We start from the raw sequence: 72,089 nt of genomic DNA, 5'->3' as shown, positions 1-72,089 counted from the left end.
CCATTTGGTCATCATCTGTGGGGACGGCAGCTCTGTGGGCAAAGCTCAGATTTTCTTTTCCTGTAAAAGTACATGAAGGAATCTTAAGACCCTTCTGGGGAAAAAACTTTGCTGCTGTGTCCAAGGAGGCAGCAAGTACTATTCCCAAAGGAATGGATTTTCAAGGAGTCTGAGATCAAAGTTCCCTTCAGTGGCTCCTGCCCTAGCATTATATACTTTTCAGACTAGTGAGTTTTTTCAGACCTGTGCAATTTATATCCTGCTCAGATGACCCATTCCTGAGCATAGGTGGGAAAAGTCTGTAGAAAAATCAGTAGAAAGGTCTGTACCACCCTTTTCACCTAAGGTTTGGTTCTGAAGGACACGATGATTATTTCTCCTCTGTGTCTAACTCTATTACTCTTTCTCTTTGTCTCTTGTTCTTCTCTAGGGATCTGCAGAATTTGGAAATGAAAGAAATGGAGCCAGCAGAACACAGCCTTGATTCTGGAGGGTGGTTATCTGGGTTAATTGCTTCAGTGGGAATTAGTGTTAGTAAGATGCACACACAAATCGCTGGGGATCTGATCTGAGATAGAGGATCTGAGCTGTTTTGACTCATCTTTAGAGAGGCTTTCACTAAATACAAAAATAACCTAGTATGTGCTCCTCCTTAGACTGCTTAAATAATGGGTGAGAAGAACAGGAGTCTCAAAACCTCAACACTATTATCTGTAATGTCACACAAGAACCACTTTAGCAGAATCTTCAAGGAATGTCATCAAGCCAGTTGCTTAAGGATAGGACATATTCCCTTCAGAGCAACCAAAATGTAATTTAGAAAAATTATATAATCTTTTTAGCTCTTTTCTTGGTCCTTTTCTTGTGAACTCTCAGGCTTGCAGGATTCATGAATAAAAAGGGCAATAAAATCAGATAATCTATGATTTTTTATATTTGATTCTTTTACAGCTGTCTTTTCAGTGAGATTTCCCATTGGAACCAATACAGTTAAAAGAGTCTGTCTTAAGACAATGCATAGCTTATGACAGCAAAGACTCTGCATGTTTGGTAGGCATAATTTTGGTATGTTTTCCTAACATCTGGAGTCAAAATGTCACATCAGAGTGACAGTTTCTTTGTACTTACAGCTAAATGAATACAGAAAGTCAACAACAAACTGTTAGGCTGAAGGCAAACAGAAGATGTTTGCTGTCCTCTCATAAAGCTCCAAATCAGTATTTTTAAGCACCAAAAAACAAGGCATGTAGTGTAACATAGATAAAGATAGATCAAGACTGACCCATTTTATATTCCAGAGAATTTTGGTGAACTTTCTCTTGCAATATGAAGTGGAGTTTTATTTACAGCGATATTTGTTTAAATAAAGTTATTTTCTGTAATTATTAGTCATATGTCTTAAGACAGTAAGAGATGATTACAATGAACGGATTAATTATTGTGGCCATGGTACTTAGAACAACAATGCCAAGCATTTAGGAAGCGCTGATGTTTTCATTAGATTGATGGGGAGAAAAAGAAAATAATTACATGGATATTATCTTGCTGCATATTATTGTTTATCATAATGTGGAACTGTATACATAAATTGCTTAGCTATTATCCCCATTAAGCTGATACCAGATTTAGGCAGGTCACCTCCGCTTAACTGTTCTGAAGTTCTGACAGACAGCGTTGCACTTTTGACATTTTTAAGACAGAATTAATTCCTAGTGAAAACGATGCTAGTGCTCTGTTTCAGAGTACCAACAATTTTCTTTGGACTGCCAATATCTGGTTTCAATTGTACAGGTTGTTTTCCTCACTTCTTCTAAATGTTAGAATTAGAAGCTAAAACTTGAAATATTTTTTTTTCCCCAAAAAAAAAGCACACCTGTTCATACAGTGATGGGGCCACAAGAATTACCTTCTAGTTTATCTTCATCCAAAAGATATCTAATTCTTTTATAGTGACCAAAGCACAATAACTTGGAGATTTTCCTTAAAAGTGCACTCCTGCACCAGCTTAACAGCAGAACTCTAAGATGGGTACAGTAACACCAATAAATCCAGTCTGGATTCGGTGATAAACTATGCTCTTCAAGCATCATTTTCTCACAAATTAATATTAAGTTGATTTTAGCACTCACACGACTGATATCCAGGGCACCTTCTCTTGTGGGAACTCTTTCTGCATCAGGCTCTAATACAGTCGGTCCTACTGGCTTGTGAAAAATAAGTTCGTGGCACTGAATATGTAATTCATGGTCCAACTGGTAACATATCATGATTAAAATATTAAAGAAAGCCTTTTAAATCATTGGGATGTATCTTCTCTGCTTACACAAGTATAGGAATCTGTGGGGTTATAAATCATTTTTCAACTTGTCCTCTGTAGAACTGTAATTAGAAACTGATGAATATGAATAGGTTCTCTGCAGACAAATTTCACCAAACAAAATGGCAAATACTTTTAACTGTACTCAAGCAATTTCTATTTCAGTTTTGAATAGATGGCAAATTTATAGTGATAAGAAATTACATAATGAAGTTCGCACATAGAACACTTATTCTCTAATGTGTCTATATCCTTGAGTGACATTGTTGAGAACATGCAAAAATGTGGAAGAAATGACTACTTATTATTCCCAGTAAATACTTCAAAAATCATCTTAACCTTGTAGTATTTTTCTCTTGCTTATTTCTCCAGTAGGAAAAATATTTAACAACAGAAGGAAACTTTCCACAATTTTTAAAGATGTTAAGTCTTTCAAGAATTGATTTATAGAGATTTGTAACTATTAACACACTATCAACTTACAATACAGTTTTCAGTATCTACAAGCACAACATAATAAAAACCTCATTGATTTTTGTTATTAATCAGAGAGGTACAAAGCAATTTATAAAGCAATTTCTCTCAAAGACAACACAGTGATTGGATAAACTATCTATATACATCAACACAGCAGAAACTCACTGATTTTTACTTATAGGCTGACTTTAAGAGCAGAACTGGGTACCAAGATTAAAATCTCTACATTTTGAAAAACAAACATAAGAATTCCTTGGAAGTGAACCAAATTGTAAACAACCCATATAGAACTAGGATACGCTTTTAAAATTATTGCTTTAAAAATCGCATTACTCTTTAAAAACAGCTAAAGAATTAGGTAAAAAAGTGCTGAAAAAAATATATTTGACATACTGCACATATTAAAAATATAGATGCTGTATCTTTCTTGTCACTTGCTTACTGGTCTGAGAGCATATTGAGATAAATTACATCTATTTCAAGACTAATGTGGAAAAGACTGAGCTGCACAATACATAAATTGAGCAAATTATCTAAAAGGAAAATTAGGTACGCTGAGCCTTCAAAGGCAAATTGTGTTCTTGTTTGAAAACCTGGTTGATCCATAACTTCCTTTGTGTGTATGTGAAGGCAGTGAAACACTTGGCGAAACACCAAGTAAGTCCAACAACTTCCAGCTGACATTTCCAGCACAGTTCTTTTAAAACATGTGAAGGAGAGAATGCTATCACTATGTCTAGATTATTGTTTGCACCATTAGGTAGCCCTCTACCTAGCATTCAGAGTCCCATTTATGAAGGCAATTCTACTGCTGCAGCTTCTAACACATATATCTCATTCTTACAATTTATGATTTGGCAATTTCTGTGCTACCCCTGCAAGCGCAAGTGCACACTAGCGATTGATATCCATGAGGCACCAGTACCCAACTAAGTTGCTGGAAGATAGACTGGAACAACACAAATTCTATGCTAAGGTCTGCAATAACAATGATCTTCTAAGCTTTAGCAATACTCATGTAACAATTAGATCAGATATTATAAATCAGCCATATGTCAGAATTAGTGTAGAATACATCAACTTCCAGCTGCTATCCTGTGACGATAATTATGGGAGTCCATGGAAGTTAGTCAAACTCACAAGATCTTTGTTAATTGATGGAGACATATATAAATGTGATGTAAAATTTTGTATGCACAAACTCTATTGCAAAATTCAAAATAAAATAAATAAAAGTTTTGTCTTAGAACCTTTTATATACCCTGGGAAGAAAGCTTAAGCCTTATGCAATTCACAGATATCATTCTGTCTTACTTGGAGCCTAGAAATGACAATGTAATTTTGAAAATTATATGCATTAAGCCTCTCTGATTTAGTAGTCTACAGGGAGTTGTTAACAGTCAGTCTGGACTCAGGACAGCTGAAAACTAGTTTTCATCTTATGAACTCAACTCAGTCTCCAAGGGTAGCTCAATCACTCTCTTCTCCATAGTCCAAAAAACACCTTTTGTCTGTCAGCTCTCACTCTCTACAGAAAGAATATGTCCTAAAAAAGACTCATGACATTTAAATATGTGTGTGTGTGTGTATACACATAAATTTTCATGTGTCTTTAGTCCAGCGACATGTTTTCAGTTGTAAATATGCATTACAAGTAAATATGGGATATTAGTAAATTAAATATTTGTAAGAATTGCCAGTATTACTGAGCTCACATCTGCTCTAAACTATCACAAATCATTTGTAGTGCCAGTAGTTTGGTTTGTTCCTAGGTTTTAATTCAGAGTCTTTTTCTGACTCAGATTAGTACATGAAGCAGGCTTGCATGCCAAAGCTGTGATTAACTTTATAGATGCAGTGGAATTATGGAAATGCATCATGTAAAAATGCGTACTTGCCAAAATTATTCTATGACCTTGTGCTTAAGCTGAGTTTTAAATAATTCAGTGATGTGTTGAATGAATAAATTTGTGCTGCTTGTTACTCTAAACAGCCATGCTTTCACTTTCCTTGCCATTTTTAATAAAGCCTCACTTTCTAATATTCATGAAATATTGCATTTCAATTAAATTACATACGTATTGAGAAAATAGCTTGCCCTAAGCTGTTTAGTGTTGACACCAACTGTCATTTTCCTTTTCTTTTTGAATAATAACCATGGAGGTTTTTATGTACATGCAATATAAAGCACTGTCACACTTTAACAAGAAAATTCTGATCATGTACAACGCAACAGAGAATAAATCTATGCTATCTTGTTATTTTTCAAGGCTATTAATGCAGCTTAAATAGTGTAAACTCGGCCCAAACTTAAGTTTTCCATTCCTGGTTTCATGGAAACAGCACATGAGGTCTTAGAGTGTTTCAGGTCCCCAGTAACAACTGTAGAACTCAGGCCTTTGAGCTGATTCAGTTTGAGGTAAACAGGTTTTTAAAATGCAAAGGTAACAGAAAAGACACAAGTTAAGAGGTTAGTATTTTAAATAGCATAAGAAGGTAAAAGAGGCTGCAAATAAAATATTATGCCTTCATTGAAGCAGCAAAATATTGTTCTCCAACTTATTATTTCATTTTCGATAAACTGATTAAAACTCTTGTGTACTTCCCTTTTAAAACTTCCTTTTTAAATAAGAATTAATTTCACATGTTCAAATCAAATGTAAGGTTATATCATTATATCATTTTGGATAATAAAATGAGAACGATATTTTACATCTAGCTCTATGTATTCATAGAGTCCTCTCTATTCTGCCCAATTTCATTTTCCACCATTTGGCCAAAATGAACAGAAATTTTTTAACAAGACCAGAAAGATCTCATGAACTGTGTACTGCATATCATGTCTTATGCAGAGAAAGAAAATATACAGAGCTCAATGAGAGTCTGGTTCTCAATCTGACGCTGTAAAGACTTCTCTGTTTCATACAGAGACATTAACCACAGTTACAGCACAGCTGCAATGTACTAACTATTGCAGATAGCAATTACCAGAGTGCAAGTGAATAATGTTAAGAAAGAGAAAATATGAAACAAATGTCCTATCAGCACATGCTCGGAAAGTCAGTAAACTCCTCACAACTCTTCTTTTGCCATTCCTTGCTGTTTGCAGTAGCAGAGGGAGGGCGAAAAACTGTTTGAAAGCTTCACCTAATAGATATTTTTCCTTAATGTCTGTAAACTAATGTGGATATAGTTATGATAACACATCTCTAACCATTTTAATAACTTTAAATTGGCTCTAACATACTGATAATCTTCACCCACTAGTGAAGCAACTACCAGCACCATTTGTCATAATGTTTTCAGCAAATTATCCCAAACTGTTCTGATTGCCTCAGTGTAACTAAAAGGCCAGGAATGTTTGCCCTGAAGCATTTACAATCAGTGTAAGGAAGACAGTAGTAAAATTACTGTAAACGACTAGGTGAAAGAAGAACATTACAGCAGCAAAAGCTCTTGATTCCATAGCTGAGGCTATTTTGAAATATATAGAAGAAAATTTTAAATAAACAACGTCAAAGTCATACATGTATTGTAATTTCAGGAAAAAATGGTTTCTTCAGCAGAAATACTCAAATCACCAGTTCAGGAGAAGTTTCAAGTGAGCCAAGACCACAAACCTTCTCATAAACATTTGACGCTTGTTGGGAAAATGTGGGAACCTACCTGGCACACAGTTTCTCGTTTAGGTGTCACTGACACAAATACTGATGTGACAGATAAAAGAAAGACGGAACAAAAACATTTAGAGTTTTCCACTTTAACTCCCTTTAGGTAAATAAGAACCTTTTCATCGACTTTAGCATATAGAAATGATCAAGAAGAAAGAATCGACATAAAGACTGAGAATAATGTAGTAACTCCATTACAGACTTGGACTCACACTGCTTCTTTCCAGTGGCCCTAAATCAAAACACAGTATTACAAACAATGCAATCTGACTGTCAGCAATGTTTTTTGTAATAAGATAAAGCTATGATTATTTTTAAGCAACCATTGTTTCATTACAAATCAACAGGATATCTATCCGTTTTAAAAAACAAAACCAAACACAGAAGCATATACCTAAGGTCAACTAGGCCTTCAACTTGTGTTTCCTTTCTCTGGGATCACAAATTTGAAATATTTTAGAACCTACCTAAATAGAAATATAATCCTAGACACTGTGTTTCCTATCTTACATAGTTTGATTAAGTCAAATAATTAATTTTACTTACAAATTTTTGTTAACCTTTAAATAATTCTTTATTACCCAAATCTAATAACTCTTGTTGCATATTATGCCTTTTTTTACACAAGGTGTTGCAACCTTTCAAGAATCATTATAATCTGAAGGGACGGGGGGAATTTATGTTACATAGACACTCTATAAGATATTTTTATTTATATTTTTTGTATTTTTACAGTGAATATTGAGAGATTTGATGAGCTTGCAAATGATCTGGCTTCATATTTGTATGGCAGTCACCTCTTGATTTGAATTTTTCCTACAACACTGGACTGAAAGTAGATGCTTCTTAAAGGACACTGGGTAGATCTTCGCAATCTTCTTATATTGATCACTATTGGAAATCTATGTATGGAGTTAAGACAATATAAAAGGCCATTTTCTTTGATGACAGAGACTTCAAAAGGACTGTTCAGATTAAAATATCTTTGAGGCCAGAGAATGTCAAATGTTTCTGTAGCTCACTTTGACTTCACAGAGTTGTTTTTTATAACAAAGCTTGCAATTAACTTCTGAAAAGAGCGAAGAAATTAAACCTGTCTTAAGACTCCATATATACATAAACTAACTAGGATTTCTAACTCAGGCATTATTTTATTTAAAGATCTGGACTATACTAAAATAGGAACTACTTTGGGGTGGAATAACTAATGTCTCCCATTGCAATTGTAGAAAGGATGGAATAACTAATATCTTCCATTGTAATTGTAGAAATATTGGGGGCAGATAATCAAAACACAAATACAATGCTGTTCTTCGCACAAGTGCTCTCCAAAGCATGACTCCACAGTTAGACAAATAAGAGAAAAGGCTGAATATGTCAGGAAGGGTGGCAGCACTACAGAAGTTAAATTCTGACATATATGCCATGATCATGTAGGATTTGTAGAACACATAAGCCTCAAGGTGATATTCACTTGTAACTCAAGTCTGTGTAAGATGAATATTGTGGCATGGTGGCACTTATTAAGTCAAATTCAGTATGTTCACTTTCATGATGCTCAAGTAAGACATCTGAAAGGACTCAGCATAGATCATAGGCATCAAAATATATTGTCTGCTTGTATTTGATGATTTAAAGTCTTCAACATATATTTCAGTATTTGTTCAATTTTTTGTCTTAATTACTAAGACGAGCAAGGCTAGGACAAGCTACTATATAACTGAGTCACATAAAAAATGAAATCATTAATAATCCATGACACAGAACACAGTATCTTAGGGTTTGGAAAGGCACAAATTCTACTGACATGTCACTTCTGTATCAGAGTCTTACAAAAACAGGGATAATATTTGAGAATTCTCACATTCTATGTGTTATTACTGCCCAAAATATCCTTCAAGATAAACCTTTTGTGCCTGAAAACAACTGAAAGAATTTGGCCTTCTTTTAATTAAATGTACATAAGAACAGTTTTACCAAAATTCCACTGAGTTAACTGTCCAACAATGGCTATTGGAAGAGCCCAGGAGCAGGGTGTTTTCTGAAAGTATGCATGAAGAAAAACTTCTCCAGCGTAATTTCCCAATCATTAATATCTTCAAATTCAAAATATCTTCAGACAGAGGTTGGATTGTGTAAAAATTAAAATGTATGTTTAATGGAACAAATAAATAAATTGAGATATTTTCCTGTCTAATTATTTCTCGAGAGTATTTAACTGTACTCTGTCAATGTGGTGTAAGTCCAAGTAGCAAATTATGAACTGTCCAAACGTGCGATCATACGATACCAAAGAAAGAATATTTGGTTTTAGTCTTTGTTTCTTCTCTGCCTTTCAATGAATATTAGTTTTCATTATGCAACACACACTTCACAGGGTTTGGTTTTTTTCTTCCTCTTGTACAAGTGTAATACCCTGTTTAGCAAAGCACTTATAATACATTTATATCCAAGCATGTTCATATGCTTGCTTATATTGAACATTGAAATTAACATGCTTAAATACTTTCCTGAAATAGGTCCATTCTAAAGTGTATGGATGATAAAAATCTTATACATGCTAATACCATACGTTATGCAGTCACAATCTAAAAATGCATGGGCATGGTAATAATAAAAATAAATAAGATAAAACTGAAGAAAACATATCTTTTGCAGGTAAGAGAAGAAAATGCAACACTATGAAAGTTATAGAATTTTGAAGGACATCTCAAAGTAAAACAGCTTTGACTTGCTCATTTTAATTACACAGTTCTCTTTCATCATTTAATTTAATCTCTTTCTCTTGTCTATACTGTTAATCTTAAAATAAAATAACACAAAATTATTGACTGGCCAAAAAAGCATATTTTAGGACAATCCACAATAATCAGCTCTATGAATTATTACTACTTTTTAAACTCAAACCTACTTTTTTAAAGTCAATGACATATATTAAATTTATTCCAGAGGAGCGGGAGTGAGCCTCCGATTCATTCATTTGCATATAGTCTGACAAAGATACGTGCTTTTGAATTTAAAGTAAAATAAAACTGTTTCTCTTCGCAGTAATAGAGCATAAAGGACTCCCAGGGCAAAGAATGGATGAATAAAGTTAGTTCGTAAAAAATTAAATTACTACTGGAAAATAAAATCTCAAACACTTCCAAAGAGTGCAGTCTAATATAATTTTAGTTATGAATGTGACTTTGCAGTTTGTGTAAAGAAATTTTAATAAAGTGATTATCAGTGTTATACCCATATGGCCAAATAGAGAAGAAAATACTCTTTAGAAGTAATAACTAAAACAATGTAAACTCAGTGTTCCCTTTTTAAAATCTTAAACCAGATCAAATAAAGTTTTGGTATTCAGTTGTTTAAATGTGTGATTGAAACCGTAAAATCTGGAGAGTAGAATGCCTATTATTGATATGATGAAAACAGCTCAAGGAACTACTTAGACCACCGCCTGTCTTTTACTATGTGAATGAAGCTACAGAAACTGGTCAGCTTCTTGAGTAAACATTGGTCTCAGTGGCATCCAAAAAAATCCTACAAAAATTAGGTGCAAGATTAGGAGTTCTTTATGGCTTTTTCACAAGGCAAATGAGAGAGAAACGGAAGCATACATATATGTGTTTGTGTGTGTAATTAATTTTTCAGAAAGCCTACCAGAGAAAGTCACACAAATGGATATTAGTTCTAGTTAGCTTCAAAATAAAAAATGGATCACTGGAACTTGAAAGCTACAAAGATGAATATCTATTTTTCAAGAGCTGTTTGGTTCCATTTTCTAGATTGGTAAAACAAATTTGAAAAAAATAAATCTCTAAAACAGAGATCAGATATCATCTTTTATTAGAATAAATATAAAGGCCAAATTTAAAAATAAACGCTCAAAAAGGAAAAATAAAAAACACTGAAGAGAAGAGACACTTCAATTTCACTTCTTTTTCTGAGATTTCATAAATAACAGTAAGCAAAAAAGTGGTTTCAAAACTAAAATTTTAATGCAACGTATGAGCAGCTGGAAATTTTATCAAGAAAAGTAATACCATTTCTGTTATTTGAAAATATTCTCTGCCTTTTAGATATCAAGCACATGCTCTGTCTTTTTCAAGGAGCACTGAAGGATATCATACAGATGAGATTCTCACTGATATCTTGGGGAAGCTCCATTGATTTTTCCAAATACTCTGTATTAGCACTAAAGAGTCAAGGCAGGTCTCTATATCACAGTACGTTTTTCCAGCATCCTCTGAGCGATTTGTATTATTTGTCCATTGAAACACCACAATATAAGGAAGACAAAATAACGTGCATTTAAAAAGAAACATGACACTGATCTCAAGTGCCTTATATGTAACTCTAAACCCAGAACTCTAATCTTTGTTACTATTAAATAATCGCAAAGAACCCTCAAACAGGTGTTACCTTGTCTAGTAATGTTTGTAACAATGGACTTATTAGTTTTATTTCTATGCACAAATGTGGTAGTTGCACCCAAATTGTGCAGAGGTGAAAGAACATAGTTCTGTCCTAACTCTCAACAACTACTTTCTATGAGAATCCTTTCTGTATCTCCTCAGACTATGTCTCCTCACTGCCTCTAACATCCACTCTGCTCTACTCCCCCAATCTGAAATCTATTTGAAGCTTTTAATCCTCATCCCTGAAAGATTCTGAAGCCTGCTTGATTTCATTTTTGTCCTGAGCTCCTTCATTTTCTCCTACTACATACTAACTCCTACACAACCAACACTCTTAAACAGCTTTGTATCCCCTTCCCATTCTTGTCTTTGTGCCTTACGTGTCAAATTAACACTATAAGTTTTTTTTTATTTCAAAAGGTATTGGTCCGTACTGTACCCACTTACAAATAAGTCTCGTACACATTTAAATCTGTATATACCTATATAATAAGTATGTATATACAAACACACCAGTCTTCATAAATTATCAGTCTCCCGTAGACCCAATGTATTATGTTTGAATGTTACTTATAGATTTATAGGTATGCTCTTGGACGAGGAGTTTGTCTCCCCTGTTCTATGCAGAAATCAAAATTCCAGTAGCATTCAACTGATAATTATATACTGAATTTAAAAGTAATCAACTCAATGTGCCCTAGAAATTACTTTTGAAAAGGATTATTCATGTATTGCCCTAACGCTTGTCACTCAGCCAGTAGTAATGCCTGACTTAACTGAAAGTATTGATTCGCTACCCTGAAATTTAGGGTTTTTTTAAAAGTCATTTACAATGTGTTCCGTAGCACCAGTCGTAGAAGCGAGAGCATTTCATCTTTAATCAGCACTTAGTTCACCCTTGCTCTTCTGTCATTCTACTGCACAGAGATATATGAAGATGACAACATTTTTTCAGAAGCCCTTGAGGAGAGCATGGCTGTGTCTTTTAGAGTCTGCCCCACAGAGCAGAGCAGCTTTTGACTGAGTAAAATATCATGTACAGGTGAGGACATTTTGGGCATAATTGAGGCGCAGTTTCAGCAACAAATCTAATAACAGCTCAAGAAATTATCAAGAAAGCATTTGAAGAACATGGGCTTAGGTTCCAAGTAAGTCTGCAAGTGACAAAATAATTTTATTAAGAGAGATCTGTCTCTATACAGGATTAAATATTTTTTTTAACTAGGACCTTTGTCATCTAGACAGACCAATAACTATACTGAATAATAATAAATTATTCTAAATAACTCCATGGTACTTTTGCTGTTAATGATTTGCTAAGCAATGAAATAAATTAACAACTTTGTGTTTAAATCTTGTGTTTGATTTTAGGTTTCCGATACCCAAATCACTAATTTTCACACTAACATACATATGAAATTTAATTCTCCTGACATCACCTGGGTAGCCTACATACTTAATTTGGACTTTGTGAAAATTTTAGAATACTTTCTGTAGCATTCCCCCTCAAAGTCTGGCCTCCAACTCATCAAAACAGTATGTATGGTTGCAGAGTGCTGTGGCTTTTTCTATGTTTACCCTGAGTTTCAATCCATAGAAACAGAGCATAATATAGAATGGAGAAAGACGTTATAGTAAACCACAGAGCAAAGATCAAGACCCACAATGAAGAGAAGTTTTGCATACCTTGCAGAATGCAGCTTAGTTGAAGTTACCTTTGAGGAAGTTATCACACATCTCAGAGACAACAAAGGAACGGCACCTCTGGAAGTTAGCTCTGGCAAATCACTGCAGTGAAAACGGATGTTTTGGGGACAAGGTAGACAGTTAAGACAATTTATTTTAGTGACTTACCCTCGTCTGTTCTTGCCCAATCATTCAGATCGTAAGCTGGGATTGGCAAATGTTATTTCAGCTCACAATCAAGCCAGAAGCTGAAAACTGATCCAGTAGATTGTGTGTTGCAATCAGTAATTTTTCTGAGAGTAAAGAAAACTTACAAGAACTTTGTACTTTGGAGTGTTCTCTTTCTGGTCATAGATGAATTGTTTCTGGATCATGGAGATGTCTACAGTGACAATACAACAACATTCACCATACAAGGAACATATTAATCAGATCCATATGTGCTATAATAGCTTTGAAAATAAACCTCTGATACTAATTTAAAGTATTTATTCCTTGTAAATATTTGCTCTGTGGCAATGCATATCTTGCAGATGTGATGGTTATTCAATTATAAATTCTGTTTCCTTTATCACAATATTGAAAGCATAAATGATAATTACTGATATAAGAAACTTTATCTTCTTTACACTTTAAAGCCAAATGATAACTTGTTTAACCAGGTAATAAAACTGATTTCCAGCTTAAGATACCTTTTTCTTAGTCATTCTGAAGTAAGGCAAAATCATAAATTAAAGTTAAAATAATGTAATTATCCAACACAAGTATACTTCCTTATATACTTAATACATCTTCAACCGTTACCAGACGCAGGCTCAGAGATCATGTTTATATCACTACATACTTAGTTTCCACAGTAATTTTATTCAGTAAGTGACAAATGTGGGCATTTCCTTAGTTCCGACCTGATGATTGACAGACATTCTGAGACTGAGTAGATCCATCAACAATGTACAATGATCTCTGAAATCAGTTTCTGGTATATGTACTCGTATTCAAAACAATGAACAAAAAACAACATCATTTTTAAACCATCATGAAAAAAAATAGAAAGAAACAATGCTGTCAAGCTTGAGAAACTTGTTCAAATACTACACATTAACCTAATACGTGAATTCAGGCTTTGTATCATCCATATGCTTATACTGGTTCATAGTTATCTTAATTCTGGACTTAGTTTACCATTAGTCAGAGTCAGTATAGGAACAGCAACGCAGGATAGGAATATGATTGTCTTGAGTAACCACTGGAGAAATCACTCCTTGATGCCTCTCATTTCTCACCCAAGTGTGAGGTCAGCTGCCAATTCCCCTGTCAGCTTCACAAAAACAAATATCATCAGTTTTCTCTAAATTTCCTTGGAGGCAAATTGAACCAAGAAAAGCTTCAATCCTCAGCTTCAACCTTAGTTGTGACAGCAGTAGGTCATTAGGCTTAGAGGTTAAAGTCTAGCACTTAAATATCTAATGCATACACGGCTCAGGCACAAGCCAAAGAGTTTTCAATACAGTTGCATAACTCATCTTTTTATGTTTTGAAATATTCTTGAAAAGCAAACAAGGAGACAGAAACAAGGATCTCATGGGAGCCTGAGTTTTAAGCTGCATTTTTACATAGTCAGACTCAGAAATTATAAAGTCAGTCCTGCTTTTATTTCTTTTGTTCATTTAACTTTTTTTTTTTTTAACTGCAGCACATAAACACATGAGCGGATTTCTGCACAAAACCTATGTTTTCTTATTAGGACACTTGTGTATATTCCAGAGGGCTGGTGGGCAAAACGAGAAACTGAGGGAAGAGATTTTGATGTAGCCTAACATGAAATTATTTACCACTTACTCCAAATATTCAACTTACTTGAAGAAAATGAACGTCTCATTATTCTAAATGACAAATCATTCCATATCACTGAAAGAAAAATGTAAAAGCACAGGTAGGTAATTATGCCTTAAAAGCAATCCAGACTCACATTTCTAAATGGCAGCATTAATCATGTGTGTTCACTGTAAGTGAAAAAAGCATTGACGTCTAGAGAAAATGCTTTTTAGGCATGTAGTTAGTCAGCAAGCAGAAATTTTCAGAGAGCAATTTCTTATTTTGAATTGCATAACTATCCATTTTTTATTAGTTCTAAATGCCTTCAATTGTCTTTTGAACGTCTGCATTCAAGTGCCACTTCAAGGAGATTACACTTCATTGTGGCAGTGAAGATTTAAAACTCAACACGTTTTCCAATGCATACTTTAGGAAGTTGACTTTTTTCCGTATATTTGCAATTTTTAACTAATCCCATCATATAACAGATTAAAAAGAAAAGATAGCCAACATACAATAGAATATTTTTTGTCATATCTCCCCAATTTTAAAATAAAATATAATTCAGTCTTTAAATCTATTATACTGCAAGCAAGTAAGGTTAGGTAGATAACTAAGAACAATCGTTAGTTAAGCAATAAGTTTACATATGCTATTTCCATAATATCTATATTTTGGCAGACGTGTAGATTGCAAAGATGATAGTTTCATGGCTAAAAAAACCCCAAATTTCAGGAATTTCAAATATGTATAACAGACTCGATGTAATGCATCACTAGCAATCTAAAACCTTTCAAAAGTTAGCATGTCATTTTGAATTCCAATTCTGAAATATTTTACCAATATGTTAAAGTCAATAATGCTAGAAAAATATTTATCTGTGAAGATTTTTCCTCTTATTACTTATTTTTTACTTCTTAAAGAAATCTAGGCAGTGAAACAGTGGTATACTTAAGAACTAGAGATGAAGCAGAAGACTGACCAAGCTTGTAAAACTAAGAATTTACATTTATCTCATCATTGCTGGATAATCATTATTACAGAAGATCTTTATTTGAAACATCTTGAAAATACAATATCTAATAAAATTATATTTATAGACAGAAATTTTGCTGAGCAAAAGCGTAATTCTTGTGCAAGATTTGAGTATTTTCAATATCAATATTAAAAAAAAAATAAACCTTACAATTTTTACACTACTTATAGTGGAAATGCTAGTAAGCAGCAGAAGGCAGTTTATAAGAACTTCAGGCAGATTTTGGAGAAAAGAGTGTGGTGGATTCTATGCCCTTAAGAAGACTAAAGGATAGCAAGCATTTTTTATGTGCATAGCATGTGAAGTGACATAGTTGAAGCCAGAGTATTTGCAGGGAGTAAAGGACTACTGCAGAGAAACTAAACAGGCTTTCGCATATATTCATATACCTATAGGGACATAAAATTCTATAAATAACTGAGAGAGTGACTGAGAGTGTCTCTGCAAATATCTATCTATTTTGCCTGCATGCTTATCCAACCAAGAACAGGAGAGTTGTGAATCAGGAGCTATGAAGCTGCAGTTATTTTGAGAAGGGCGTTAACCATGACCACAAAGCCTCTGCAGTTCATTCGGCTTATTTGCAGCAGCCTTGCACGAGTTCCTGGCTCCCCTAGTCTTGCGAATGCCTGCGTTACACACTATGTGAGTCAAAGAGACTTGCCAAAAGTAGAATGAATTTGTTTAATCACATCCTACTTCATGGATCTTTCACTGCTCCAAGCAATATAATGAAAGACAGGACTCCAAGCAATACATTCCTCTATTTACATTATCTAGTCTGTAGAAGTAGTCTTAAAACATTTAGCTTGGTATAAGATCTGCATCCTAAGTAGGTTAAGGAAAATTAAAGAGGTAGGAAAATGATAGCAAAAGTGGTCCTATAAAGAAAAAGATAACAGTTTACTCAAAATAAATATTCAGATTATACATATACACCAATTTATAGGTATGTACTGCAATGAAATGTTTGGCAGGAAATATAGAGACACAAAATAAAATTCTAATGTAAGTCCCAAATGGAAAAGAGCAAAATCAACAGTTGCACTAGGTGTTACCGCTAAGGATGAAGCAAGTAACAATTTTGAATAATTTATCATTGTAACAAGAGTCAGTTTGAAATAAACCCCAGCACATTACACTAAATGGCAGCAGCAACTAATTGATTACTTGTTCCTGCTGTAATTATTTTAATTTCTTGGATAACATGAATACAGAGTCCTTGGATCCTGATTAATACTATTTTTATTAGGTGAGAAAACAGTATAACTTGAGAACATGTAAAGGGCCAAATGTTGTACATCAAGTAATTGAACACTACTCTATCGTTCATTACAAATTCTGAGTAAAGAAATACTGAAATCACTTCTTTATTTAATATGAAAATTCTCATCAAGTTAGTTAACGTGTAAGGAAAATGTAATTATGACATTAATTTTTTTTAATAAAAATGCTGTTGTCATGCATATAGTTATGCATGAAGTGCCATATATAATACTAAACCTCTTTTCAGTAAAGCTGTGTGTAAAAAAATATTTTAGCATAGAGTTGTGATAAGAGCTGTAATTACTTTAGTGCCCTGAAGACACAAAGGCACATAGCTGTCACAAGTGATATTTGTTAATGATAATGACGTAAAAACTACAATAAGCTTTTATTATATTATATTATTTAGTATATTTTTGTTGGTTGTAAAGAAATGGGATAGCTGCAGAATAAAAAATATGATTCTTCAGCACTACTGAGAATTTCTGATAAATTCCCATGCAGAAATCCACTTAAAGAAACAAGGCATAAGACAGCTGAGTATAACCAGAGGCGTATTTTTGCAAACTGTGGATGTAAGATTGCAGGCTGGTTTTTGGATTTCAAGTTAACTTTCAGGTCCACTAACTAGATCACAAACCTCTGTTCTTCCTAATTAAGAAAGATTTCAAACAAATGTCCATATGAGACAACTGAAAAGGAAAACTGAAGTCACTGTCCTCAGAATATTCAATGTAGAGCGGTACTTAGCCAATAATTTAAACACGTGTTTTATTTGACACTGGACTGTCACTGGATATGGGAGCATCACTGAAATCGGGGGGGGTTTTTTTGTTGCTGTATACGCTACAAATGTTAAGTGCAGATTTGAACTTGATACAATCCATTTGCTAATTGCATCCAGCATTTATACGTACTGACTAAGAATATTTGCCCCAAATTGAAAATGTTTACTTTACCTTAACCTCAAACTCAAGAACAACTTTGAGTATTTAGCCAAGTGAAGAGGAAGGGGAATTGGTTGCTGTGTTTGTAAGTTATTACAATGAGGTATAGAATTTCCTGGTCTGCTAACTATAAGGTTTGCTGATTAAATCAATAATTGCTAAAATCTATCTCTGAGCAACATCCCTTTTAAAATCAACACAGTGCTCTTTCAGTGTATTAGCAGAGATGACAAGTCTGTTCATAAAGGACATATGTCTTACACAGCAAGATCTGTGTTAGGTCAAATACAGTAACATGGAGAAAAATCCTCCTCAGCAGTGTCACAAACTGTGAAAGGAAAATGTGATAGAAGTTATTCAGTACCATCTCCACTGGATCAATTTCTAGGTCAGTTGTTTGTCTTTTAAAAATATCAAAGCAAAACAAATGTTCACAACTGTAGTTCTTCTAAATAATGTGCTACATTTGGAACCTAAAATATGCTTTATTGTAGCTTCTGAGACTACCTTGAATTGAAGACTGAGTTTGTCCACTCTGAGGGGAGAAATATAAAATAAAAATATAGAGTCCTTAGGTACTGTGGCTCTGACACACATCTTATACTGCAGCAGAAAAATCACTGGTGATCTCACTTTTTCAGGGTTAGGATTTAAAGAATGGGTCACTGCTACTTGCTTCTTTAAACTATGCTTCTACCATTTGTTCTATATGCTACTGCAGAGCTTTTATCCAGTTAAGGAAAAAAAAAACCTGTTTGAGATCAGATGTAAAATAGGTAATTTGAGCTTTATCATTTCTTTGCAGGAATTTCCTTCGCTTGCATAGGAGCTAATTACTTTCAGCTATGAAAAAAAATCTGGAGCAAAACACAAAAGTTTCTTATTGAGGCAGAAGAACATTTCCTTTTGCCCACACTAAGTGCTCGATGAAGTTAAACAAGGTTAGGCTTCTGCTAAGAAAGCAGGTTCTGCTTTGAAAAACCTGGACACCCAGTTCTGAAATAAGAATACAATTTGAGTGGGGTAATTCAAGCCAGGTGCTACACGGTGACAGTTTTCTAGTCATGGTATTAGCACATACCTAGTGCTGTAAGGATTAATGAGACCCTTGAGAATTAGTAAGTCTTTCTGCGTAGTATTAAACAACGTTACTCTCACAGATGCAGAAAGTCCTATTGACCTAAGGAGAATGCTTAGCTTCTTTCAGCATTTCACATTATTAATTTGAACTGCCTTCGTTCTGAGGTATACAGTACATTTAATAAATGCATGTATTCAAAGCCACTTCTTTCAGCCTCATGACCTTTTCTTATATTTTCTTTCATGATTATCAGCAGATTGTATCGGCTTTTACTGGGACAGAATTAACACTTTGGACTACTCTTTATCTTCTGCTATCTCTGTCCGTGCAAAGCTGATCCATATATCCAGCTTAACTCTTCCATAAGAATAATCCCAACACAAGGTTCCACAAAGTACATACAAAACATACTTTAACTCACAAGTGCTATCTCCACATAGCAACTAAACCTCAGCATCTAATTTGAATTGAGAAAGATTTCCACAAATTAAAAAAGTGCATTGTGTAGCAGTGTAGGCCAAGTGCTGCAAAAAACACCCCTCAATCCCTCAAAATAGTTCTGTACCAAAACAAATGTAACAGAACCAGTTGTTAGGATTGCTATTACAGGACAGAAAGAGGAAAAACATAAGCACTGTTATATTTACATCAATTTTACCACTGACTAATCCATTAAGAATTAACTTACAGAATTTATAACCAAAAAAAGGTTCATATTAATTCAGAGAAAGAAAATATCAAGCTTCAAGATGTGTTTGTGACAAAGACAGCTTACAAAAACTATGTCTGTGCACAGTGTAACATGTGGATCCTGAAACTAATGTGCTCGTCCACCCCAAACATGAATGGCATGAAGTAGGTTGATGATTAAATAATGAAGCAATATTGTAATGTGAGGTCACAGTACAATATAAACAAAGATACTTGCCAATACAATAACCTGCATTATGTAAGCAAATAATTTACTTGTTTAATTAAAATTAGGAAATAGCATTGGCTCTGTATATTTAGAAAACTAGCAAATAAAACTTATCTTTGTTATTCAATTGGTAAAGCAGCAAAACAAACATTCTGGTCTGTTTAAAAAATCAGCATGCTGTGAAAAATTGCTAAACTGCAGGCTTGCAATTTTTATAAACAAAACAGAGCTAGAAACATTCTGTTGTCCCTTTTGACTTCTGATAATAAACCGGGCATCAGCGATGCCAAAGTTGGCAGAACAGTAGATCCTAACAAGAACTCTGAAAAGGTCAAAACTGACCTACCTGTCTTAACACAGAATGAAAAGGATATTTGATGAAAGCTGCTAACACCTACACACAGGAGTCTTTGCATCTTTTATACGTTGAAAGAAAAGAATAAATAAAATTTTATTAAAACTGTCAGTTTAAGAAGAGTTCTATGAATATACTTTATTGCAGGTTTTCATGGTTGTTTGTTTGGGTTTATTTTTTTTCCTTCTAGCATCTTAATTTGAATGAAAAGTGCACTCCACTTCTCCAAATCCGAGCTGTTTAGAACCTGGGCCGGATAGTTCATGTAGAACTGAACAGTTTGTGAATAATGCACTCCTAATAACTAGAACAAGCAGCTTTCAAAAAAGGGCAATTAATAAACGGTGCATCCAAGGTTCCCTATTAAAAAAAAAATAAAGCCTCACTAAACTATATGTAACATAAATTTGCCAGCCATTTTATTAGCCATGTGGAATACTTAGTATTTTCATGCTTTCACTATATTATCCAATTTCCTTTATCCAACTTTAATATACTATCACTCACTAATGAACTGAAAGAAAAAAAATAAACAACAAATCTCTGTAAAGAAACACAATATGCACTGAACATGTACCACCTGGAGAAGAAAGAAAACTAATTTCAGTTACCTCTGGATCTGAATGTGAGATCATATCTTTTTAGTGCCATTCTGCAAATCTGGACTTTTCAGGGTGGGCTTCCAGTAAAAGGCTTTTGTGGAAGAAAGGGTAGTGGCAGCTGTGGGTATAGGCAGGGTCAGAAGTAAAGGAGCACAGAAAGACAATAACTGGACAACTCTCTCACAAGCTTCTTTCTCAGAAAGCCCAGGGGAATGCTTGTTAATTATTCTAGATCCTATTCATAGCTACTTATTAGAATTTAAAACTGGGTGTCAAAGTGTGGTTTGGTATATTAAAACAGCACTAAAGCTATCTTAACCATCAATGAATTATTCTTTATCATTATTATATGCCAGTTTTCACATATTTTGGCATTACTGTTAACTTACTCAGCTTAGAACTACTTTGCAGCATGTAGATATACTCTGTGTGTCAGGAAAGTGTTAATTAATGAAAGCATATATTAAAATTTTAGCATATCTTTCTTTTGTAATTTTTGACATTTGACCAAAACTGAAATATATAACTAAGGATAGCATATTGCATAAGATACATGTACACGTAACGTAAGTCAGCATGTGATGGTAAAGACTGCAGAGTATTATCAGATCCATTTCTTCAGCCACCTTCTACTTTCAACTTTGGTTGGCACCCTACCAACAAAAAAAAAAAAAAAAAAAATTCAAGCAGTATGGTGTAAAACATACTCGTTTAGTTACAAAACTGCAAAACTATTTGAAGTTTGTATTTATTCTAATATTTATTTAAACACATTTAACTTTCCTAGATAACTCTCATTACTACTTTCCATAATTTTGGGTGTAGATACCTAGATTTCTACAGCTTTGTGCCCCAAGATTATTAACTGTAATCTTTATACTTATTTAAATACATTACAGTTATTTAAGTAGATATTTCTTTGACAGCTGTACCTTGGTACATTCTGAAAACTAACATTAATTATTCTATGTCAAACCTGCAAGCCCTTCCACATTAGCACATACATCTAAAGCTCTCATATCCATATAATTTTCTTACCTGCTTTACAAACCATTTTTCTGGTTCAAGAATATCCATGAAAAAAAAATTCTTTCAGATTAAGATCTGCTAAGAGTAATTTGGTTAGGGCCAATGGATTATTCTCTATTAAATTCTTATAGACCTTTTCCTAAGGGTAATGTTTTCATATAATGAAACCCTGTAAACACAAGGTCAGGCAGTGAACCATGGCTAAGTTGTACAAAATTAAATTCTGGAAAGACTACATGCAAGGTCTTCCTTTTCTTTTTTTCATCCTATCCTTGGATAACTCATGGTCAATGCTACGGAGGGAATACTTAGACTTCTGTCCACACATGCTCATGCAGCAAAAACCTTCAATCTCATCTAGTTGGCCATGATAGGACATTTGCCCCCTTTGACAAAATTCACATTCAGCTTTCACATTCAGGTTCCTTCAAGGAAACCACAAGGGTAGAGAATGGGAGGGTCACCATTGATACATCTCTCATCTTTCCTTGACAGTGGTATAAAGAGCAGCTGAGACCGAACAATCCATCATTTTAGCCCTGGCCACAAAGTTACCAGAACATACTGATTTCCAAAAGTACAATATGCCAAGCATAAATAGAAAGTGATTATTTACTATTTAAATATATTTTATAAAACATCTAACATTAACTCTGATGATCAGCCACTGTAAGGTTAGTGATTACAACAGAAGAAATCATCACAAAATCAGTGCCTGAAACTCTTTTTTTCAGCTATCTTCATTAGTCTTAGAGAAGGAAATCCTCCAAGTCTTTAGAGAATGAAGGCATTTAATGTGTTAACATGATTAAAAGTGGTATGAAAAGTAGTGTTTTCACAATGATGATAGCAATCCTAGCTGGAAATAATCTTTTGCTTTTTAATCTCTCAGAGTAGGAGCAATGGTAGTGCTCAGAACTGCCCCTTTGAACCGTATGCTTTTTTGCAGGAAAGCAATGTGTTCTAGTTCTAGTACATGAGCAGCATTTCCAAAACCAATGGAACAATTTCTGTTCTTCAAATTCTGCATTTTAAACGGGGCTTTCATTGATGAACCAAGGAACTCAGCTATTTTTCTCATACATGCCGTATCTGGCAAAAGTAAAAAGGACATTGTGAACTGGCAAAGAGCAGCATCAGATTTTTTCCTGCATGTTCAATAGCTAATTAAAATAAGCATGACTGAATGAAATGGCCATGAGAATCTAAAGGAAAAAAAAAAATCTTCTCAAAATTTAAACCAAAATGCTTTAGGACAGACTCCATCCCCAAGCCCGACCTTTTCCTGTACATTTTGAACAAGTGATAACCACCAGCAGTGATCGTGATGTTTGCATCTGCCACCCAGTGATTTTTGGGGAGACGGATAACAACACAAGAGCCAAGGGCTAATCCACGGTAATGTACCCACCTGGCCACAATGGTGGTCACGGTTTGACTCAAGCCAAATCTGGAAGAGGCAACACCTGCGGTCAGCATATAAATACCACAATGAGTCAATCATTTTACTCCATAAGTAGTGAGCAGCCCAAAAGCCCTTTGAGATCTCCTTAAACAATTGTGTACTGCACGTCAGGATTTGCCCTTGAAAAGGATGTCTCTCAAAATTACTCCTTGAGGCAGAGAGAATCCGTGCTACAGTAGACACACAGTAAGTGAATTAAGAATAAATGCACTGAAATTTTGTGATCTTAACTAGGAGGTATGAAAGAATTGATTGTGCATATATAATCCTTTAGACATAAATCATTGACCAGTTCTGAGATTAAGTCTGGATCCAGCTGCACTTAAACTCCTCTCTGAGAAGGAATTTTGACAGCAAGGGGGTCCTTTCTGAACCTCATGACTCAATAGGATAGTTTCCCTCTGTACAGTAAATAATCAAATGTAACTTACCATCGAACCTGGTAAATCACTGCTGCATTTATTATCAAACACTGTTAAAACTGTTTTACATTAACAAAGATATTGCTGCCTCTCTCTTAAGAGCAAAATGCTTCCCTCTATCCCTCTCTCCATTACAATTATGTATAAAAGGATGAGGTCTTATCTTCTGAACTGGAAAGAATATTTTATCTATATTAAGAAAAGCAGCACTTGGAACGATGAAACAATAGAATTATAAAGCTTTACATGAAGCTTCTGAGTTTTACTGACTTTTCTAGTGGCCTAGGGGTGAAGAGGGAAGTCAGAGGACTTTAAACCTATTGGATAGGTAATATTTTTAATATCATTGAATGATGAATTGCATGCATTAGAAAGTAGATACAAACAAAAACATTGTTTAATGAACAGTTCTGAACTTCAGATTGGCCATAGGCAGACTGTCTTACTCCGGCACAGAAAAATAACTCCACTATTAAAAGTGAATGTGGGAGAAAATGCATTTTGGTCATTAGAATTCAAATACAGATGAGATGTTTTTTAAGTTTTCTTACCTGCTCTTCAGAGAGAAGGGAGCAAATGCTTCAACCCTCAGGTGCAAAGATGGTTTCAGCAAGAGGCAGGAGCCATATCGGGTGGCCATTCTAAATCAGTTCAAAATGGGAAATGTGGCATAGGATGATCCTCTTGCAGTCTTCATGGTGCAACCACAGATACATTTGTGCTTTTTTGCATCTAAAGTTAGAAAGAAATCGAGGTGTATGTCTCTGATCCAGGACATTTGTTTACTTCTACCTTAATTTGTCTGAAAATACTACATTACAAAGGCAGATTTGGAGCAGAGTCTTCCTCTGCTAGCAAATAAACTACATGGGCAAAATAACACATGCTTTTGGAGCATTTTGCAATGTACTAGAGTTATCCAAGAAATATGGCTGCAAACCATTTAGCAGATATGTTTTTGATAAAACCAACCTGCTTTAGACCTTTCTTGCCTGGTAAACTGGTTGAGATTGAAAAGAGACCTAGTATTTAGCACCAAATAAAATGAGCTTTTGGTCTACCAAGACGTATTGACTCCTTAGTGAAACAAAATTAGATTTTTTTTTTCAGGGAATGAATCTCCTAAAACACTAACTGCCAAAACTGGAATCTAATTTCTGGAATTGTGAGCCAGTAAATATCCATTTGCTCCCATATTCAAGGAGCCTGGTACACAGAATCACAGAATCACAAGGTTGGAAAGGACCCATTGGATCATCGAGTCCAACCATTCCTAACACTCCCTAAACCATGTCCCTAAGCACTTCATCCACCCGTTCCTTAAACACCTCCAGGGAAGGTGACTCGACCACCTCCCTGGGCAGCTGTTCCAGTAGCCAATGACTCTTACTGTGAAGAATTTTTTTCTGATATCCAACCTGAACCTCCCCTGACGGAGCTTCAGGCCATTCCCTCTTGACCTGTCCCCTGTCACTTGGGGGAAGAGCCCAGCTCCCTCCTCTCCACAACCTCCTTTCAGGTAGTTGTAGAGAGTAATAAGGTCTCCCTTCAGCCTCCTCTTCTCCAGGCTAAACAACCCCAGCTCTCTCAGCCGCTCCTTGTAAGACTTGTTCTCCAGCCCCCTCACCAGCTTTGTTGCTCTTCTCTGGACACGCTCCAGAGTCTCAACATCCTTCTTGTGGTGAGGGGTCCAGAACTGAACACAGTATTCGAGGTGCGGTCTCACCAGTGCTGAGTACAGAGGGAGAATCACCTCCCTGGACCTGCTGGTGACCCCATTTCTGATACAAGCCAAGATACCATTGGCCTTCTTGGCCGCCTGGGCACACTGCTGGCTCATGTTCAGTCGGCTGTCAACCAGCACCCCCAGGTCCTTCTCCTCCGTGCAGCTCTCCAGCCACTCTTCCCCCAGTTTGTAGCGCTGCATAGGGTTGTTGTGCCCCAAGTGCAGGACCCGGCATTTGGCCTTGTTAAACCTCATCCCATTGGTCTCGGCCCAGCAGTCCAGCCTGTTCAGATCCCTTTGCAGAGCCTCCCTACCCTCCAGCAGATCCACACTTCCTCCCAGCTTAGTGTCATCTGCAAACTTGCTAAGGGTGCACTCAATGCCTTCATCCAGGTCATTGATGAAGACATTGAACAGAGCTGGACCCAGTATTGAGCCCTGAGGAACTCCACTTGTGACTGGCCTCCAGCTGGAGTTAAATCCATTGACCACCACTCTCTGGGCCCGGCCATCCAACCAGTTTTCAACCCAGGAGAGTGTGCGCCTGTCCAGGCCAGAGGCTGACAGTTTCTGCAGCAGAATGCTGTGAGAAACTGTGTTGAAGGCTTTACTGAAGTCCAAGAAGACTACATCCACAGCCTTTCCCACATCCAGTAGTCGAGTGATTTTGTCATAGAAGGTGATCAGGTTAGTTTGGCAAGATCTGCCTTTTGTAAACCCATGTTGACTGGGCCTGATCACCCGGTTCTCTTGCATGTGCTTCATGATAGCACTCAAGATTACATGTTCCATGACTTTCCCTGGCACTGAGGTGAGACTGACAGGCCTGTAGTTCCCCGGATCCTCTCTGCAACCCTTCTTATATATGGGCACAACATCAGCTAGCCTCCAGTCTAGTGGAACTACACCCACAGCAGAACTGAAGAAAATAGGTAACCGGTAGCAATAAGATAAGACCGATTTTGAGGGAGGCAAAGTCTGACCACAGTGTTTTTTCTCCTAACAGACAGAATCATTAGCAAAACAATAGCTGAAAAGCACAAGTTATTGCTGACCAACTCCATAACCAGTCAAGAAAAAACCCTGCAGACTGATTAAATTTTCTATCTTCCCACATGTCTGAGACAGCAAGAAACAGCCCAATACCTCCAATTATTTTCTATATTACTTTTTCCATTGAAGAAATTGTGAGGTCACTGCAAATAATTAAAATACATTTTAAACTCATTAAAATACATATTTTATGCAACACATAAGGAGAAGGAGAAACTTTGCTTCAGTACAAAGAGGGCAATTCAGCTCTATCCTGGTTATATGTCTGTAGTATGAGTTGGCAGTAGCCTTTGATCCATATCCTTCAGGCAAATTTGACATCTACTTCACCCGAGGCAGGTGCAGATCTTTTGAAGGATATTTCTATATAATGAATGACTGACTGCTAGGAGTCATGTCATTGTCCTCCTCCGCCTATTCAGATTCAATTTGCAGGCCAGGTGAATCTCATGACATGTCTCCTAGTAAATCAAGCAGTGAGAAGAAATGCCTGAAATAGTCCCCATCATGCTGACACCATAAAATCTAGATGATGAGTGATTTTGAGAATATGAGGAGAAACTCAACTTACTCTTATATTCATTTCAGAATACAGCAGCAATTTTGAAGAAAATTCAATCTTTCATATAGCACATATAGATTCTGTGTAGGAAAAAAGTCCTCCACAACTCCTTTAAATAAAATCTATTTTTTCTTCTTAGATCTCTTCTTGTCTCTGCTTGTGTTCACTTGTTTTATTCCCCTTCAATAAAGCATTTCTCTAATGTCATAGCAGTTAATTCTAGCTATTTTTTTTATTTTTCTAGAACTAAATATTTAGTTCTACAGCCAATAACTAAATATTAGTACTTATCACACGTCAACATTTACTTCAAAAAGGCTGTGTGACCGATTCATGTAAGGTGCTAGACATTTTATAAGTGCATTGATAGTGAAAGTGAATCATAGACATAAAACCAGGACATTGTCAGAACACCTATGAGCTGATCATTCCTAAACGTTAGCTTAGCAAGGTTCTCACTGTGGTTGTCTCTTCTGGTGATTACAGAGAGAACCTAAACTATTTATTTATTTCTTCATTCCATACATTCTGCAGTATGACAAAGAGCTAATCAATTAAGAATAAGCAAAGGGTAAAATATTTCTGGAGGCAAACAATCCAGAGCTAATAAAACCTGCCTTTTCCCAATGTGATTTGGTTTGCTAAACATCTGAAAAAGTTTCTACTCACAAGTCTGCTACAGCAATTTGAATCCTTTTTATCTTCCAAAGAGCAGCTGTGCAAGGTTTTGTTTTGTGCAAAATCAGCATAAACCCAAGAAATTAGTTATCCACCTATAAATATTTCTTTCCTTTTGATGCACAGTAGATGCTTTCACTGGTTGTTGGAGGTAGGAATATGGACAGATATATATTTAAGAAGTGTGGCTCTGCAGCACTATTAAATAGAAATTGGGAGTTAAATTTTTATTTTTCCTCTGACAGGGCAAGGAATGTTGCTCACCTCCAGCTTAATTTTACTTATATTTCTTCTGCCAAAACTGAAAATTAATTAATTTTAGACTGAAAATAATGAACGTGGTTTGCAGTGATGACATTTCATGCTATGCTTAACAATGAATATATGACTCTATACTAAACACACAGCAAGGCAGCTGATCACTTTGTGCTAGAGAGGAATGCGTAGGACATACATAAACTTCTGCATAACATGAGGCTCTTCTGGAAGTTTATTTCTTCAAACACATGTAAGAAAATAAATTCCTTCAAGATGAATAAATCTTATACAGAAATATAGAGATAGATACGCAAACACGTGCTCTCACACACTTAAACATATGTATTGGTATAGATACATACAAACCTGTGTTAAGAAGGTCTAAAACAAGTTTACATAGATGGTCAGAATTATAGAATCACAGAATTATTTAGGCTGGAAAAGACCCTTAAGATAGATCATTAAGTCCAACCATAAACCTAACACTGCGATCTCTACCACCAAACATAGGAAAATCAACAGATGTGATTTATCTAAACTTCTGTAAAGCCTTTGACACAAGCCCCCACAACACCCTTCTCTCTAAATTGGAGAGGTGTGGATTTGATGGGTGGACTGTTTGATGGATAGGGAATTGGTTGGATGGTCGTATTCAGAGAGCAGTGGTCAACAGCTTGAAGTCTAGATGGAGATCCATGATAAGTGGTGTCCCTCAGGGGTCTGTACTGGAACCGGTGCTGCCTAATATCTTCATCAATGATATAGCCAGTGAGGTTGAGGGCAGCCTCAGCAAGTTTGAGATAACACCGAGCCGAGTGGTGCAGTTGCCACGCCAGAAGGATGGGATGTCATCCAGAGGGACCTGGATAAGCAGGAGAAGTGGGCCTGTGTGAATCTCATAAAGTTCAACAAAGCCAAGCGCAAGGTCCTACACCTGGGTCTGGGTAATTTGTGATTTCAATACATGATGGGGGGTGGTGTGATTGGAGGCAGGCCTGCAGAGAAGGACTTGGAGGTGCTGATTGATAAGATTGATGTGAGCTGGCAATGTGCACTCGCAGCCCGGAAGGTCAACAATATCCTGAGCTGCATCAAAAGAAGAGGGGCCAACAGGTTGTGGGAGGCTATTTTGCTCCTCTATTCCACTCTCGTGAGATCCCACCTGGAGTATTGTGTCCAGTTTTGGAATCCCCAACGTAAGAAGGGTATGGAGCTGTTGGAATGGGGCCAGAGGAGGGCTGCATAGATAATTAGAGGGCTGGAGCATCTCCCATATGAGGACAGGCTGAGAGAGTTGGGCTTGTTCAGCCTGGAGAAGAGAAGGCTCTGAGGAGACCTTATAGAGACCTTCCAGTACCTGAAGAGGGGTTGCAAGAAGGCTGGCGAGGGACATTTTACAAAGTCTTGTAGTGATAGGATGAGGGGGGTATGGCTATAAATTGGAAAGGAGAAGATTTGCACTAGACATTAGAAGGAAATTCTTCACAGTGAAGGTGGTGAGGCACTGGCACAGGTTGCCCAGGGAAGCTGTGGCTGCCCCATCCCTGGAGGTGTTCAAGGCCAGGTTGGATGGGGCCTTGGGCAGCTGATCCAGTGGGAGGTGTCCCTGCCCACGGCAGGGGAGATGGAACTGGATGATCTTTAAGGTCCCTTCCAACTCAAGCCATTCTATGATTCTATGAATGATTCTAAGTGCATGTCTTTCAAATACCTGCAGAGATGGTGGTTCATTCACTTCCCTGGGCAGCCTATTCCAATGTTTGACAAACCTTTCAGTAAAGTAGTATTTCCTAATATGTAGCTTAAATCTCCCCTGGTGCAACTTGAGGATTTTTCCTCTTGTCCTATCATTTGTTACTTGGGAGAAGAAACCAACTTTGCTATAACCTGCTTTCAGACAGTTCTAGAGAGCAATAAGGTCTCCCCTCAGCCTCCTTTTCTCCAGATTGAACAATCCCCCCTCAGTCCCCTCAGCCACTCGTCTTAAGACTTTTGCTCTGGACCCTTCAAGAGTTTCATTGTCCTTCTCTGGACACGCTCCAGCACCTCAACATCCTTCTTGTAGTGAGGGGCCCAAAACTGAACACAGTCGAGTTGCGGCCTCACCAGCACCAAGTGCAGAAGGACAACTATTTCCCTCCTCTTGCTGGCCACGCTATTCCTGATACAAACCAGCATGCTGTTGGCCACCTAGGCACCCCGCTGGCTCATATTCAACTGGCTATGGACAAACGTCCTCTGCCAGGCAGCTTTCCAGCCATTTGTCCCCAGGCCTGTAGCAATGCACAGAGTTGTTGTGGCACAAGTGCAGGACAGAGTTAGGTTAGTAATAGGTATATAATAAAAGAGATTTTTTAAAAAATATATTACTTACTTATTAGAGTGCATATTAAAAGTGCCTCTAGGGATGCGAACACATATCCTTATCACACTGCAGATATTAGGAAGTTGTATGTGCAACACTTCTTAACACGTATGAGAAGAAAATCAGACTACGTAATTAAACAGTCACTGCAGAAAAAAAGGCAATAGAGTGGACAAACTGGCAAATTATTTGATAGCAAGGAGAAATACACTGTCTCAAGACTCAAACCATACATCTTAAGTGAAAAAGAAAGGCTACAACTGATTTTAGTAGATTTGAAAAAAGGAAAGCCACTACCTTTTCTATGGAATTTTAGTAAAAGACAACTGTTTAATGGAATTCAAGGGCAATATTAAAAATCAATTTTTAATGTCTCCAAATATATTAACTGCATTTTTTCTCTGCTACAATATGATAACTCATTGACTTGCAATAGGGATTCCCAATTCTCCAACCATAATGGAAAAATCTCTACCTTATAGAAAGACAAAATTTGTTCAGTCACTATTCTTTTGACAAAGATATATTTCCCACCCTAGACAATTTCAGTTTATGTTCTTAATCATCAATAAATGATAAATCCAAGGCAAAACAGCAAAACTCAGTCTGAAGTGAAATCTAAAGGTAGCCTTAAAAAATTATATAAATAAAAATAACCATGTGCTTTTTTCTTTCTCTGTGTCCTGACTAGAGATGTATCTTCCTGCTCAGAAACAGCATAATCACGAATCTAGTGAGAAGACATAAAGTAATATCTCAAATTCAAGAACAACTTTGAGTATCTGCAACAGTGCCAGAAGTTAAGTAAAATAAAGAGCTTAATCAAACCCCTCTATTTCTGTCATTGGATTGTGTTGTGGATTAATTTCAGCTAAGGGACAAAAAATCTCACATAGACACTCCCTCACTCCCCCTCTGCAGCAAGACAGGGGAAGAAAATAAGTTGGGAAACCTCGTGGGTTGAGATAAAGACAGGAAGATTACTCAACAATAATCGCCATGGACAAAGCTGAACTTGAGGAAAATGGATTAAATTTATTGCCAGTTAAAACAGAATTGGATGGTGATAAACAAATACAAAAACTAAACCACCTTCCTTCCACGCCTGTCCTTCCCAGACTCAACTTAATTTCTGACTCCTCCACCTCTCCCCCACCCCAATCAATGCAGGGGGATGAGTTATTGGGGCTACAGTCAGTCTGTGACTGCTCTTCTCCACGGCTCCTTCCTCCTTACATTTTCCCTCTGTTTTAGAATGGGTCCTTCTCGCAGGCCGCATTCCCTTCAGGAAATATCCACCTCCTCCTGCATGAGACCCCCCATGGGTCGCAGGGGAATCTCTACTCCAGTGCTATGAGCACCTCTCTCCCATCCTTCTTCACTGACCTTGGTGTTTGCAGGGCAGTTTCTTAGTCTTTATCCCCTCCATCCTCCTCTGACTGTCATTTTTGTCCTTTCTTAAATCCAGGTTTCCAGAAGCACTACCAGCTGGGCCAAGGGGCTGAGCCGGAGATGGGACGGGCTGTGTCCATCACAGGGCAGAATCAGCTGCTCCTCACAGAGGGCACCCTGCACTCCCTCTCCCCATTGCTAAAACACTGTAACAGCCCTTAGAGATAGATATACCTTGGTCTGAAAAAGTGCAGTTGTTTAGGGGTTAGTTTATTGTGGGGATTTTTTCCATCGAATTTAAAAATTGTGTTTCCTGCTTTTTCAGTTTGACAACCACTACTATGTTTTTATGAACAGACAGTAACAACAAAACAACCTTGAAAGTCATGGCAGGCAAACACATACCTGTAATGACTTCCAAAATCAACAATACTCTTAAAACCCCTGCTGTTCTTGGCTACAATCTTAGCTAGATGTCAAGCTGGAAGCCAGTACCATAGCTTACACAGTCACCATAATTTTCTCTTAACATTTACTTAGTTTACAGAAAGTTAAAACCTGTCACATTCTCTTTGACACACCAGAAAATGCTTAATAAAGTATCTAATTGTCCATCTAGCCATCAAACCTTTTTTTGGCTGTACTGGTATTTATTAATTTAATTTCAGATTTATATTTATAAACACTCAAGAGGAGAGATCCCTCATTTCCATAGTATTGAAATCTTCACAAATCTCACAAGGAATGATTGCTGGAAAGCCGATGAACTTCTCTCCTTTTCTTCAGCTGATTTATTGGATATAACTTGCAGCTTATCAGGAAGGTGTGGTCTACAAGTGGAAAATCATGGAAATATACCATCAGAGACAGTCTTGTTTCGTTTTGTATTTCTCCAGATCACACACATCAGAGATTTTGGACTGTCAGCATTACTCATAAAGTAAGTAGGGTGGGAAACATGAAAATGTATGTGGGAAAAGAATTGAGATCAAAGAGCTAGGAGAATCTTCCAAAAGACTTCAGAAAATGACTTGATTTCTTAACAGCTCAGTTGGAAAATATTATTGCACTATTTGCAAAAAAAAAGTATTCTAGGAATTTATTTGTATCTGTTAGTTATCTAACACTTTGGTGTCAGAACGGGATCCATTTAACTGTGTTTGTGTCACTGATGGTCACATCTAACAAACTGGTGTGCAGTAATTCATTTTTTCTCCCACTGGCGTGATTGCAGAATATTTCATTTAAAATTTGAAATGTATTCATCCCAGCTGTCATACAACCATTTATACTTTAAAGAACAGAGAGATGTTCCAAATTGCTTGGAACCTGTTCAGATGGTTGGCAAACAGATCTTGCTGCAGGTAGCAAACCCATTCTGCTGGGTCCAAAGGCCATGCCTCTACATTTTGTTGGGTTTGTATTTCATAGTAAAATTATAATTCACTGAGATGCTGAGCAAGAGAAGTAAATGACCTTTCCCGTGGCTGTCCAATCCTCCCTCTTTGGATTGTTAACCACACTTAGAACATGCAAGGGCCCTTGGATCCTACTCAAGGCCTCATCTCTGATGTTTACTCATGCATAGCCATGTAGTAATACATGAGAATTTGAGGAAATCATAAACAAGCCATACAACTTGCTTGAAAATTAGAGAAGGGTCATTACACCATTTCAGAAGTAGAAATACCAAGTCCAAGTACTCAAAGAGAATGCAAAAGTACACAAACTGCTTTGGTTAGTCACCTGAAAAACGGACTGATCTGAAGGAGTAAGGTAATTAGCCAAGGTGGAATTTAAGGATGGGTTGGAAATTAACTATCAATTCATTAGAGGAGCCTTTCTCTCAATGCAGAGACAGAACATAATCAGTGTACACACTCATAGATACGCACAAGGCACTGAAGCACCTAGAGCTACTAATCCCATGCAATTCACCTTAACAAGATGAACACTTTGGTGCCACAAAAGCTTCCCATTGGAGTCTTCAGAGCAACACCATGGTTCACCACAGTGCAAAGATGACCACGAGTACATTGAGGAAGACATGTGACAAGCCTGAAAAGGAAACTGTGTTGCTATCCAGGTCCTAACCAAGACCCTTTCAGTATGACATAGAGCAGTGGGTGCTAAGGATGCTCTCACAGCACATGACATCTTATGAAGTTCAGCAATGCTCAGGCTTAGGAACAGCTTGCTCTATGAATCTCTGTGCAGAGGGTCATTAGGTGCCTGGAGCTGATTTTATTATCTCTTCATTAAATATTTTTAAAATGTTCATTATTCGATTCTTACACTACCTGCATCAACAAAATTCCAGTCATTTTGAGGGCCTTAGGTGGAGTACCCTTGACACGAATTAAATCCTATTGTTAAAATCTGAATATATCTATAGCATGCTTTAACTGCACAACTACTGGTTGCTCTGGGGAAGAAACCCTTTCTTTTGGAAGGAAAGAGAGATCTGTGCATAGTGGCCTGAATTAAATATCTGGACGGTTGCAAAGCTCATGTGGGAAGAAACATCAATGCCCAACATACATAATTAGACACTGATGTACCGGGGTTTCTTTATTATTCCTGAATTTCATGCTGACTAGTGTAACACTTTTCAGCCAGTTTCTTAGGATCATTTAACTCACGGCCTAATTTTTCTAAATCTTTCCAGATCTCAAGAAAGCCACAGTTTCATTTAGAAACTGAGTTAGAGAGAATAGTGTATGACCCATGTATTTTTAGTTATGGAAAATGAAGGATTTTCCAAGGTCACTCAAGGCATGGAAAACTCTAAACAGTTCAGAAGCTTTACTCTTTCAGTCTTATCACAAGCCTGTGCTGTCGTATGATATACTCAGCCTCAATGACAGAATAGAAAGCAATACTTTCTTCTTTTTATACAGGTGAAGCATTTAACTAGATGGCCAAAGGCTATTGTTTGTTTACAAAAACAAGACTAGAAAAAGGAAACACTCTTCTACGTGTATTTGTTCCCAATACTCCTGTACAGAAGCAGAACAAAAATCCGAACCTGAGATTCTTACAATAGAGAAGCCTTTTAAAATATTCTCCAGGTGAAGATATCTAAGCTATTTCATACTTGTTTGAGGTTCTAACTGAAGACTTGAAAGCCCTTCTGCACACTGCTTTGTTGTCATCCCTTCTCATCTGTCTCTCACTATATATTATCAGTTTGGGGTTTTTATTTTTTTTTTTTGTTTTGTCTTTGCTTTCTAGGTTAAACAAAACAGAAGGGAAGGAATAGTCAAAGACTTTCTTAAATGCTAAGTTTGTGAGCAGTTCAGGAGGTGACTGAAGATGCAGTATACTCTGGTACAATGAAATTAAAAAAAAAAATAAATCACACATACTATGAAGCTTCAAAAAAAAAAAAAAAACTCCACCAAGGCAACACAGAATTGCATGCCATGTTTCTAATGTAAGCCAGTATACGGTAATCAAGCAGAAATAATCTTCTGTCTCTAAGAACTTACAGTCAATACAACACCTGTTATTTGTCTGTAACCGTACAGCAAACACAATGTTGACATTTCCACTTTCAATTTTAATTCCTCTCTCGCAATACATGGTAAAAGAAACAGAGAACAAGCCTTCATACTTTGTCTATGGAGCCTTTACTGAGAAAACAGCTGCTGCCATGTTGACCTTTTGGCTTCCAAACCATCTCATTTTATCCCAGAAGAAATTAGTCCTATTATGGTATATTTGTTTGGCTTTTTATATTTTTTTTTTTTAGGAGGTTATTTTTTAAGGACATACAAAGAATGAAAATGCATTGTTTAAATGTAATTACTTTTCTTTTTTTAACACAGACCTTGTAGTGGAATTTCGGCTTAGAAAATAAGAGGTTTTTGAAGGAGGGGAAAAAATCCTGAAAGAGGACAAAAAAAAAGAATTTAAAACCACAGAATTTCTTATGAGAGTGGAAATCTCAAGTAGTTAAATAACAAAGTCAACAAGATCCCAAATATCAGGAGTCAGATAAGCCAGGATGTGTGCAGTACTGAGACGGCAAAATACTGGGGAGTTTTATAGCCAGCTATAGAGGAGAAAAGGGAGCAAGACAGGATGGTAGTAAACTACAAAGTAAAGTATACAGTTCAACTGACATGCTAATCTCTCTCTCTTTTTTTTTTTTTTATTGGTCAAGGTTTCAGACAAACTTTCAGAATATATATATTATATATATATATATTCTGAAATAATATATTTCAGAATACATTGTTTTATAGTTTTATAGTTTGATGTATATACTCATACAGATTAGAACATAGTTTCCTAGAGCAAATATAAGCAAATACACAGAAAAATGGCTTGCTTATATGAAAAATGAATGTTTTCCCAAGTCCCTGAAATAAGACATTTTCTCAGCCATAGAAAATTATTATTATTTAGTTCTTTCTCTGAAAATAAATCCCTAAAAACCCCACAACATACCTTATGAATAACTCTAAAAGAGGAGATATTTTAGGCCAAAGATTACTTTTTTTTTTTTTTATGTGTATAACAAACACTTTAGCCTTTTAAAACAAAGAGGCCTTGACTGAAGGAGGCTTGTGTGAATTTCAATACTGACAAATTTAACACCCTTTTGTTAACCTAATTAGATAATGTGAATTCTTATAGAACCATTCACAAAAAAAAAAAAAGATGTCAATATTAATGTGGGAAAATAAGGCCACTTTGTTAGGCCCTGACTGACCCATAAAAGGGAGCATTTAATTATGCAAATGAAATTAAAACGAAAGCAGACTTATGAACTCACACTATGTTTACAAAAACTTGATATTGTATTTTTCACTGGTGATTGTGAGCCAGAATAAACAAACTCATGGGTCTGTTGACCTTTTCATCCATATTTTCTGTAACTTCAAGAAATAAGAGTTGGCCACCACAGCATCCTTATGTCTTAAGTATCAGAACTAACAATTTAACAGGGGCTATGTCAGGGCTTACTTACATTGCAATAGAAAAGTACTTTTCTTGTTCAGTAATGGACCTTTGGCAAGGTACTAAGTAAATAGAATTAAAGTGGAAAAATAGATTTTTTTATTCGTAAGAGAATAGATTTTTTTTTTTCCCATAAGATTTCCATAAAAAGAACATAAGAATCATCATCCATTCCTTAAACACAACATGGCTTTAAAACCCTATTTTTGCATACTTAAATATACAATCACAGAATGGTAGGGTTTGGAAGAGACCTGTAGAGATCACCTAGTCCAACCACCTTGCTAAATCATGTTCACCTAGAGCAGACTGAGTATGAACACGTCCAGGTGGACGTTGAATATCTCTAGAGAAGGAGACTCCTCAGTCTCCATGGGCAGCTTGTAATGCTAAAGTGAGTCTTTGCGTTCCTTAACACTTTGCCACACAGTCTAACACAGAACTTTCACAGATAAAAAAGCCTGAGGCCTTTCACTTGACGAAAATTTCACAATGAATTGGTGAGGGCTTTTGTTGAGAGAGCCTGGATCAATACACACAAAAGATTAAATTGAAGCCTGTTTACAACTAAGAGCAGCAAGAATCCCAGATGAGCTCATTTTCCTCTCAGAAGATGTTTACACAGTCTTCCTAAAGAGCAGGGACAGGTAGAAAAGCACATCGAAGTTCTCCAGTGCAATCAAAAGGGACATGCTACTTGATGATACTGTCAGATAGTAAAAGGCAAAGTACACAGATTACGGTAAACTGGAATAGAGAGTGCACCTAAGCTTCAATCCAGGCAACCCTTCTCTGTGGACATCCCAGCAGGAGATAAAGTCTCAGCAGAGCTCATATTTTCATACTGAGAATTGTAAAACTGTTGTAATTGCGATGTGAACTAAAATGTTGTAAACAGTTCAAAGCCAGTCTCAGTTTCATGTATGCTATTTCATATAACTTTTATAATTCGAAGTCACATTTTGATAACAAGACAAAAAAAAAGATAAATTATTTTGTGACATCAGTGGAGGCTTAGAGGGTCTACAAGAGGAAGTAATACAAATTACTTATGTTGTCACAAAACTCAATTTCAAACTGCATCTGAATATTTTTTTAAATACTTTGCTGTTTTAGAATAAAAATTATAAAATTAATCTCAGCTAATTTTAGAGTTCTATAATCCTACAGACACTAAGTAATTTTGTATTTTCCTTGTGGCCAAATGACAAGAAATAGCCACTTTCAAGACGCAATTAATTTAGCCTCTTTTAGATATCTACTTCAGGATGCAAATACTTACCTTAGATGATACTGATTAGAACTCCGCTGATTACAACAGACACTTGGAATGACTAGCTTAGAGATAGATACTATCAGGGATCAAGGCATGTAAGAAATCTTTTGAGAAGGTAAAGGAAAGATTTTGAATATAAATCAGAACGAATCAAATTAAAATTTGGTGCATGGAATGAAAAATACAACTCTTACCCAACTGATTCTTACTGCACATCCATGTGCTCGTTCTCAGAAGGGTGTTTGGGCAGTAGGTGGGGTGGCTGTGGCTGCGGGTGGGTTGCTATAGGACAGGCGGTGGGGGGTATAGCCCTGTTCCAGGCGATGCCCGTTGGAGCTGTGGTTCCTTGTGCGAATATGAGAATTAATCTCTACCTTTGAACAGCTTCTTGGACCACTGCATTGCTGGTTAAAAGAGAACAGCTGCTGTCATTGTTTTCTTTTTAAGACGTTTTTAAATCCCATCTAAGCAACACATTCACACTCATGTGGTGATGGTATTTACCAGAAATTACAAGTTTTGATAGTAGTACGGCTTACCTAAAAATCAGACACATCTAAACTCTTTTCCAAATTTGTTCTGAAGTTCCATCTCTAGTAATATCATCCAGATGTATATTCAACACAAGGATTTAAAATCTCTAGTGGGTGAGATTTCCTCTGTAGAAAAGACTACAAAATCAAAGTTTAAGACATAATGGTTAGATTCTACTATTTATAAATATACCTTCTCTTTGAACAGAGTTTGCTCTCAATCTACAACCTGTGAGCATGACTGCTTTGGTTTTGCTGTATGCTTTTGTCCTATTCATGTGTTGTCTGAAATTGTGTAGATGTAACGATTATGAGTGAAAAACTGAAGTCGTCCTCTGAAAGTATATTTTGTTATCACATAGCATATGCAGAATTAATCTCCTAGCATTAATATAATTAAATTTGTATTAGTACACCATTTGATGTAAATTGACAACTAATAAATGCCTGAGTAGAAATTAAACTCATTTCTATTTGCCAAGGCATTTCACTTACCTCTATTTCTAGTTCTAGTTCTTCTAGTTACTTTCTATTTCTAGTTCTAATTTCAGCGGTCACTGCAAATTTCTTAATCTTTTAAGCAGGTATTGATATCTATTAATAAAAACAAAGCTGTAAAAAAAAAATTGCATCAGTTATGATGCTAAATGATGCAAAGTTATTTCGTCATTGACATAAACTAGCAGATTATTTCATATTTGGTACATTTTCTAGCATTAGGTGCATCATTTTTAGACAACTGGTTACTGAGTAATTGTTATTTCTCTTGATGCTTTTCAAGTAAGCAGAGAAGTTTCTAAAGCAGTTTCAGAAGGAAGAAATGAGGTTTGCTGGCAGAGGCAATACCTTTTATTAGACAAGCGGATATAATGGGGAACAATCAGGCAAACTTTCTCGTACATAGTCATGTAATCAATTCTTTTTGAAAAACCTACATAAGCACAAAAGAAGAGCAGAAATTGAATACTTATTTTCATAGCTCATGAGGATTAGCAGGAATGTAATTTTGAAACAGAACAATTTTGAAAGATATATCTTCAATTTGCAGATTTAAGCATCTATGAATAATAAAGATTTTTTTTTTTTTTAGAATAAAGCATTACTTTCTGTTAGTGTACTGTCAGTAACGTCACCAGACCCATCCAGCTTTTTGAGTCCTAAAAAATAGTACCTTTTATAGATATTGATGTATCTTATGTACCTTATAGGAAACACAAGATTTATATCTCTTTTATGTACATGCAGAATCAAATTTCAGGACCATCAGAAGTAGAGATTTTAATAAAAGCAAATAAAGACATCTATGTAGACATAATAACCACTCAAACATTTTCTATACAGTCTTTCTACATACATTTCAAAAGAATAATTAACTGAGACAGTGAGTCATTCAGGTTGCAATATAAGCAGTGGATTAATTTATACTCTTTTCCATAAAAGAATGAAAGCACATCACATAAAATTATTAGATAGTATATTCAAAAGGAGCTAAAGAAAATACATCTGCAAACAACTTACAATAATTTTCTTTAGGTCTCTGAAGTAGGATTTTGTTATTTAAAGTTTACAGAGGCTGGAGAAAGTTACTGGAAAGAAACCAAACCAGGGGCTGCTAAACACAGGATGTTATTTATGTCTAAGTGTGTCCCTGAACTGCACTTTTCCAGAAGATGAGAGCATACCTGGGGAAACGAGCACTACCAGTTTGTCTTGTTCATTCTCTCCTAAGTATTTTCTCTAGGCTGCTGTTAGACACAGGATGCTGGGCTAGCACAATTTTTGGTACCCATTCAGCCAGTCTTGTGTTCTTACATTTTGGTTTTACAAACCTGAAGTGCTTTAATTTAGTTCTTTAAGTGTTCCATGTGGGTCGAAGTATACATAGAAACACTGAAGATACTAAAAGTTCAAGTATATTCCATATACATGGGAAACTCCACTGGAAAGCTGAATAAAAAAATTAAGTTCACTATAAATCACACTTTACACTTAAAATGGAAGTTAAATAATGGACAAACAAATCTGTCTATAATCAACACCCTCTGAAGTGTGTGGTAAACTGAGAAAAATAATTAAATCTCATTAACAACAACAACAGCTGAAAAGACAGAGAGCCAAACAGACTTGGGGTAAAATCCATTATTTGCAGTCCTGCATCAAGAAAGGGTATATACCTTTATATTCTAATAAAATCTCAGTCATTTTACTCGATCTTTCTGTAACAAAGTTCTCTATGACACCATGCAGCGAACCTCTTGTTGCAACATAAACATCAGGGAAAATGAACTGATTTATGGTCACTTAGGAAAAAACTGCAGTATACTGATGCAGGCAGACAGCTCTTTAGTATTGCTAATAGTGAAAAGCTAAAATTGAAGCAGTATATGGAAAACTAAAGGTATGAGAATTGCAAATGTAGCATAAATGGAGGAAAGTTAGCAGATAAATAGAGTTTCTAAATGTCTCTTTGGTTGTGCACCTAATAATTTGAATTCATTCATTCTTCTTGAGAAGAGTTGAAAGTGCAAGATTTTTGGAAGAGTTAAGGGAATTGTGTTATTTTAATGAATATGCTGAAAGCCACTGTAATGTGAACACAGACTTCAAGCTACAAAGAAAATTACTTTAGCCCTTCTTTAAAGAAATACTATTCAAACATCATAGTTTCTTTAAAGTACACTGTACTTGCCACAGTGATCTTATTTGTTCCTCAGTTTTTTGTTCACAAAAACAAGAATAATGATAATTAGAGAAGGGAACAAATAGGACAAATACTAGCTTTTGTAGCCATTGAAATAGAAATGCTGTTTTTACAAACGTTGCAAACAAAAATGTTTAAGTTGGTTCATATATGAACTGAAAAAAAAGAGTTTTACTTTCCTTCATTTCTTTGTCTTTTCCTTCACTTCTTTGCTTTATCTAGGTTTTCCGGCATACACTTATTGGTTTTGACTATAGACTATAGCTGTATGAAACGTGCTACTGAAGAGCTCAAGCCTTTTTTTTTTTCCATTTTGGAGTCTGTGTAGTCACAACTCCTGAATTCCAGTTTGTCTGTTTGATCCAGGTTAAAAATAGTCTCGAAGTAAAAGAAGTCACGATAACATAGTTTAAAAGTGTACAGGCCAGCAACTGAAAATGTTGTTCAGCTTTAGTCCTAAATTTATTCAAGTATCTCAAACAATATAAAAATATAAAGTAATTAAGGTTCTGATAATGAGGTGTAGAACAGAAGTAGTAACTATTTTTATAACTAAAAATAGGTGATTTTTAACTCATTTTTTCAGTAGAAGACATCTCTACTTCCTGATTCTCTGTCAGATCAATCTTGAAAAGGTATACTCATTTGACTATTTTTGTTTTATTTACACTTGTGTAACAGGAAAATATGACAAATTATTTGTCTTTATGAAACAGAAGAATGTAGTCAGAAGAAGAAGAAATAAATTTCCAAACACTGTACTGATAAAGATACAATTAATTCAGCTTATAAAAATTGTATAGAAATAACACATCCACTTAGCTACTTAGCAATTTATTCATCTGAATTGTAACATGGTTAATTAGTTGAGAAAGCAGTGTTGTATTATCTATGTCATTACATCATAGCATAACAATTCAGTATTAGAGCTTTGACAAATGCTGTGAGAAAGTCTTCTATAACAACTTTTTTTTTTTTTTAATGTAATCCTAAAGTATGTGAGAGGAAAAGCAAGGGAAGAGGTTTTTTATTTATTTCATCTCTTACGTGGTACATTTCACAATATATATCTTTCTATAAAGGAGTGATTTGGCACATGTAGCTAGATGGGCTCAGTAGGAAATTCTAGATTTTTAATTTCTTTGCGAAAAAATAAAAAAGACTATATATTTTTAGGAATCATAAGCAGTCAGCAATTTCTCTTACAACATTCATATCGTAAACTTTACTAAAGATATTTATATTGTGCATTCATAAACAGCAAACAAATGCACTACTGTCTTATAGCTCATTTAGCGAGCAGAACTACTGTAAATCAGTAAAAAATGTGCTCTGACTGATACTTCAGATCATTCTATCCCCAAATTCTTATAAATTAGGCTAAGGAATACTTATGGAGGTCAGTATGAAAGGCATTGTCAATGGATGCCCACCAGGTTAAACTCCAGGCAAAATAAAGTCAAAACTAGCATTTCCTTCTAAAATCAAGCCTGACTAGATAGAGAAACCTCATGGCTACTGCCTGTGTATGTGAGTTCAAATATTCATCTTAATTTCAAGACAAGCACCCTTACTAAAAGACTATAGGCTAATGACTAAGAGAGAAAGAAGTCGATTCCCTTGAAGTTATTCTAATATACAGAAATTAGTTTAACCTTCAGTGGGTGAAAGAGGGAGTACAAACAAAACTGTTCATGGAACTACTGTAATGGGATAGGAGGAAAAACTGTCTGCAGATCCCTCAAACTATGAAGGTCTTGCATTTTACCCACTGAGTAAGAGTATTTACAGTAGAAATAATACAATGATAAGGCTTTTACCTGGATTTCCATTACATAGAAATGTAAAGGTAATATAAAAAAAAATAAAATTGCTCTGGAGTTTTTATACAGAAAGGAGCTAAAGCCCCTCCCCTAGTTCTATCATTTAATGCCTCTTTAAACTGCAAAAGCACGTAATGGCTCACAGCCAGCATTTCAGTTTTAACCCAGTTCTGAAAAGTCAGCAACATGTAATTGGTGTTGTAATAAACCTCAATTTACTTAGAAGGCCAGAGAAATGTGATAATTTAACTACGTGGTGCAGCTACAGCTGTTAAGGATATGCTATATACGGCCCTGTAGCTTTTAGCAGAAATCTTTCTTTTTTTCACAATACATCGTTTTGTTTACTGCATTTACTGCATGTTATTTTCTAGGTGAAATTTCTCACTGATCAACACTAAGCATTTCCTAGAAAAGTATTTCTTGTATCATTCTAGTGAAAAGAAATTGAAAATATCTCCATTACGTACTGGAGGATGAAATCGCAGTGTCTATGCCCAACTGAAACATCGAGAGAAGAGTTCTGCCTAGAGTGTGCTTTGAATTTCTTTCCAACCGTATGGCAGACCTGGAAAAGAACCAAAATCTTCTTTCAAATGGTAACCACAGTAGTGAGGAGAAGTGGTTGACAGTCTACTTGTCACATGGAGTTAGAATGTATGTAGAATCACAGAATCTTTTGGTTGCAAAAAAGATCTTTAAGATCATTGAGTCCAACTGTAATCCTAACACTGCCAAGTACACAGTAAACTGTCCCGAAGCACCTCATATATATGTAATAGACCAAAATACATAGACCCAGATCTGGGAATTTACCACAATGCTCCCAAGTCCTGCATTTAGAATAGGTGACAAACTCCAAGTGAATTTTGATGTTGATTTAATTCCAGTTAGTAGTACTACAATCATATTGTTATAACTTTCAAATGTATTCCAGTCCTTTTAACACAGTGAATAGTGCCAAGCTCAATTCAACAGATTATGCGAGTTTCAAAATAAGGATGTGCAATGTATCTCCAATAAGGTCGAATTATTTGAATATCTCTGAGAAGGAGCAAGCATTTCAGCTGCATTTCTCACATTCTCAGTACTAGTTTTCTCCTTTATTGCCAGTTTATGTCAAAGACATATGGTTTAGAAGAAGTGGTTCCCTTAGGAATGCTTTGGCTTTCAATAAGAATTAACACTCCATTTCTTCTCCGAACTCTTTCAAGTCTTTGATGTCTTAGTTGAGACATAGCATTCTTTCATCTTGACATTCAGTAAAGGAAAGCAAGTTTTTATTTATTTATTTGAATAAATTTAGAAATAGCTTACGTTAATATAATTAGTTATCATTTCTGTTTTGACATTCGTATTTCAAAGGTCATATTTTCCCAGCCATATCGGCACATATATTTTTTAAATTAAAATTAAAATTAAATTAAAAAAAAACCACCTCTCTTTAGAGTTTGTCAATTGCAGATATATTCTCCATTTTAAAATGCATAAAAGATACAAAAGAAAGCTTAGTCCCTCCAGTAGGTTCAGGCAGCAGCGGTGACTGCAAGGATTTATTTTTCATCATTTGAATTTCAGGCATGCAGCCCCAACACAGTTGAAAAGGAGAGGCTTATAACCTGGCTAAGATAATGGAGATAGATCTCTCTCTGAACCTAACTTCACTCTGCATAATTTTAAAGTCTTCAACATCATCCACTTCTGTTCCACAAGGTAAGAAGTAGAGCTCTATGGAATGTTAGATTCCACTGTCTTGGCCTACTCTAGATCACTAAAGGATTCCCAGAGTAGCGATGAAAATTATTGCTGCAAATATCTAGAATATATACAGTACTTAGTGTACAGCACTTGTTTCTTTAGTATATTTTTTTTCTTTCTACACAGTCAATAGGCTGTTTACCTAAATGTGAAACAAATTGCCTGTCTGAGTTGATATTATCAAATTCAAATTTTGATATAATCTGAAATTGCATAGTAACATTGTCTTAATACTATATTGAACCAGAAGATAATAATTACAACAGAGAAGTCCAGTGTATTGAAACGCTGTACCTCAGTGAGTGATTCATAGTTTTAAGCAAATAAAATTGTCATTGGAAGTGTTCATCATTAGGTGTCAAATATCATTTTACTAGCATATATAAGTGGCCTGGTGTTGAGAAGAGAAAACACGATGCTCAGAATTTTAGTCAAATCAGTCATCCAGATATCTAAATATGGACATATACAGATACTCTTCCAATTTAAAAACATTTTACTACTATATATGTTGCATTTGGCAGTGAAAATATTGCCTGCTGTTGTTCATTAGGCACAGAAGAGAAAGGAAATTCTCTTCTAATATTTCAATTGATCACAATTTAAAGATATAAAGTGCTTAAAATCTAAAGATCTTCTGTTTCAAATATTTTATGCATATTCCCAGGGATTTGTTGTAAGAGAAGGTAAAATGTTGAGCTAAATTTTTTCATGCTAAGTTTGAAAAGTAATTTAAAAAATACATTTGAAGTCTCATCTTGTAGCACATCATTTTCTCCCAATATAAATTCCTTCCTCCTTTTAACATAAATTCAATATTCTTATGAGCAGAGCCTTATTAAAAACTTCTTTCACTACAGTTTAATTTTCAGTAACCCAAGAAATATTCACCAGTATTGTCGCTGCAAACCACCAAATCCAGCTACAAATAATTGAATCAATACCATTCAGAAAGAACCATAGCATCCTACCTTAAATAGAAATTTATCTATTTATTCTGTATTTTATCATCTCCCATTTCTGAGTACAGCATTCCACCTAGGTTTAATCAAAAAGGTAAATTACCATTTTAATAGATTGAGATATTATATCTGAGAGTGTGCAAAGATAAAAGCAATGAACAGCTCTTATAGATCCACTTTAGATCTGTGCAAGTCATTTCGGATCATTAAAAAGTGACGGAATCAATCACAACCAGCAGAATCAGTATGTGACACTTTGAGAAAATTCAATGAAACTTCCATAGATAGAAAGCTGAATTAATAATTGGCTATGCACCATAAAGTACTAGTTGGGGCCTTGCAGATCTACTTTTGTAAACCAAAACCTTTGTAAAAATATATCTATCATTTCCAATTTTCATTATAGTTCATTCACTACAGAAGAAAAAATCTCTACTATTCCTTCCCTGAAATATAATAATTATCTCTTTATACCTATCACTGGCAACCACAGACGATAGGCACAATCATTTGAAAGACACCTTGCCATAAAAACATGCCCTAAAACATTAATGTAATCTAGAGATGTATTTGTGCTGAAAGCCAGAATATCGTCTCCCAAGACTTCTTATCTGCCTCCATCATAACTGTGTATCTGTCACATGTCCAAATAAAGAAACAGAAAGGATAATATACCAGACATAAACAGGCCTGGAGTAATAGGAGAAAATATTAAACCCAACATTTGTGACACAACAACTTGCATGCGTCTAAGAAAACATTTCACATTTTCTGGTCTGACTGTATCTCTTCTTAGTGTTAACAACATCAGTTTGGGGCAGTTTTGTTACCGGAAGCATTTATTATTTTTTAATTTGAATTTTATGTTTATATTAAATGGTAGAAACTCTTCATGGGAATAAATAAAGGGTCAGCCCTTAGCATAGCTAGTCCACGATTTCAGTGAAGATTCAACATTTTCCCAGAGGTGACACTGACACATGAACTAAGATGAAGTCCTCACATTCTAATACAAGATAAATGCCCCACTTCCTTCTTCGTTTCTTCTCTTGCTTAAATGATGAGTGTTTGTATCAGGAAAAGAATCTTCCCACAGGTATTTCTTATTATGTATTTTCAATGATTAAGCCACATTTTTCTCAACAAATTCCATGCCTCTGCCTGTGATCCAATTCACTTTCAGGACATGCTGAGAGCCCTGGGTCCTCCACTCTACATATTCCTGATCTGTCAGCACTAGATAACAAATGCATTCATGTCAGAGGCATTGATACCCGTTGGCATCTTTCCAAATAATTTTAGGTTTCTCAAATTCTCATCACTTTGACTGATCTTTGGATATTCAGCTTTTGCATGAATGGCTATTTTCAGTACCACATCAAGAAGACCGACAGCCTTACTGCTTGTATGTCATGCAGTAGCTGACTGCCGCTGGATAAGGTGACCCGAGGCTTCCCAGTTTGACTAAGCTAGTGTCTGGTTCTGTTTGCTTTTTCAGGATTTTCTTGCTGCCATGATAGGGTTTACTGGGATGCAAAAGTGTCCTTGGTTTTATTCTCCCTCAGCCAGCGTGTATCATGTTGCTTTATTGACTTAAATCTTGTTACATCTCTACAAGGTTGTCTACATTCGTAGCTCTGATCTCCATAGCTAATCACAGTGGCAGTTTTTTCCTGTAGTTTATGTTATTTACTAGTTTACAACAGTGCAGTGAAATTGGAATCAGTTTTCATTATAGCATTGAACAGCAGAATTTAAAAATAAAACCACACCAAAAGGGATCTGGATAAGAAAAGGAAAACATTAAACAAAAGAGTTTTATGTATACTATTTGCAGCGATCACCTCTTTTGATACTGAAGCTGAATACACTTCTGTACATAGATTTCCAAAGCGCATATATTGCTGAAGTAGCAAACCCAAAGTTCAAGATGACAGATTAATTCTAAAGCCCACAGCTTGCATATTACCTGCTCTGTCCTCCCATCTCACTTAATCTATCCAAAGTGTAGGGCTGGAGGATTAAATTCTACTTTTGGCCTGGAAATACCGCTTCTTTCCTCCTTGGTTTCTCTCTTAGAGTACAACTGAGGCAGTGCATGTTTAAACTGCTGTGGACCTCATCACAAAGAAAGAAGGTAGAAAACCCCATCATGGCTGTTCTTATCTCCATGTTCTTTTTATTTGGTTTCATATGAACTACTTTGAAATGGCTTTTTCTTTATTTTTCATTTCTACTTTATCTTTTGCAAATTTAAGCAAGTATTTTACATCTCTCTTCTTTCAGATGACAAGACTTTGACAGTAATTGCTGTGACTATATGATTCATCATATTTAACTATGATCCCCCTGAGTATCCAAAATAAGATTTTGCATAAGCTATTTTCAACTTTGAGTGGTCAGTGAAGAGACAGTTCAATCAAGATTTTCTAGAATATACAGCTACACAGCCACATTTTCTGATTTATTTCACTGTACAGAGTGCATCTCAAGGATTCTGCCTAAATAAAGTACACTTCTGCAGTATTCCTTAGGCAGTGCTGTCTCAAAGTAGCCTGAAGACCTTAACAGGCATGTTAATCTGTATCAATCACAACTAAAACCAGAAAAGTATTCAAGTTCACCCTTTTTATCCCCTTTCCTCAACTATTTTGGCAAGAATAGTGCATAGCATATTAATTCATGGATTGTTTCTGCGCCATTCCTGTACTGGAACCATCTTTGCTGCAATGTTTACACAGCTTTTCTAGCAAAGTCCATTTGTGTTTTAATGCCATAAAAAAATATTATACTTCAAGTTAATCCTGGGTGTGTCATACAAAAATAAGTGTTTATTAAACACTAGTCTAAAACTAGGATAGGAATCCACATTGCCAAAATAATTGTTCAAAAAAAAAAATAGTATTCTCAATTACCTGTTTTGGTACAAGTGATCGTAAAATATTAATCCCATGAAAAACAAATCTGTTACAGCTGGCAACTCACCTTGCAAGTTGGAGTGACTGTTCATGACCTTGCCGTTTGTTGGCTACCTCTATTACATTAAAATGCAACTGTCTGTAAGAAGCAGCGTCCCTCAGTTTTCTACAGAAAAAAAAAAATACCTTAATGCATTTTCTGAATTATCCAGTGGCAACTTGGAAAATGCTTATTTTAACAAAACCTATGTTGGGTTTAGAATCTGACTGTCTTTTTGTGGATGTACATGGAAAATTGGAAAAAAATGGAAATTTAAGATTGCTAATAGAATTGGCTTAAGAACTGTGCGTCTAAACTTGACGTATGTATTTGTGGAGTTCTATATAGCTACAGAGATATTTGTAGAAGGGGTTACTTAGGTAGATGCTGAGTTATTTATTTACCCACTTTTCCAGTTCTGTAGTGTTCTACGATGGGGCACAGCTTCTCACGTAAGAAGAGGAGATTTAAATGTGTTTTGTTCTTATATAAGTTAAAATATATTGCAGGTTATGTAGGACTCTGTCTTATTTACAGTAATGTAAAATCCTCACCTTTAAGGGCTGAAAGAACACAAACTGTGCAACCTTAAAATTATAGCCTGTGAAAGATTATTGTCGATCCTGAATATCAAATCAGAATTACTCTGCCATTTGAGACCCTAGAATCTTAATTTACTTTTTTTTTTCCCCCTCTATTTCTTTGTTTCTTAAAATTATATTTCCTTCAGGAGAGTTGGAATGAGGCAAGTCATCACAGAGAAGATGGATAATTGAGATTCATGCAGATGAAGCAGTCAAATATGTAAATTAAATGCGATGTAGCAAATGGATGTCATCATGAATATGTACAGTGTGAAAGAGAAAGACAGAAAAATGCATAGAAGCTTTCTCTTTCTACACTGCTTTTAGAATACAAGTCCCTTGTGGCAGAAGTACTGCACAATTTTGGTCCTCAATAAATATTTATGGGAAGCATTCTTTAGTTCCTGCAGTTTTGTAAGGAACAGCATTTATTTTGTACCACTGACATCGACATCCCTTTTGCACTCTGTTATCTTATCTCTCACAGGCCTAATTCGAGTGTTTTGTATGGATGATCAGCTTTAAGCAGCTGCTCTAAAGATCAAATTAAAGCATCACATATCAATGGACAGAAGAAAATACAAATGTTACAAATTAATTCTTTTAGTGTGCCCATTAAAGATTTTAAAAGCATCTAAACATTAATAAATTACTTTTATTAATAAATCATGTTTATCATAACCTACTTGGGATGAAAGCTGAAGGGAAAAATATCAGTGACTGTGTGAGAAACTGTTGAGATTTGCACTATTTGGGCAATAAGGCCAAGTCAGAGCCCAGAGAAACTGAGCTTACCTGAAATTTCTTGGACTATATCACTTCCTGCACACAGCAAAGCAGATATGCTGTGTGTGTAGAGCAAGTCTGGAGTTGCTACTTGGGCTGTTTCTCGACAGCTGATTGCCTTTCCAGGTGCACAATAGCAATTTCTTCCAAACAGCTTTATAAAGTGAAGTCTGAACGGCTGCTGCACAAATCCTGCAATGAAACAACTATTGGCACACAATGAAATTCGCATAAGATCTGTTCAAAACAGATCAAAATAGGTGTTTCTTTACAGAGTAAGTAGTGGTCTAACTTGTAAATCCTCCTCAAACACCATCAATTCACTGTCAAAGACAGAAAATCAGACTAGACCACAGGCAGATCACTGTCCTGACTCTGTAGGACTCTTCTCATGTGATTACAACCTCTATTTGCTGGTTTTGCTGATTTTGTGGTGGGGAGCAGTTGGTTGGGGATGGCAGAAAGCTGTACATCAAACAAGCACTTCCAAGAGTCTGGGAGCCCTTAGGCATGTATGTTACATCAAATGTCTGCACAGGTAAATCCCTGCTTGCTCCAAAGCTTTCTGAAAACAAGGGCATTATCGTTTCTTCTGTCATCTTTAGCAGTCAGTCATCTTATCGTCTTTATCTAGATTTTATGCCAGTTCTTCCAGATGTTTCACTGACACGGTTGTTGGCTGTAGAATATTTCTATTATTGGTTGCCACTAGAGTTACATTCACAGCTTTCCCCTGATTAGTCTCTCTACTTAAATATTTTTAAGGGTTATAGATTCAAGGAAATTATTAGCAACTTATGGATAGTGGAAACTTTCCTGTATCTGAGAAATTAGGTAAAACATCTTGCCTCATTTGATGTAAATAACATTCTAACTCCATTTCTTCTTATATTCAACAGATTCAGTGTAACATGTGCAGGAAAAGGAACTGCTATTTATCAAATCAGTCTTGAAGATATTGAGTCTCCAGCCTGTTAGTGGGTATGTAAAAAAGTACACACAACTGTCTCACGCTTATCTTTTCCTATGCATTCCAATTTATTCGTAATGGAACAATTTCCCTGACAGTTTGCCCCTCACTAGTAATTCCCAAATAACAGTATCTAAAATATCATTTCCACCACCACTTAATGCAATTATAATATAGGATCCTGAATGGCAAAGTTTTATCTGGTAAGTTTAGACAGACACAAAAGGGTTAATAACTGTTGCTACAGAATTTATGGGCAAATCCAATACCACGTTAATCTTCTTTAATTAACCTTGGTGTAGCCCAGAATTAGCTTCTCATTTACTCTAACTTACTGAATGCTTTGAGGTAGAATAAGTGGCAAAAAGATTACAACATTAATGTTCATTTTAGTCTTTGAGTAGAATGAACATTATGGCTTTAATTCCTATGTTATTTACTTCAGTTTTAAGCTGTTGCATGTCCATTATGACAACAGTTGTCTTAATCCACAGCAAATTTAGCTAGAAAGAAAACCAGGCCTGCAACACTGAGTTAAACGATCCAACACTTTCACTGTATAGACTTTGCACTTTCTTTCAGAGATAGGTGGGTTATTTCCAATACCTGCCGATCTCTACTTTTAATCAGATCTCATTTCTGTACAATTATCATTTCAGGCTTCTGTTGATTGCTTTTGCTAGGCATAATGAGTAGAAAGAAACACTATCTCATTGTGCAGAATATTGGATTGGTTGGTGTAATAGACTCAGTTCTATTTTTTGCCTTGCTCTTTGAAAAGTTAATTTTCTCTTTCATCAAATAACTAGCAGACTACTAATAGCATATAAGGTTTTAGAGGGATTTGCATTAAAGAATGCAGCTGAGTGCCTTATCTACTTCTGGAACCAGAGTGACATATGGAGGCTTTTTTACTATTGAATACCTAAGGTAAAGTTTAACGCTTCGTGCAAACCCCCCCTTAGTTTTAAATTCATGGAAAGAGAATATGGATTAGCTTTCTCCCTGGAGCACACCCGTAGCATGGGGAGGAGGTGATGGTGCTAGCAAAGGCTTTGCAAGCATAAAGTTGCAGGTTCAAAGCCTCATCAAAGGAGCAGAACCCTTCATTCCAGTTTGAAGCTCAGAGAAATCCTCTTAAGTCATATGCCATTGTACCGGGCCCTTTTTTCACAGGGAGCGATAAGTGCCCTGGGGAAGAGCTGAACTCATTTGATAGAGAGGATGGATTTCATTTGGTGGATGGTGTTTGGGCCTCTACTTTCCACAGAACACGGAGAGACAACAACATGAGATGCCTGTGACTAAGATTTACTGCAGTCGAAACAACAAGGGAGGGACTTCTAGGTATGACCCTGCCAGGGCTTGTATTACCCTGCCTTGTTGTTTTACTTTTCAAATAATAGGGCAATACTGTCTGGCTCTCCCATTCAGAGAACATGATCTGCATAATACAGTCCCTATCAGTTCTGAGCACTCCTAGTGGTACAGATGTGGGGAACCCCTCCGAAAAGACCGATATTTCGACAGAGTAGACCCAAAATCTGCCTTAGACTGAGAAACTACTCATCTAGTTTCTTCCCAAGACAGCTATCAACCGCTGTCCTACTCTAAGTCTTGTCCAGTCCATTTCATGGGAGTGGAGTCTTTCTTCTAGCTTCAAGTTCAAAGTACTTCTCTCCGATATGGAGGACTCTCCTGAATGATAGTGAACTGTGAAACAGTATTGCATGCAAAAGGAAAAGAAATAGTGTATTTATTAAAGAAGAATTGCTGTTAGACTTGTTCACTGCTACATGATAAACTGACCGCAACTGACACAGCCCTTAATCAGCTGTACCTAAAAAAAAGGAGTGCCTGCCTTTCCTTTTAGAGAGTGCTAATGACTCTCTTCAGCCTACATCACGCTTTTCCTTCTTACTAAAACTCTGCAAGACCTGCTGGAACTAAGGTTTGCAGGGCAAGACTTGCAGGTTCGAGGACTTTTAAGAAGCATCAAATTTTATATCCATGTTTTGAAAATTATTGACTTGCATCTTGTTTGGAAACACAAACTGTGTATTTAGACCTAGATTACATTTGAAGGCATCATAACAGCATTCATTATGTTCTCATAGAACAGAACCTAATGATTAAATTGTGGTTTTCCCCCAACTGGCACTTCATTAAGAAGTCCATAGAAGATATCTTACCTATCTGAAAATCTTCTGCTTCTTTTCTCACAAAGTAACATATTGAGAACTGGCCTAAAAAATGTTATTGCTTCTCCTCAAAATGATAGTCTTAAGTGTAGTTCACATATTTTCCTTTGTAGAAGTCTATCTTTTCTATCCCAAATATTAAGGCAGTTTTAGACAGGTTGGCTTGTTAAAGAGCCATGATTATTTCCTCCTCAAATGCTGTCATAAAATCAAGTCAGAATACACTCCCTAATATCAGACTCAGTGTGATTCCATAAGCTCTACTCTACATAGCCCTAGCCATAATTCTAACACTGACCATAGGCTTTACCCTGGTTCAGTAGAACCTGAAAGAATGAAATACCGTATTTTTTCATGGATGAATCTAATAGCTGTTGAGTAAAAACCACTTTGCAAACACTCTCAAAGTAATTGTCTATCTTGAATTTTAAATAAATGTATTCTATTTTTTTTTTTACTAAATTCATTGTTTTAAATCCTTTTCTTACTAAATACAGCATTTACATCATCCCACTCTCCCACCTATGATGAGAACTAAGGGCCTTTCAATGGCTCCCAGGGAAACGACATCCCTTATTTTCTCACAGTGTAATGTAATGACAACTGTCCTAATGTAACTCAAGGCTTTCTCCTCTAAGCATTTCCATTCAAATTACATACATGTTATTTACTGAGCCCTATCTATTACACAAATGGTAATATTTATCTGAGACTCTACTCGATGATTCCAGAAGGAATGATGAAGTATCTAAGTAACATAGGTAACTCTTAATCTTAAAAACTTAAGAAGAAACTTTAATAACCTACATAGTCCTGTCCACAACCACTAATTCTTTTCATTGCTGCTACTCTTGTATATACGTCAATACAATGAGTTGCTAAACTCCAAGTGACATCGTAATAGTAAGTACCTCCAGCGTGTGCAGAAAGCCTACAGAAAGAAGGCTTCAATGCCATGAACATTTACTCAGTCCAGAAACAAACTCTGGGAGAATATTTCTAGTGTTACTCTGTTTCCACACCGTGCTACCTATCAATTCACATGCTAAGCAAAACTTTACACCAAGCCAAGACTCAAAACCAGTAAAAGATAAGATGAAGGAACACTTCTGATTTTAGCAGCATTTAAATTCATGGATTCTCTTCGGTTCAGAATAGCTCCTCTTTTGTAGCACTTTCATTTATCTTACGGTTACTTCTTGTAACCTTTACATTAAGGCTACTCCTAACTCCACTTTAGTCTAAAATGGCTTCAAAATAGTCACTTTCTTGATTTTGACATGACTCAGTTATGGCGGGGAAGGGGCTGAAGCCAATACTGCTCAGCTGTGTTGCCTGTGTTACACAGAGATTATCTGAAAGAAGGCAAACCCTGTATTATACTTATTAAAAGGATATATACAAGTTTATTAAGCTATTCCAGCTGTAAGAGGCCTGACAACTGAAATTATAAAATAATATTTTATAATTCAAAAGGCTTGCAAACTTGGGACTGACATTTTCCATTAAAAAAATAGCTCAAAACAAATGAGCACAGCTAGACTCTTTCAAAGTGCCAGTGCTTGAAGTTCATTGTCTGGCTTTGGAAAGAAAATAATGGAACTTTACAGTTCCCTTGGTATTTGCTCTTTTGCTTTCTTCAGTGTATTGACATATGAGCATTATGTTAATTTGACTCAAAGAACTTGTATTATTATTAGTAATAGCAATTCAATATAAATTAAAATTAAATTAATTATGATTAATTAACTTTAAGACTTATGTACACAGTGATAACTGGGACATTGATTTCTGGTTCCTAGCTTTTAATTTTCCATTTTAAAAGTAATAGTCTACTTTCTTTTTACTATTTTTTTTTCTCAGCTGTTACTTGTTTGGAGATCAATATTCAAAATAATAATAAAAAATTATAAATAAGTGGCTTGTGATTGCACAATATCATGTTTATATGTTTGTATTTATTGCAATCCACATGTTTTTAGAACATTAAGTAATCTTGGACTCATTCTCCTCCATTCTTTTCTTGTTTGCTTTATTTCATATAACATACAAATAATTAAAGAACTTTAAATTATTCGAGAAAAGTAATATATTCTAAGTGACTGTCATGAAAGAATTTTACAAAGGCAACATTTTCCATTATTGAAGGAATGTTTCTTCTTTCTCTTTAACAAAGAACAGTTTCTTGTATCGACTACTTCTATGCTGCTTGCTTAGAAATTTTCCTTACGAGATGAAGCATAATAATGATTAATTAAAGATTTAGATGTAAACTAGAAGAAATAATAATAAGAAAAAAAAATAGTAATGATAGAAAAATCTTACAGATTTAGAAGATTTGCATGCTTAGATTGCAGCCCACCTAATGCCAAAAAGCAGGACTCATCATACAACACTTTGTTATTATAAGATACTATTACTTCTTAATAGACGACAATAAATTTATGAAGGTAAAACCTATCTACCCTATGTTCTGGTACATAAAAATGTTTAACAACTAACTAAGCACATGAATTCCTTGTGAGATCGAGTGTTCTCTTCCTTTTGCTTATGATCTAATGAAATGCTTTGAGTCGCATTAAATAATTGTTAAAGTTGTTCAGTAGGAAAGAGAAGTTACTAAGAAGACTGTTATTAGCTGGTCACATTACTTGCCTTTCGTTAAGTCTGCATAAAGGCTTTGATGGCCAAATATGTTGAATGGGAAATTTGATATTGTTTCCTACATATTTTTTTCCCAAAACCCCAAACGCTAACTGCCAGACTTTCTACTGCAGAAGCATTTGGCGTTTTCCCAGTGGCAATGAAAATATAAAACATTCCATGAAATGCTAGACAATTGTGATGTAAAAGATAATTACAAATAAGATATATCCAATGAGAGGGTATGAAAGGCAGATGTAAGGCAAACTGGACTTTCAGAAATGCACTATGCTAGTAAAACACCACCTATTAAATTTTTATCCACTTTTTACAATACAGAAATACTTTTCAATACACTACAAATGGTTTCTCACATAGTAATGCTTTCAAACTTAGTTGCAGGTAATGGGTTGCAAATAATATCTTTAAAACAATGGAGTGCGTAGAACCTTACAATAACAGATCCAATGCTTTCGCTTCTTGGCTTTTAGATTACTGAATATAAGTTTATTTATCCATCACAACTAGAATGTAGTTAGAAAATGCCTGTGCACATTCAGGGAGATGTTGTTGATCTATTCCTTTTCTTCAGGGACTAAAGGACAAACAGATCTGTTAGATACTCTAAGGATGAGTGATAGAGATCTTATACCCTTTAAAATACCTTTTGGGAGAGATGGCTTATTACTTCCAGATTGGGTAGGAAAAAGAGGTGTATGTTTGTTTGCTAGAAGTGTGTAAAATAGCTTACCTGGGATTCTGAGTGAAATAACAGAAGGAGGTAAGCAGGCACACAAAGGTAACCAAACCTTGCCTTTGAGAACTGGAGGTTACTTCAACTTCAAAGCTCATTCAGGCTTGTCTTTCACTTCTTTGTTGCAGGGCTAGATGGAAAAGTATTAAAAGGAGAAAGAAGGGGACAGACACAAGTGAAAAAAAAAAAAGAAAAAAAAATGGCTAATCTCCATGGCACTGTTATAGGACACAGAGCACTGAAGTCTATCAGTACAACAAATACTTCTGACTTTGATTAGAGATTCCAGTGAGATCTCGATGAATACTTTCTTAAAAATGTCATATTAAAAAACTAAAACATCACCTGTGGAAAGGCTTGTGTGGCCTCTCTTAGAAAAAAAGGGTGAGAACTGATTTCAGTATTAAAACCAGGTACAACTGGGTCTAACTCTTACCACAAATATTTAGTTCCTCCACGCAGTACTTCAACTTACAGCTTGTCACATTATGATAACATAGCACAGAATAATATCAAAAATATTTAAAGAAAGTAATTATGATACTGTGATAATTGTGATATAGTCTTGACATTATTTCTTTCTATTTTCTACTAGTAAAACATAACTGAAAAAGTTTCCAATGGACTTGGCTCATTTATTAGACTCATAATTTTCTGTACTCACTAGAAAATCAAATTAAAAGGTATGGTATTATGATAAAATAAGGAAAAGAGAAACAAAGCTGATACATATCACTGTTTCCACTGTAAGAAGTTTTTTTTTTTTTATTTTTAAAACTAATTCATTACATATGACATATGATTATACAAAGTCAATAGCACTTTAAGACAGCATTTTACATTTTTCTTTTTTTTCATTTGAAAGATTTGCTATACCTATTAGCTTTCTCTTATGCTACTCATGAGTTTGAACATTTTTCATACCATTAATTTTCCCTAAACACATTTTCAGTGCTTTTATGTGATGTTAATAAAACCTGAAACACTAGGTTTGAGAAATCATATGGCTGGCACAACCTATAAAGATGTCAATTCCAAGTGACAGTCACATCGCAGGATGAAACCATATGTTTATAGAAAAAAACAGAGAGGAATTTATCACAACAAAGTCTTTTAAAGAAGCGTATGCACTTGACTAAAAACTATTGCCCGTCTTTAACTAAATTCAGTCAATTCAGACAGACTTAAGTATTAAATCACAGTTTTACTATCAGCAAACCAGATACAATCTTATGACAGAACCAGCTGCCACCCGTACATGACTTTTCAGTAAGAGTGAGGATGATATTTTCCAAGTATAACTGCATTAATGATTATATTTCTTTTAAGATAAAGCCTAAAGAGAAGCCACAAAAAGACTGGAAAAACATATTTTAATACTTTTGACAGCCAAAAAATTAAATTATTATAGTCACAGTTAACTGATTTATTCTACAAGAAAATGATTTTTCTAACAGTAAATGGGATACTTTTCTGAGGAAAATAAATAGAAGATAATGACTATAACTTTAGACTATATGTTTAATATGTTTATATACTGTACCTTTATTGAACTTACTAAAGGGTCCACTTGGAATTTGATCTCTGAGTAAGGCAGAGCAGTAAGTTTCATCCTGTTTAACTCTGAGGAGAAATGCTGGTCTTAAAGTAAGATGAAGACCACAGATTCAAACTCAAGCTCTTTTCTTGGCTGATAATAGAAATCACATTCTATGATTATAGGTAACCCAAGCAGCATTCCTCTGAATGCAAGGAAATGTGTAGCACAGTTTATAAAAGGATATATCAGAAAACTTGACCCCCTAGACAGTGATGTCACCAAGCCTTAATTGCTTTGTTACATCTTCTTCCAACAGCAGTGTTTTTTTGATGTATTATGTTGACAATATATTATTTCTGGAAGCTTTCTAACTTTGATTTGTAGAAAAAGTATAAGAAGAGCTTCAGTATCTAATATTTGTTTACCCAGTAAGCAAGGAAGCAAGGCACAAAATGCTCATTTTATCTGCTTTAGTAAGTGTTCTACATAAAGAATTCAGAACCTACATCATTTGTTTGAGTAAGAGAGGTATACACTATGGATTTATATGTCCTGATCTAAAACCATGCCAGGTATGGCTGATTTTGGTCCTGAACAACATCTGCATAAATTTATTTTGCTAAATTTTTGTAGTACCCATGATAAAATAAATGAGACAAATCACTCTACTCCATCACTTCCCATTTTTAAGACTCTGTTTGTTTACATACAAAGCTTAGCCATTTCGATAAGCCCATCCTAGGCACCTGCATTTTCTATACAGATGGTTCCACAGTTTCTGGTGAAGAACACAGGGAAATTAATGTATTATGAGGCTACACAAGAAGTAGCTTCCCAATCCTTTGTCTAAAATTTCTCAGTGAGTTGACAAGGGGGCCCTTGGGTCAATCCTGTGAAAGGTCACCAAAATTTGACAAAACACTAATGTTTAAAATCAACATTCATGAGACAGCTGGGTGATAGTATTAACTGGCATAGTATAATAGACTTTGCTATAATTTCTTTCTCAGTTCAGTAATACCTTCAATGCCTATCAATATGATATATACTTTAGATCAAAATTGCTTTGGTTTTTTGTTGTTATTGATTTTGGTTTTTTTAATTTAGTTCAGCTGTTAACTGGAAACATCGTTCCTTTCATTCATGCAGATTCAAATATCTAGACTTTTACAGTATCCAACTGCTGCCTGTTTTCATAGAAATTAAACTCACTTTTCACCAAAGACAACTCTGTATATCATTATATTGTCATTTAGAATAAGGTTTTAATCCCATCAGGGTAGAACTTCCAAACAACTGAATGAAATAAGATACAGCCAGTAAGCTTTTGAAATTACAGGATATCTAGCTTCTAGTCATCCGTTCCTGACTGTCATTTCCCAGTAAAAGCTGTACTGAGTGATATTTGTGCAGTCTGCATGAGACCATGAAATCAAAGCTTAGTGCATCGTACATCAGGTGTGATGCTTTCACATAAATGTATTCATTCCACTGAAGCACATCTTCATAGATCCTTCAATCATGGAGTAGCTTCCAGATGGAGTCGAGGCTTCAAAGATAAGGCAATATCTTTTCTGGTTAATAATAAAATAATGTGCAGATGAGAGCTCATTTTTTTTTCCCAAGCCCTCCACATATGATTCATTGCTCTTTTGCGAGTAAAGCATCATTTTTATGACCCAAAACCAACAGTGATATTTCATAAATGTGTGGAGCTTGTGACATTGACAATCTTTATTTTTTTCCATCCTTGAATACTATTGATTTCTCTGCATTTGTTTTGTGGTTGTTTTTAATGTTTAACTATTATAAGTTAAACTGGTATTAAGAAAATAAGTGTTTATTATCACAATTTTTTTTTTAGCTTTTTTATATATTTCTTGCTGACAAGGAAAATAAAAATTTAGTGGATTAAAATTTATTAACATACCCAATTTCTGACAAAATAAGCAAAAGGGATTCCTTCAAGCCTTTTTTCCCTCCCTGGATTTTCCTAACTTTTGTAGTTGTCTTTATAAAGCTAAGTAAATTAAAACAATAAGGAAAAAAAAAATCCAATTTTTTCTATGATAGTTTGCATCCTGTCAAATTTTGTAAATTATAATTTCAGTCTCAATTTCTATTATTGTTTTTCTTGCTATTGCTATGTTAGAGATGCACAAAAATGATCAAATATTTAACTAAAAATCAAAAAAAATCAAGCTTCTAAAGTAGGAGTTAATGTTGTCATCTGAATCTGAATTTTAATACTGGCAATCCTGTAAGTTCTACCTAATACAGGTGGTACCCTTCATAGTACCTGAAAATCCATTTAAGCCTATTGAATGCCTCCATATATTTAGGCATGACTCTGTTTTCAGCATCGGCTCAGAGTCTATGTTGTGTTTTTCCTGGTGAAGATCAAAGAACTAAGGATTTTTCTTTTATGTCTCCTGGGGGTCTGAGTAGCAATTCTCAATATTTAACTGATAGATATGATTTCTCAAAAAACAAATTTATTTGATTTTTTTCCATTTTGGACGCTGACGGGAAAAGTGATTTTGACACTCTGAGATCTACACGCTTGACCAGAAAGATGCAAATGAAACCACAACTTCATCTGCATGGTGTAGATGAATCCATGTACTTCAAGCTCTTCAATAAAGTACTTCACTGCTCTCAGTAACACCTACTGGCTGGCTCTTGCCATGAACAATCATATCAAGAACACACATTTGGTCACTTACCTCAAGAGCCCTGACCCATCTGGAGGTAACCACGTTTCTTCTTATGTTTATGTGACTCAGGTACTTCACTTTAGGCCTGAGGGACAATACCAGTTATGTCCCTAAATTTTATTTTTCCTTCAGATAGATAGATACACAGAAACATCAGAAATATATAAAACGACTGAAAATTCAGTTTGGTTGTCATTTACATGTTTAACATGAGTAACGGAGGCATATATTTTAAATGAAATGTTGGCTTCAGCTAGGCAATACCATGTATTTTGCAACTATTATGGGTAACGGCAAAAATCTATTCTCAGACCCATGTGGCGGTCTTCACTTGAATGCATTCACCTTCTCACAAAGCTGAGTAGGCACATGAGAAGATGCTACTCTGCACATTGTCTTTAAAGTTATAAAGCATCCAGAAGTACCTTTTGTATGTCATAGTCAGGAAGTGCAAATGCACTTTGATAAGGCTCTAGTCAATTCCTAAATAATGTTAATACACCTTTGAATTGTTTTGATAAACTAATAATGAGAGCTCTCTTGACACAAGTATGAATCAGGACTAAATAATTATTTTGTGGTGGGTCATTAAATTGTCTAGAGTCCAGGTGAACTAATATCTACAGGCAAGACAAATCGTCTCACCTTTAGCTTGAACCATTGACTTCAAAGCTGAATCATTGATCCAATATTCCAATTAGCTCTTTTTTGTGCGGGTGGATAATCCTTTAGCACTAGGACAAGCTAGGACTGTGTCAGCTTGATGCCCATTTTCATCACTGCCAACAGCTGCAATCAACCTACTGTTCCAGCAGCAAACAGTTCCGGAAGCTATTAGTGCTTTCACAGATCGCAACAGACAGTGTTGTTGCACATTTGCAAACAACTGTTACATATTATTAGCGTCAAGCCAACGTACTAAACCAAAATATTCTTAAAAGGAAGATTCAAGGCATGAGAATTACAGTGCCATTGGAAAATACATATAGGGAATACTGATTTTCCCAACACAACATTTTAATTTTTATTTGACTATAAACTGAAAGTGACTTTGGAAGAAGTTATAAATGCCACATAGCTATTCAACATTCTCAAACGCAGAGGTAACTGTAAGTAGATCTATAAAATCAAAGAATGCTAGCAAACTAAATGCTGCTAAGCTCATATTTTTACACTGATAAATGACTTCACATTTATCCTAAAAGTTATTATAAAGAAAAATAAACTCAAGTACATGTAATTTAAGGAAATTATGCTATAAGCTTGATGTTTTCTTAATCTTTTTTGGATGCACTGCACAACTTAAAAGTTGACATTTTAAAACAATCTTTCTTATGATGTTTAAAATACCTACCATGTACAGCATAGGCACTAAAACTCCAACCTAAAAGAAAATTCCCTAGTATGCTAACTACATTAGGCTTACTATTAACATATTACAAAGTGGGGAAAAAAAGGCATCTGTAGGCATTTTAGCTTGAGGGCATCATCTCACATCCAAAATCTGTGCTCGAAGTCTGAACTTTAATCCCTAAAATGATTTTAGAGTTTGTCATAAAATGCCAGGGGAGTAGGCTGGATGCTTAGTATTACTGGGCTAGTAATTAGGGCTAGTTTAGGACTATAATTAGGATGCTTTAAGCAAAGAAGAAATTGACAGTCATAGCACACCTTATCAGAGAACAGGTTTCCACTCACCCACAGTCACTCTGGACTGCTGCCTTATTCTTCTCCTCGAATCCTTTTTCCTCACTGTAAGATCTCCTCTTTTGTTGCTTTGCACAGCGATGAGGACTGGCGCATCTTTTTCCAGCACGTGGCTGACTCCATCCTCTTGCTATCTAGTTGTGGAAAGAGGTGAAATAAGCCCCTGCACTGCTTTTCCTTCTCCATGCACTCTGAACCAGTCTAAGCCTGCAAATAAGATGAGCTTTGGTTGTTTGAGGAATGGTATTACTGCAGTCAGTGACTGGTTAGTGCTAGTCTTCACTATTTTCAGTCTCTGCAAGCCACATTAGAAAATCTGTCTGATTACATGAATGCTCATATCCTACTATCAGTTAGGACTTTTGCCTTAAACATTAAATATGTTAGCTGAAAAGTAAGGTACTTGCCTCCTCAGCTGCATAATATCTTTTTATTTATTTACTATGATATCAACTTTCTAGTTGTCCTAAGGAATTGCACTTAAGGAAAATAAACATTGCAGTTATTAAACTATGGGATTTACATCATAATAATTCAACAAAAGAGAACTGAATTCAACTAAGAGTGTGGTTGTGCCGCAAGGGAAAACCAATCTGTAGCAAGACATCAAATTGGTTTCAGGAAAATTGCTGAAGAGCCCATGCCAAAGAATGCTGCTGCTGCATTGTGTTTGCATTTCTGTGATGGGATTTACATAACTCAACATGACATTATATTGGCTAAGACACAAATCTAGTCTTTAATCCAACAAGACGCACAGAGCTTGCTGTGTTGTGTCACCAAGATCCCCTCTGCCAGGCTTCTGTATCTTGCCCAGCAAAATAAAATCTTTATGCATATTTATCCATTTAATACTTGCCGCATGTTACCCAGTGCCTGCATTCCCACAGTTACGGTATACAGATATAAAATGCTCTCCTTGCAGACAAGTTATTTGCCATTGATACATAAACATTGAAATGGCAGTTGGGATTCTGTTTACACATTGATTGAAACTATGTCTTCCCTCTATTGGATCATCACTGGCCCTTTAATCTTTCTGATTTCTTTCATTCCCCTCATATTTACTGGCACTAATGAGTTTTTAGCAAGAACGCTGTTAGAATCACAGTCTCTCTATTAAGCATAGCACCAAATATGTACTTTCAAGAAACGCTAATGAAGAATGCAATTGCAAATCTGCACTGTAGAGTTCCAGTTCTGTGGGCTGTGTAATAATTTTGAAAGAAAATACTTAATATTTACTTAGACTACTCAAGTTTTGCCTAAGACTTCACTTCACAATTACTGCTGCAGTCTTTGGCTGATTCTTTGCCAAAAACAAAACTGCAGTCTCCCTAAGGAAAGGTAAATACACAAATTTGTTTCTTAGCTTGAGTGCTACGAATAGCAATATCAATAATACCATTAAGCTGGTCACTGTCAGCTTACCAGCAACACAGGAGCAAAATACAATTTTATTAGTCTAGTGCTTAATCCTAAAACTGTGTTTGCATTTAAGTTTTGCCTTTGAGAGACACAATTATCACATAAAATGACAGCATTATGGAGATGCTCGCTATGACTCTGAATACAATGGTCGTGAACTGTTCAAAAAGAAGACAAGCTACCTTGACTTAAAATGATCAAAAATAGTTCATTCTCTATTCATACATTGGATGTTTTTTTTTAAAAATATGCTTCTTTTTGTCTGATAGTATCACCTCTCATCCCTCCACTCCATACACGTTTTTGTGAATGTTATTGATTGTTTTGTTCTTAAGAAGACTATTCCTTATATTATAAATTTGAATGTTTTTCCTATTTTCAGTCCCACGAGATCACCTTAATTCCCTCTTCAATCCGCCAAATCCTATGATTTCTATATAGACCATCTTCAATCTCTTTTTCGCATTTCCAATCCATGATCCTGCTGATTCTGAGACAGTTCCTTTGTTTTGCTTTCCTCAGAAACTCATCTTTAATTTCCCAGGGCAAATCTGAAAGTCAGAAAACCTTTTCCCAGTTCACACATCCATACTTTTCTTTTTGAAATGGATGCTCTTTCAGCTGCTATCTGAAATTCCCAGAGCTTAACTGAATTGAAAACTGCAGAGAATACATTGCTTGAGACTTAGTCCACTTCCTCGCCTGAGAAATTCTCTCAGGAGGACCGGCAATGCTGTTTGGGCATCTAGATCAGAGGCATCTAGTGATCCTAGATTAAAGTGGAAAATACAAAACTGCATTGGGAAAGACCAAAACCAAAACAGTATCCAAAAATCACCAGTGTAATCCATTTTTACAACTAGCTTGCTTGCATTTTTCAAACTTTTGTGCATTGAGTTCCCTATTTGGTCTATTTTAAGGGAAACAGCTGTCTGTTGACTAGGCATAATTAGATTCAGACAAAAATAACCTGCAAGAAATGCATCATTTTCCTATGGGTTTGGTTCAACTCAGTTATGGAAAACCCTTAAAAGCTCCCCTCTGCTTCTGGGAAAAGTTTGAGGTCAGTGATAGCATCCCAGCTAACACTGCCTGGATTTAAATTGCTCTCTTTAACAGGTTCATTCTCAGCAAAGATTTGTCAGTAAAACATTCACTTTCCCATATGTTCTGTCAAATTCCAAGTCCATTGAGCATGGTACAGATTTCTGTTCTCTCACACTTTTCTCATCTTTTTGTCCTTTCTGACCATTGCCTTTAGTCACAGCCCTTCTTTTATATAGGAATAAAAATAAAGGTATATATATTATTAGATTTTATTTCTATACTCAAATGTTTCTGAGAAAATGTGAATTTAAATAATACAGTGACTGTGAACTTAGTACTAACTTAGGATCATTCACAAGAATCTCTGTGAAGCAATTCACCCAAACTGGAACTTTCTGAAGGAAAATAGGATTACGTTGCTTCAAACTGCATGAAATGCACTACAAAGATACAATAAAGAAAATAAAAGACCTGAAAGTCATAAGCTCTTACTAACATCTGTCACCACACAATATCCCAGTAACTGTACCTACATAATAGTTTAGTACATCTTCACTTTAAACCACCATCTGTTCTGCTCTATAAAATTGCGTTTGTAGTGTGTGGAGAAAGGGTGTTTTCAAAAGTCAGAAAATTAATCATATATATGACTTGTGAGAATAAACATATTTAAAGTATTGTTTTAGTTTATAAGCAAAATAATTCTATTAGCTTAAAAGATTCTAAAATGGCTTTTGATCAATGCAGTAACTCCTGGTTCGAGAGCTTCTCAGCAATGAGGTGATGACGACTCGGTGACACTTTCATAAAGCAGAAGTCTAGACTTACCTCAGACATTCACAAATGCAAATGTCTTTATTTTTCAGTAGGTCCAAATTTCCAAATGCACTGTTAGATAGTTCATTTTCAAACATAAAGCATGTTTCTTAAAACAGCATTCAAAACACCTTCAGTCTCTAACCAGTTCTGCCTAATATTTCTACTTAACTGTGCACATCCCATGAAATGACTGTTGAAATGCAAACAAAACCTAAGAATATAGAAAGAAATCTATCTGTTACCAGGCATTAGTTGCTCTTTTCTGCCTGTGATTATCATTTTGGCACGTCACGCTCAAAAGTGAAGTTTGCTTTTTTAGAGTTGGCAATGAGAACTATTTACTTAGTATGAAACTCTGCAATAATATAGAGACTCTGCAAGAGTTTAATATTTTCTTCTGTTTCAGTCAATGCCAGTGTACTGCATCCTAACTGTTGCTTTGATTGGTGGGCTTGGGAAAACAAAATTAAATTATTAGGGTTTATACACTTGTGCACTAAAAAGATAACGAAGCAACAGGGAACTAATAAGATTTGGAACTCATTTGCAATTAGAGTTGTCATAATTGTGATTTTAGCAATGAAAACTCTGGTTCGTGGGAACATTTTTTCATCTGGGAGAATAGTATTTCAGCCTTTGGATTGGTTAGAGTACTTCCAGAAGAAAATAAACAAGCGAAACAACAACAACAAAAAACAACAACAACAAAAAAACAAACAAAAACAAAACCCCAAAACATTCAGCAAGTAAAGTTTTCAGCAAAGATATGGCTGAAACAAACAGCATAGAAAATCTGCCACTGTTACTCAACTTGAACAATAATACTGCGGTGTTGGCTGAAATGTCTTACACAGAAGGGGTGTTTGGGCCACCATACCCTTTGAAGAAATCAAATCTGTAGAACTGAATAAATTCTAAGGCTTTTGTCAGACCTTTACAGTAACATTTCCTGCACTATCAAAAGCTTCATCAACTTCCAAGACTACTTTTTGATGTTCCTTCTAGTGACCCTTCATAGAACAGAGAACAACCTATGAATGTGTAACTCCATCCTGGGTACAGCCTTGTATTACAGTGGGCACTTTTAAAAAAAACAACGACATTGAGTGGTAAAAAGATTTCTCAGACTTTTCTGAGACATTTGAGTTTTGCCAGAAAATTTTCTTTAAGGGAGATTTCTTAGTCTTGGGTAGAATTCTGAATCAAAACTAGAGAACAACTGAGCAACAATAAATATCTCGATTACCAGAGCATGTCCCTTGTATGAAAGGCTTTCATTAAATTTTCCCAAGCCACAGATAACATCTCAGGCTTCAAATGTTCAATATTACGCTATGATTGATTTTGCTGCTTGGGAATTTCCCACTTCTGTCATTTTCACAGTAGATGGGAAAAGATTTAACTTTCAAGTACATATTAAATATAATACAAATAAATATATGAACATACGTATATGTATGGATGTAGATATATATGTACATATGTACATGTACATTTACACATGTATGTATACATATATATTTATGAATCTAGCAAAAAAGTCACTCACATCTCTCTCATCAATCTTTTTATTATCTCCTCAAACCAGGATAGAAATTACAAAGATGATTATGAAAATCTATATAAAATGTTTGCAAGTCTTGTTTGAATTACAGATATTAGAGATTGGCAAAGAACTTGATATCAATATAAATATCTTCAACAAGAAAACGCCCATAATAACTGCAAGAAATCAAGATGCTTTGAGCCTTTTTATCAGTGAGATCCAATACTGAAGTAGCTTTTCTATGGTTAATAGTCACAACAAACCAAACTTGTGAGCAGCTGCTGGAGAAAATAGCTTATTGATGTTATGCTGGGAAAGAACATGAGTCTTGCAATCTGTGCGGCAAGTAAATGCAATAAAAGCTGTATATTTGATTTTAGATGAAATATTAATTTTAAATGTTTACAATTGCTGTACAGCTTTTATTCAATATTTCTTTCATTGCTTCAACTTTGTGGAAACAACTTTTGAGCAGTGGGTAAGCTTCCAAAATAAAATAAATGATAGAGCAAGAGATACAATTTATATTGCATAATAGAGGGAAGAACAGGTGCATCAGAAAGTTTTATATTTTGAACAGATTGTAAAACAGATATTCAGATGTGACTGGGTTATAAAAGCTGAAAACAGAGGTAATGCAAGGAAACAGAAGTAAAGCAAACTGTTCTGTAGTTGATAAGTATTAGGTTTTTGACTTGAAATACTATTATATTTAGAAACATTTGAGTGGGAGTGTGGACATATCTGAAAATAAACTTTCCTCATTTACTCTTTTTAGTCCTGCTACTGTGCTTGATTTTATTAATATTACCAAAATCATATTACATAATTATGAAAAATTATTTCTCTAAATGCATTTATACCAAGTCAACAAAAGTTCCTTAGACTTTAATTACAGTACATGAACAACGAAAAAAAAGATGCTATCTCATTTATCCCAGCCAAAATCAGAGCTCAGGCAACAATTAAGTGATTGGTATATAGTTGTCACAAATTGCTAATACCTGAAATCAGTCCAGGTTTCCTACAATTCTTCACCTTCTAACACTCCTCTACTTCTCTTTTATTTCTTAAAGAAAACTTAAAACATCCATCTAATTTTTAGGGCCCATTTTTTTTCTCATCAGATTTACTGTCCTGCTAGGTAAACCAGGAGGTACACAGGAGTGGCCATCAGAAAAAGAGGATTGTCAGCTCAATAAGGCAAAAAGCTTGGCGGTAGATATTCAGCTATAGCGGAGTGATTTTCAGGGAATATAAAACACATCTGTGTGCATCAAGACATCCTCAAACTTTCCTTGCTCTTCTGTTCTTCTAAGAGAGACTTTGTGAAGCCTAGGCACCCTGTTTTAGCAGTTGGGAGCTATTAGAGCACTGCCTACACTTTTCTTGCTTGGTGTACAAGTACATGGATTGGATTGCATTCCTTTTGACTGGTTTCAGTCCCTTCTGCTGCTATAAGAATGATGCCGCAATCAGTTTCTACTCTTAAAAAGATTTTGGGCTGGGAAGAAGAAGCAAAATGCGCCTCAAACAATATATTTAATTGGCTTAATCCTATGAAGGGATTGAAATTTCTAAGCATCCTTCAATCATATTATCTTACTGCAAAGAGATGATACTAACAAAGTTACAGTAGCTGCTCAGCCTCTGGAAATACCTCTAAAACTTATTACTAAATAATAATTTAGTAAAAAATTTACCTAAAATAGTATGTTCAAAACAAGCAGGGATGCTGGAGAACTTTATGACAAAAACTGATATTAGTCTTTTCAAACAGCTTCCTTCTGTTCAAAACCCACGGTATTTCAATATGAATGCTGCTTTGCTCATGCTTCTCTCACTCACATCCCTCACCTCGCCAGCTTAATGAGTTTCCGTTACTCATCATTGTCATTACTGCTTTCCGCACTGCCCGCTTAAGATCTTGTCAGCGTTACGGAAAAATATTGTCTTATGTCTATAGGTTATATATATTTACACATATAGTAGACATTTTCTTGATGTTTCAAGTCAAATTAACTTGAAGGCTTTATTAAGCCTTAAGTGCTTAGGTATCCTATGTCATAGCTACAGTTTTTGAATCCCTTACTTTCATTAATAGTTTGTGGTATCCCTTCTGTGTGCTACGTATGATTCTAATCACAGAGCTGTATAATGTTACTATTGGGATATCCTTGCAGCAAATGACACATTTACTAATTAGAATAGTGGGCCAAATTTACTTGACTCATTCTTTAATTAGGAGAAATACTGATAATGTGAGTTTTGTAGCAGCGAAGACTAGCTAGAGACTAGGAAATCTAGCCTGAAATAAACAAATAATAATAGAAAAGAAAAGCAAAGAAAACAACAGGGAGAAGCACTTTTTTTTTCCTTCCCACTAGCAAGAATTATATCTGGCTTGCAATACACCTTCCACTCAAGCGCTATCCAAAAACTGTACTCTGAATATTTATTTAACTATACACAAATGTACATTGTGCCATAAGTTTTTCTGAATATTTTTATTAATGATTAACATGATCCTAAATGCTGTGAGTTTTAGCCTATTTTAAATTTTCTTCATCTCATATTACATGGATTTCATTTTTTGGAAGAGATTTAGTTTTTTTTGAAATTTTAAGAACATGGCACTTATGCACTAAGTATGTAAGGTCAACTCTTAAGTACTAATGCCTGACAAAAGCATAAGTCAAGTATTTCTTAGCTGGTTTAAGCATAAGTAAAGGATGAAGTAAGAGTTCTTTGAATTAACTCATTTTCTAGATTATGCAGATTGCTGTAGAGAGCCTTCTAATATAAACTCTTAAATTTGAAGAAAAAAATGCTAGTATATTTACTCTTAATAGACTGCAAAATTGAGTTACTCTTTAAAAAATCTTGTTTGAAAGAAATTCACTCTGCAGAATAACTTAAGGTAAAAACTCGCAGCCTTTACCTAGATTAGTGAATTAAATGGTGCTCAACAACAGTACCAACCAACTGTAATGTCACCATCCAAATTAATAAACTTTAAGAACTTTTCCAGTACTCTTACAGCCTTTGCCAATCAATGATCTCCCAAACAATTCACAGGTATGATATGTTAGCCAAAATGTTCCACAGAACATGCTTAGTAGGCAGTTTGAATGCAGCCACTCTGCTTTAGTGGTTACGGCACTTCATATAATTCCCGTAGAATACAATTTGATGGTGTCCGTTGGCCTCAGTTCCCAAGATCTCTTCAAGACGTGTTTAACTGGCCAGCGTAAACATACCTGTAAAGAAAGAAGGACTAATTTTAAAAATAATTCTATACATTCTAAATAGCAAATATTTTAAATGCATCAAAAACCAGATGTCTCAAAGTGGTATATTACCAAGTAAGGTATTTGTCCTATAAACTATTATTATACTGTATGCCACATACAGCATTTAAATGTAGTTTTTGATATTTCAGTGGAATTTGGCCTGGACTAGTGAGTCCTTCACACCTAAAGGTTGTTTTATATTAATTATAAAGGAAGCATTTATCACTTCTTCATTTAAACAAAACCTACAAATTGGAGAACAATGCTAATCTTTTCATTTTAAATATGACTCAGTTCATTAGTATAGCAAAATGGGAGAAGAGACATTCACAATTTATGTTTCAGATTATTATTTTCTGTTTAATTCCCATGCAACACTGTTCTGTAATCACTATGTAGTGGATTTTAATTAGAGATGGACAAATCACTGCTTACAAACACAGCCTGACGAATTTGGTCCAACATTCTGCCCAAGACTAGATATGAACAGATTTTGAATTTTATTAATATTTGTTTAAATCTTGTAGGCAAACAAATTTCTGCGAGTTCTTGATAAATTGCTCCCTTTCCTATTTGCTCTTTGTTATTGCTGTTGTGCTGTGAGATTGCATATTTAAAATAAGCAGAGCAAGAAACAGGGCTGTTACCTTTTTATAGGGAAAAATTAAAAGAATAATTAACATTGATCATTCATTCACACACTGATATTTTTTTCCCCAGTGTAAAATTGATTATTGGTAACTGTCTCTTACATTTGCACAGAAGAGTTTAAAATACCGTTGTATGCATGTATACAATGCATGAATATTGAATGTTTGGGCAACTATTGAAAATACTTATTTTCCATTCTTGTGGAATATGATTATTTCGTTTATATTATCCTGTAAATATTTTTCTCAACTTTTAGAGTATTGAAAAGTTATCCTTTACCTTTAGAAATCTAGTGTTATACCTTCCTACAAACCCCGAGTCTAAAAATAGCTTGACATGGCATCTAAAACTGTTACATCTGGCTCATTTCTTCATTGTTTTCTATGTGAATGTTTCTGTTTCTTTTTTTTTTTTTTCTTTCTGAAATTACTCCTGTCCTAGATTCATAACAACTCCACAGTGCAGGCTCTACCACAGCTCTCTTTTGTCCACAAAACAGAATAGCCTCTCAGCCTCTCTCTAATTGAAAAAAGTGAACTTCTTCCTCGCATTTACTGAACTCACTAAACAGTGTCTATCCAGACGTAATTATATGAATACTTTCAATTCACTGGTCTTTTAAACACGTTTTTCTTATTATAAAAGTGATGTTTCCTAACTTTGTTATCTGTTCTAATCTAAAAGTCCAAACTTCTTGCCTGTCATTTACTTTACCACTGCAAATCTTCTGAGCTGTTGGTTGATTAAATACTTTTCGGTTAGTTCTATTTTTGCAATATTATTACATATTATCATATTAATTGTAGGTTAGCTTTAATAAAAAATAGGGAATACAATATCTTCAGGAGAGATGACACTGAGGATTTCCAACAAGTTGAGATATCTCCCTGTAA

This window comes from Cuculus canorus, chromosome 4 (genome assembly GCF_017976375.1).
Source record: "Cuculus canorus isolate bCucCan1 chromosome 4, bCucCan1.pri, whole genome shotgun sequence".
NCBI lineage: Eukaryota > Metazoa > Chordata > Aves > Cuculiformes > Cuculidae > Cuculus > Cuculus canorus.
This window is presented reverse-complemented; position numbering follows the sequence as displayed.